Source organism: Tamandua tetradactyla, chromosome 16 (genome assembly GCF_023851605.1).
Source record: "Tamandua tetradactyla isolate mTamTet1 chromosome 16, mTamTet1.pri, whole genome shotgun sequence".
NCBI lineage: Eukaryota > Metazoa > Chordata > Mammalia > Pilosa > Myrmecophagidae > Tamandua > Tamandua tetradactyla.
The window spans coordinates 24114764-24172392 of record NC_135342.1 but is presented as its reverse complement, the minus strand read 5'-3'; the positions used below and the strand labels follow the sequence as shown (position 1 = coordinate 24172392).

At 48.8% G+C, this 57629-nt stretch overlaps 1 protein-coding gene across 1 annotated transcript; it reads right to left on the bottom strand.

The window, feature by feature from the left end:
- Positions 1 to 6190: 6190 nt before the first annotated feature.
- On the bottom strand, positions 6191 to 45879 carry FCGBP (Fc gamma binding protein). The gene is made up of 20 exons (XM_077131868.1): positions 45552 to 45879; positions 43145 to 44389; positions 40887 to 41158; positions 35768 to 36338; positions 33035 to 33639; positions 30486 to 31053; positions 25318 to 25910; positions 23570 to 24161; positions 23212 to 23411; positions 21831 to 21972; positions 19751 to 20088; positions 18065 to 18638; positions 16920 to 17536; positions 15274 to 15802; positions 13765 to 14336; positions 12908 to 13481; positions 11723 to 11922; positions 8741 to 9124; positions 6437 to 6702; positions 6191 to 6346 (listed from the first exon to the last, which is right to left on the bottom strand). Exons 1-20 carry the CDS (start codon positions 45604 to 45606, stop codon positions 6337 to 6339), a joined length of 8907 nt encoding a protein of 2968 aa, XP_076987983.1. The 5' UTR covers positions 45607 to 45879; the 3' UTR covers positions 6191 to 6336.
- Between the last annotated feature and the right edge of the window lie 11750 nt (positions 45880 to 57629).

The window sequence follows — 57629 nt, the reverse complement described above, 5'->3', positions numbered from 1 at the left end:
CTTCTCTCCAGGCCTCTGGGTTCCAACAACTTTCCCCGGGGTGTTTGCTTTCTGCATCTCCAAAGGCCTGGGCTGAGCTGCTTGGGCTGTGCTATGTTGAGCTCTCTGATTTAAGCACCAGCCGATTAAATCAAATATCATTCATTGCAGCAGGCACGCCTCCTAGCTGATTGCAGATGTAATCGGGAACAGATGAGGTTCACATGTGGCTCATGGCCACAGCAATAGAACTAGGCACCTTCACCTAGCCAAGCTGACACCTGAATCCAACTACCACAACTGCCTATTTCAGGATGTACATAATATCGCGTTCTTCCACTTCTCCTGATATAAGAGTGATCTGAGGGTTCAAATTGGGACAGAGTGATCCCTTCACTATAAAGTTCCTCATTAATAGTTTACCTAATGATTTTAGCATCCATTGATGATCACTATCTTGATCCAGTATTTAATTAAGCTTTGCAAGATAGTGATTTTCTAATTCTCTTGAGAGAACCTCACAATGCAAAGTATTGTCACACCCACATTGGACCGGCCCAGCAGAGTGAAAGAGAGAGAGTGTGTGTGTGTGTGTGTGTGTGTGTGTGTGTGTGTTGGGGCGGGGGAGGGGTTCAACATGGAGTTTTCAGGCACAGGTGGATGAAGCAGTCAATTCATTGCAGCAGTTACATTTTTGGAATGTAAAAGCCCCTTTTACATTCCAAAGGGGCTTCCAGGAGGCTCAGGATGCCAGCTGCACAGCTCAGAGTCCCCACCGAGAAGCACTTAAGACTGTGGGCTCTGGAGTCTCACACATTTATATTAGATTCCTGTTTCCGCTATTTATAAGCTGTATGATCTTGGGCAAGTGACTAACTCTCTGAGCCAGTTTCCTCTTTTGTAAAGTAGAGTGAAAATTAATGTTTCCTCCTTTATAAGTGTGATGGTCAGAATTCTAAGATAGACCCAAAGTTCTAATCCTCTCCCTCCCTTCCAGTTTACGTGCTCCCTATAATCTCCTCTTCTTGAGTATAGGTGAGGCCTGTGTGATGGCTATCACTCCTCTGATGGATGTACACTCCTTGTTCATGGCAAAGTACAGGGATTTTGCAGATGTAATGCAGGTGCCTATCCTGGGTGGGCCTAACCTGATCAAGTGAGCCTTTGAAAGATGAGTACTCTTTTGCTGACCAGAAGGAAATGAAAAGGTCATGTTATGAACTGCCTATGGTGAGGGGTTCATCTGGTTGCTTAGGGCCTTGCTCCTGCAACAGAAAATGTTCGATTCAGCCAAACACCAGAATTATTTTGGAAGAGGATCCTGAGCTCCAGGTGAGACTGCAGGCCTAGGCACTACCTTGCTTGCAGCCTTATGAGGCTCTAAGCAGTGGATCCAGATAATTTTACATTCATATGCAGTTGTAAGATATACTATAGAGAGCTCTCTAGTAGACTTTGCCCAGCTTCCCCCAAAAGTACCATTTTGTAAAACTAGAGTACAATAGCATAATCAGGACTTTGACACTGATTCCTGAGTGCAATTGCTGGGTCAGGTGATAATTGTGTATTTAATTTTATAAGAGACTGCCAACTGTCTTCCAGAATGGCTATTCCATTTTACATTCTCATCAGCAATGTATGAATGATCCAGTTTCTCTCCATCCTTGCCTGCATTTGGAGGTGTTACTAATTTTTTTTAAAATTTTAGTCACTTTGATAGGTACAAAGATATCTCACTGCAGATTTAATTTACATTTCCCTAATGTCTAATGATGTCTAACATCTTTTTATGTGCTTATTTGCCATCTGTTTATACTCTTTGATTAAATGTCTCTGTGTCTTTTAAATTGCATTGTTTGCTTTTTTACTGTTAAGTTTTGAGAGTTCTTTATATATTCTAATTACTAGTCCTTTATCAGATATAAGGTTTGCCAGCCTGTAGCTTATCTTTTCATTCTCTTCACATGTACTTTCAAAGAGAAAAGGTTCCATGTTATATGGCCAGTATTATTCTGATACTATAGAAAGGAAAATCAAAATTTCCTTTTTATGGTTTGTGTCTTCAGTGTCAAGTCCAAGAATGCTGTACTTAGCCCTCAATCCTGAAGATTTTCTTCTTTTTTTTCTAAAAGTTTTATACTTATATGATTTGCATTTAAGTCTAAGATCCATTTTGAGGTTTCGGCTGCAGTCCATATGCTTACCTGTGTTCAGTTGCTCAACACCATTTGTTGAACAGCCTGACTTTCCTCCATCGATTTGCTTTTGCACCTTGTCAAAAATCAGTTGAGCAGAGTTGCGTGGGTCTATTTCTGGAGACTTTATTCTCTTCCATTGATCTATGTCTCTCCATCATCAGTAGCACCATGTCTTAATTATTATAGTTGTATAATAAGCCTTATTTTCAGGTAGAGTGATTCTTCCCACTTTATTTTCTTTGTCAAAATTCTTTTAGCTAATTGGGGGGTCTGTGCCTTTTCCGATGAATTTTACAGTAAGCTCATTTCTGTCTACAAAGCTTGCAGGGATTTTGATCGGATAGTGGAGAATTAACAGCTTTTCTATATTAAGTCTTTCTTTCATGAACATGGTCTATCTATTTATTTAGGTCATCTTTGATTTCTTTCACCTGCATTTTGTAATTTTCACCAGACAGATGATGTACGTATTTTGTTAAATATTTCATTTTCTTTCAAGCAGTCGTAAATGATATTGTGTTCTTATTTCAGCTTCTGCATGTTCATTGTCAATAGATAGAAATGTGACTGGGTTTTTGGGTGTTTATTTTGTAGCCTGTGATGTTGATGAATTCAGTTAATAGTTCTAGGAGCTTTTAAAACAATTCCTTGGAATTTAAAAATAGGCAATCATATCATCTGCAAATAGGCACAGTTTTACTTTTTCCTTTCCAGTCCTTATGCCTTTTATTACTTTGTCCTGCCTTACTGCAGTGTCTAGACTTTTGGGCATGCTGTTGTATAAGAGTTATGAGTGGAAATCCTTTCCTTGCTCCCATCTTAAGGGAAAGGATTCAGTCTTTCACCACTGAGTATGATGTTGGCTGTAGGGTTTATTTAGATGCTCTTTATTAAATTGAATTAGGCTTCCTGTATTCCTAATTTGGTAAGAGTTTTTATCAGGAATGGATGTTAGACTTTTCCAAATGCTTTTTTTTTTCATTAATTATTATGATCATATGATTTTTCTTTAGCTTGCTGATAAGGTGATTACACTGATTGACTTTCAAATGTTGTACCAGCCTTGCACATCTAGAACAAATTCTATTTGGTTATGGTATATAATTCTTTTATGTGTTGTTTAATTGGGTTTGTGAATGTTTTGTTAAGGATTTTGGCATCTAAGTTCATGAGGGATAATGGTCTGTAGTTTTCTTTCTTTCCTTTTTTTTTTGTACCATCTTATCTGGTTTTAGTAGCAGAATAATATTGGCCATATAAAATAAATTGGCAAGTGTTCTTTCATTTCTGTTTTCTGGAAGAGATTGTGTAAAATTGGTGTTAATTCTTCTTTAAGTGTTTGATAGAATTCACCAGTGAAAGGAACCATCTGGACCCGAGCTTTCTTTTTTTTTGGAGTTTTTAAATTATGAATTCAGTTTCTTTAATGGTTATATGAATGCTATTTGTCTAATCTTGGTTGAGTTTGGTAGCTTGCTGTTTTTGAGGGATTGGCCTATTAAATTGTCAAATTTATGAGTATAAATTCTTTAGTAGGCCATTATGTGGGTTTTCAGGGTTCTCATTCATATTGGGTTGCCTTTGCTACTACTAGGCCTTTTAAGTGGTGCTAGCAAACATATATCAGAAAGAGAATTGTGTTCATAGTATTACCAATTCAAATGTAAGATTATGTGGTTTTCACTTAACATTGTTTAGTTTTTATTTATGTATGTTTTCTAATATGCTGAAAATCTTAATGCTTTAATGATATTAATATAACTACTTATTTGCTTTATCTTAAAATATACCTACTATGGTTTCAAAATTGCGATAGCACTTCTGTACTAAATAAAACTACTCAGTTCTGTTTAGGAGTTATTTTCTGCTCTGTCTGTCCTTAAAATACAGAGAGTGTAATCGAAATACTGTATTTTAAAATCATTTGAAGCTATCATATTCTCAGAGTAGACCTGCCAGCAACTTGATAAACAATACGATTAGTTTACTTTGCTGTTAATTTTTAATTTAATTTTATGTGAAACATGTGCATAATTTCCAAGCCAAAGCTAATTAACAAGGTATATTCACAGAAGTCTTGCTTCCCTCCCTTTGTAAGCAATCATTTAGTTTTTTTGTTTATCCAACCTTTTAATAGATGAGCAAATATAAGTATGCAAAGTAGAAAGGTTCTAAAGGGTTAAAATATATACTTATATTTGGGCTGTATCTTAAGCAATTGGATGTGTAAAAATCTGAGTTTATCACCAGTGGATTTGGGACTAATGGACCAAGCCTGCTTTGATAAAGTAAACAATATGGGAGCCACAGAAGGCCAATCCACAGGGACCATCTTTGACCCTTTTATATAGCACACTCCCACCAATAATGTATGACAGTGCTCCTTTCCTCACAAATTTTTCAACAAATTATGTTGTCAATTTTTTTGGTATTTTTGCCAACCTGGTAGGTGAGAAGTAGCATTTTGGGGTAGTTTAATTTGCATTTCTCCTAAGATGGGCAGGATTGAGCATTCCTTATGTTTAAGGGCCTTTGTATTTCTTTTCCTATGAGCTATTAAGATCTTTTACCTATTTTTCTATTGGATTGTTCATTTTCTTTTAACTTTTAAGGACCTCTTTAGTCTTTTTCTTGAGAAGAAATTGAATCTAGGTGAGATTCAAAAGCAAGATTCAGTGGAGAGAACAGGCTTTGATGCCAGACACACCTGGATTCAAATCTTGTCTCCATCATTTGCAAACTGTCTGCCCTTGAACATATGTATTTAATATATTTCTTTATGTCTATACTTGTTTCATTGGGTTATTATGAAGTTCAGAAATGCCATTAATGAAGAACCTGGCATATTATATACATTCAACATATTTAGATTTCTTTTGTCAATTGCCCATTTATATCATCACCCCATTTTTTTTCTAATTGAGCTGTTTTTCTTATTATTGATTTCATGGAGCTCTTTGTATATTATGGATATTAATCTTTTGTTAGGTATGTTAGATTGTATCAGGTATGTTGCAAATCTCTTGTCCAAGTTTGTTGTTGGTCATGTATTCATTAAACAAATATTTACTGTGCAAGATGCTGAGAATAAAGTACTGAATGAGACAGATTCAGTCTCTTCCCTTGAAGTTATTTCTAATTGGACAGAAATTAAAATAAAGTAATTATAAAGTGTAATAAGTGCTAGTAAAGAAGAAAGCAAGAGGCTGAGATGGAGGATAACAGGAGATTCACTTTAGGTGGGATGGTCATGGCAGGCCTTTCTAAGAAAGTAACATTTAAGTCTACATTTGAAGGATGGGTGAGAAGAAGCCAGCAATGTAATTGGGGGAAAAGCACACTGCAATGGACTGGAGCAGGAACATTTTTCATGTTCAATAAATGGAAAGATCAGGTTCCCATTTCATAACTGGCAAGGAGGACAGTGATAGGAAATGATTTGAGAGAGGCTAGCAGGGCCTTGTAGGACAAGGTGACAGAATTTCATTTTATTATAAGAGAAATTTATAACCAATGATCCAATTTACATTTTTAGAAGATTTTTCTAGTGGTTGTGAGAATAGATTACAGGAGGGAAGGAGAAGAGAATAGGTAGCCGAGTCACTGAAAGGAGAAGATGACAACTTGTACTAGATAGTGAAAGTGAACATAAGAAAAAAGGAGATTTCGGGTATATTCTGAAACAATTCAACATGATTTGAACTGAGTGGAGGGGAAGAGAGAGGGAGGAATCAAGAACATCTTCCCATCCATCCGTTCTAATCATTTATTTTCCCCTGATAACACCATCTTCTCCCTTCTCTACTTACTCTTCTCCCACTCTACCCATTCATCTATACATCCATCCATCCAATTACTCATCTTTCCATCCATCTCTCTATTCATCCATACATCCATCCTCTTACCCCAAATAAATAGGCATCATGTGCCAGATTCCCCAAGCACCTGATGCCTGCTATGCAGGGAGAAAGTCAGGGAGCTGGATGACAGGGGATGAGTCAGACACTTCTGGGTGAAGTTTAGCTTAAGATATTTATTCAATGCTCTCACATTCACCTTCAGTCACTCAGTAAAAGGAGTGGAGCAGGGGTACACCCTTCAGCCACTGCAACCTCCTGGGGATCAGGTCCTGATGTCTTCATTCCTGGTGGAATGCCACTCAGCCATGACTGCAAGAGACAGATGCTTAGTACCTCCTCTTGCAGACCGAGTGCCCACCCTGAATGATCCCTTTCCATGAGTACCCAGGTGTCCCTCACCATGGGGAGAAGTCCTGTGCTTTCCAGCTCTCCATCGCCACCTTTCCGTTAAGCCCATCGTTGGTCCGGTCCCCGTCAAAGTTTCCGCAGGCCCCACACAGGATTCCAGCATGGTCATCGCTGACTGCCACTGCCAGCTTCCCATTGGTCCCAAGCCACACCCGGACCCCGGCCTTCTGCTGGACTAGCACAGAGCCATCAGATGTCCGACTTACAGAAACAGATTCTAACACCTTAGCCGGGAGATCTGTTCGGAGACCATTCACCTGGTGCAGAGTGGGGAAGGCAGGGACAAACACAGAGGTGAGACCAGAGCCACAGAAAAGCTGAGGGTGTTAGTAAGATTGATACCCTAAGAAACATAGGTTCAAGGAGCAAAAGCAGAGAGGTAGGTGCTGAAAGAGATGAATGGAGGCACTATACAGAAAAATGGATACGTGAGAAGATAGTTGGAGATTTGGATGGATGGATAGAGGGATGGAGAGATGGACTGATGGATAGATAGGCATGCATTACAACATCTCAAGGTCAGGGGAAAAACACTTTGTACCAGATAGAAAGATAGACAAACAAACCCCAAGGTCATCCTGTCTGGTTCTAGTTCTCTAAATAAAAGAACCCTGAATATATCCTGTAAGTTCCTGATTCCCTAGCAAAATCAACTCTAGCCCTTATTTTCATGATGCTCATGTCTACAGTTAAGTAATGAAATGAGCAGATATAATATTCATATAAGAGAATTACTATTTCTTTATATAGGTTGTGGACTCAGTAACCTTGGTAACTTTTCAAGTTTTTTATTTTAAATAAATATTGCCTTTTTCAGTTGATAAATTAATCTTTCTAAAGTCTTCAGTGAACGTTCTCTGAAAAAAAAGTTTTGTCTTGTTTCATTTTTCCTAAATGATTGTGTCTCTGAGTCTTTTTTCTGACATGACTGGAGAGATATGTGAGTAGATATGAAGACAGCTGAAAAGATGGATGGATGAATGGATGCATGCATGGATGGATGGATGGATGGATGGATGGATGGATATATGGATGAGTAGAAGGTGGGTGAGTAGAAGGAAAAGAAGGGAGGAAGGAAGGAGAGAAGGAAAGAAAATGGAAGGATGGAAGGAGGAAGAGAAAGAGAGAGTATGGATAGAGGGAATGAAATATAATGGAGAGGTAGATGGAAAGCCCCACCAGACTGCAAGCATCTCAAGCATCTCAAGCATCAGAACTGGGTCTGAGTCATTTCTGTTACCCAGAATGTGGCCTGGCACAGATAAAAAGAGTGGAGTTCATTTACAAAACCAGATCTTCCCTAGGTACCCTCTAGATGCCAGGCCCTGATCTGAGTACTGGGGACAAAGGGGTAACCAAGAGGGCAGAATACCTTCCCACCTAAATCTTATATTCGAATGATGGAGAAGGGCAACAAATGTATACAAAGAAATAACTGACAACTTCAGACAGTGATAAGCACTTTGAAGGAAATAAAAGAGAGTGGCATGGTCAAGGCAGGGATAGAGAGGGAGAGCTTCTGTAAGTAGAGCAGCCTTTCTGTAGAAGCAATCCCAGAACTGAAACCTGAAGGAGCCAACTTTGGAAAATGTGGGAGAAAGATATTGGGAACAGCAAACGCAAAGGCCCTGAGGTGGGAACGAGCTTGCTATGCTGTACAAATAACAAAAAGGCCAGTGTAGCTGGAGCTAGTAGGGAATGAGGTTGGTGGGACCAGTAGGAATCAGATCACATAAGGCCTTATAGGCCATGAAGGGAGGTGGCTTGAGTTTGGAATGCTGTTTTGGAAATCCTCTGTAGAGTTTCTGTCTGTTGTATAGAGAACGGTTTCCTGGGAGAACTCATCTTTGTCTGTGTGAGGGAAGAGCCTGCCTAAAATGAAACTGATTTGGTAAACAGCAAGTAGAAGAGACAGAGAGATAAATTTCTGATAATACTGCCAGGGCGCATGATCCAGTCAATCCTAGGCTCTATCCTAGGACTTTCTAGTTATGAGAACCAATATCTCTTTTGCTTAAGGCAACTGGAGTTTGGTTTTCTATCATTTCCAACCAAAGGAGTCTTGATTCATACCATCATCAAATCTTAAGTTACTTGAATGTATTTTCACTCCTTAAGAACTCAGCCAGCAAAAATGGCCTAAGTTTGAAAGACTGAGACAAATCCAAAGTCCAGATCACAGAGACCTGGATAAAGAAAACATGGTAAGACAGACAGGCAGCCAAGGAGGCAGGAATAGAGGGACGCTGCAATAGAAAGAAAGAAAACCCAGGGGAGACATGTGCCCAGGCTTACCCACACACCCTTGCTTGGGTTCACAGTGACCAGCCCATTCTGGAAGAAGATATGAGCCTGGGCCACAGTTTCAGACTTGCCACTGCAGCGCCGGACGTCAGCAACCACACGGTACCAGGGGATGGTCTCCCATCGTCCCGGGCAGCGAGAAGAGAGCTCATAGACGCCCGGGGAACTGATGGGACTGTGGGCCCCGTCGAAGGTGGTAAGATTGGTGCCCCCATAGAGGGAACAGAGACCATGGGGGGCCAGGCATTCCCGGGCCCCAGCGTGGGTCCCACATATCTGGTCTGGTAGGCAGCTGGCTGCCTGGCATGTCAGGCCAGTGCGTGAGGAACAGCAGCAGCGCTGGCTGCAGTCAGGGGACATCAGGCAGGAGTTCACCTGTGCACAGAAAAGGACTAGGTTACGGTGGTTTGGTGAGTTGCAAAAATGGCCACAGTCCTTCACCCATGCTATATCCATGCAGAGTGATTTTTGCAGTGACTCCCATTAAGAAGTGGAGTTTATTTCCCCTCTCCATGGGTATGGGCTGACCTCATGATTATACTTTAAACAAAAGAAAGAACTGAAGCAATGCTGTATCAAGGCTAGACTTCAAGAAACCATGCACTTTATTCTCTCATTGGCTCAGTCACTATAATGAAAAGCTGGGGCTGACCTGCTGGAACAAAGACAGCTATCTCAGCTGAGGCCACCCTAGACCAGCCAGCCTTTAGCTGACCTACTAGGTAACTACAGATACATGAGTAAGTCCAGGAGAGAGCAGAAGGTCCACCCACCCGAGCTCAACCCAAGTTGCAGAGTCACAGAACTGTGATGGTGGTTTTTTCAGGCACTACATTTTGGGTGGTTCATAAACCAGCAGATGCTAACTGACACAAGGAGGAACAGGCAGTGGAGATGCTCCAGAGCCCTGGAACCCACAGAACCTAGATCCCAATTCCAGGGATCTACTTTCTCCTGTTTTCCTTCTACACGAACTGCTATTTCTTCTTAATCTCATTTTCAAATTCCTCCCCATCACTCAAATCCTTAAAACTCTCTTGCCCAGGGCTCATCTTCAGACCTTTCTTCTTCTCTATCCAATCTCATCTCATGAAAAATAAAAGCTGCATGTGAGTTAGGATTGGACCCTGGCCCAGGGGGAGAATGGTTAGAGAGGGCATTGTTGGGACTACCAGTGAAATTTGAACAAAACCTGTAGATGAGACAATAGTATTGAATCATTGTTAATTTCCTGATTTTGATAATGGTCCTGTGAGCATATAAGTTAATTTATCTTTAGAAAATTCACATAGAAGTATCTAGGGGTAATGGGGCATCATGCCTGTGATATACTCTCAAATTATTCAAAAAATAAATATATGTGTATGTATGGGGGGGAGAGGATGATAAAGCAAATATGGCATAATGCCAACAACTGCACAACCTGAGTGAAGAATGTTCAAGAGTTCTTTGTACTATTCTTGCAGTTTTTCTTAGTTTGAAAATCCTTCTAAATAACAACTTTAAAAGAAATGAATAAATGTAATAAAATAAATTCCATCTCCACACTGATAGCTCCCACACGTATGTCGCCAGCCCAGACCTCTCCCTTGAATGCCAGAATCACAAAATCAGAATTACAAGAAAACTTCCAGCACAGGCACAGGGTGGGGGAGGCACAAGGGGCTTTGGGGGTGCAGATGAGGTACCTAACCCGGCCTAAGGAATCAGGGACAGCTTCCTGCAGGCAGTGAAACCTGAATGCTAGAGTCCCCTTCGCCAGAAGTCCTAGACTTCCTGACCCTCTAGCCTACCTCTCAGGCATTTGTAAACCTGGGATGAATGAAGGGGTACGTGCAATCCACCTTTCCCTTATCCAGTATGTATGTTTTTGGAGAAGTAGGATGGCTTAGTGCTTAAGAAGGCTAACCCAGGCTGCTAGGGTGTGAAACCCAGTATCACCACTTGCTAATGGGTACCCTTGGGCCAACTTCTCTATGCCACAATTTCTTCATCTGTAAAATGCAGAACATAACAATATTTATTTTGTCTCATAGGACTGTTGCAATTGTTAAACGAATTAAAACTTGCAACAAACTTGGGACATGGTAAGAGTTCAAAATGTATTATTAACAAAAATAAATCAACTATGAACTTTTATTTAATTAAACTTTCAATAAACATTATTAGGTTACACAGTTACGAGCTCTGCTAACTACAGTGCTGTTTTAACGTTGGAGGGCAAGGGCCTGTGCTCAGTGGGTGCCTGCGGTACACAATCTCCTCCAATCCTCAGGCACCTGAGGCCTAAGGGGTAAAGATGTAACCCCATTTTCAGACGAGGGAACTGAAGCTCTGGGAGAGGACTGTGGTAGCCAGAATCATGTCCCTGCCTCCCCACCACCCCCCTCGAAAAAAAAGATGCAAGTCCTAATCCCTGAAACCTGAAATGTCATATCATATGGAAAAGGGGTCTTTGCAGATGTGATTAAGGATTCTGAGATGGAGAGATGGTCCTGGACTAACCAGGTGGTCCTTAAATGTAATTGCATGTATGCCTTTTAAGGGGGAGGCAGGAGGGATTTTCCGGCACACGCTGAAGAGGAGGAGGTCAGGTAAGCACAGAGGCAGATACTGGGGTGATGCGGCCACAAGTCAACAAGTGCTAGCAGCCACCAGAAGCTGGAAAGGGCGAGAAAGGGATTCTCCCCTACAGCGTGACCCTGCCAACACCTGGATCTCAGGCCAGGGACCCTAATTGGGACTTCTGGCCTCCAGACTTGTGATAGAATAAGTTTCTGCTGTTTTAAACCACCAAAATTTGTGGTAATCTGTTATGACAGCCCCAGGAAATGAATACAGGGAGGTGACCGGCATCGGTCCCTTAGTTGGCAAATGGTGGTAACTCCTCAATTCCTAGGCTCGAGGTCAGCATGGAAGCTCTGTATCTCCCAGGCCCCTCCCCATGCCAGGCCCACTTTGAGTCCCACTCACCGGCAAGTAGCGGCCATCATGAACGCAGCCGCAGCCGCGGGTAGGGATGCAAACACCCTGGGAGAGCAGGTAGCCGTTGTCACACTCGCAGCCTTCAAAGCAGCGTGTGGTGCAGCCCGTGAGGCCGGAGAGAGCTGCGCAAGAGGCCTGGCAGGAGTGGGTGCAGGCAGAGTAGTGGCTGTGGGAGGGGCACCGGGGTCCTACAGAGAGGAAGGGCAGGGCAGTGGGTCCTCAGTGGGGCACCCTGCTTAGTGGGGCACCGGCCCTGGGTGGGGCGCTGCTGGGGACACTGTGATGAAGACAGCCCCAAGCACTGCTCTCATGGAACTCCCATCCAGTGGGGCAGAGAATGACCACCCGCAGGGGTCAGGGCTGGCTTGGAGGAGGCACAGGCAGAAGGGTCAGGCCTGGGATGGGGGAAAAACAGGAGCCTGTGGGGGCCCTAGGGAGGCCTCCAGGCTGACCTGCTGCACTCTGGCTGGGCGCCTGGGGGATGGTGTGGCTGTCTCACGATGGGGACCAGGGAGGAGGACTAAGAGGGCCAGGTTTGGGATGAAATGCCAACATGAGTCACGAATACAGAAGTTGTGACAGACCATAAGGACACCCAGGGGAAGGTGCCCAGGAGGCCCCTGGAGCTCTGAGGCTGGCAGGAAAGAGGTCAAGGCACTAGGAAGAGATCTAAGGCCGTGGGGATGGACAATGGCCGGAGCATAAATGTCACCCTGGGGAGATGGGAGGAGACACAGCTCAGTCCTGGGGGACTCAGGGGAACACGGCCCTGCCCTGGAGGTGCCTGAGGGTTCACAGTTCTGCCTTGAAGGGTCTGAGGGGGACACATCTTGTCCTGGGAAAGTCTGAGGGGACATGGCCCTGACCTGGGGGTCTAAAGAAACCACAGACTTAGGCTTTATTGCATGAGCTCCTCACCTGCCCAACCCTCCCGCCCAAATCACACAGAGAGAGTCCAGGCTGGAGCCCCAAGGAAGAGCTGGATTTAAGGTTTTGGGACAGTAGACCTCTAAAAAGATTCTGAGACAGGCCAGCCAGAGGAGTAGGAAGGAAACCAGCAGAGTGTGATATGGGAGGATCCTTTCACCAGGAGGGACGCAGACAGAAGGAGCAGGGAAGGAAGATGCCCCCAAGTCGGGTCTGGAGTCCCCTGAGCAACCTGAGGACACTCACGGCAGAAGCTGTCTGTTCTCCAGGGCTTCACGGCTATACCGGCAGCCTGGCAGGCCGCAGTGTAGGCTGTCAGGCTGCGGCAGAGGAAGGTGCTGTCGCCCTTGTGGATGCACAAGTCGTACACGCACTGGCGGAAGTACTCAGAGGGGCTTAGCACCGCGTGGCAGTTCGCGAAGGGGCCCCGGGAGTCTCGGAGCCGCCCGCAGGCCTGGAGGCTCTCATACGGCGCTGTCTCCTCTGCCGAGCACACAGGGCAGCCCTGGGGCCCGCAGCCCTCACTGCAGCCCTGGGAGGAGCCAGGTACCCGCCACGCAGCTCCAAAGGCCTCCACACTGGGGGCTGGGGTGCCACGGGGCAGGACAAAGTCGTCACTCCAATTGCCGTTGAAGTTTCCACAGAGGCCACAAAGCCGGCCACGGAAGGGGCTAGGGATGGATATGAGGATGTGGGCATCGCCGTCAAAGAGAAGCCGCAACCCCTTGGCTGTCTGCAGAATCATGTTCCGGCCCTCGGCAGTCACCCGCACGTGCCCCACAGCCACTGGCAGGCTCACGGCCTCGCCGTCCACAGTGACCTGGGTAAAAGGATCGGTAAGATGGCCAGGGACTCGCAGAGCCACAAGTCTCGGATGGAGCTGTGTCCCCCTCAGACCTCACAGGGGTGGGTCCATATCCCCTCAGAACCCGAAGGCAGGGACATGTCCCTCTCAAACCCCCCAGGATGGGGCTGTTTCCCTTCAGACTCTCCAGGGAAGAATCATGTACCCCAAACCCCCAGGGCAGGGCTGTGTCCCCTCAGACCCCTCAGGGTAGGGCCGTGTCCCTCTCACCCTCTGGGGCAGAGCTGTGGCCACTCACTTGCTGCTTCTTAGCCAGGCTCACAACCTGGCCGGCCACCATGACCAGCAGGCGCTGGGGGTCTCCGTCTGCGTTCTTCTCGAGCACGATGGCAAAGTCCTCATCCCCAGGCTGCGGGCGGCAGACCCGGGCCAAGACATAGGAGCAGGAGCCATGTAGGTCATACACACGCCCATCAAGTGTGACGTAGTGGATGCCCCCGTTGACCAGGCAGCGGCCACAGCCCGTTGGGTGGCAGGCCTGGACGCCGTGCTCCACCCGGCACTTCTCATAGGGCCTGCAGGCTGTGCCCTCCTGGCAGGTGACGTGGCCGCCCGGCCCACACTCACAGCGTCGCTCGCACTCCGGGCCTGGGTAGAAGGCCTCACCTAGCGGGTAGTAGCGGCCATTGTGGAGGCAGCCACACTGGCCCACAGGCACGCAGGTGTCACCACTGAGCACGAAGCCGGAATCACAGGTGCAGCCCTCGCGGCAGGTCAGCTCGCAGCCCTCTGGCGCCGAGAGGCTTGGGCAGCTCACCGGGCAGGAGCTGCCGCAGAGCTCGTAGTGGCTGTGGGCAGGGCACTGGAGGGCTGCAGGGAGGAGATAGTTGTGAGCCAGGGAAGGGCAAAGGGAGGGGAGAACTGGAGCCAGAGAGACTCACTTGGTGAATTTGTCTTTGACCAACTCCATCTGACAGAGGACCTGTCCTGAGAGAATCTGCAGGACAAAGTACATCCGACTGCAGGATTCAGGGCAGGGACCTGGGGTAGGGTGGGGTGGGTGAATCTGACCAGGTCAAATCAAGGCACTCTGACGAGGTGAATTTGGCTGCAAATCTCTGCCTGGAATTCAGTGGGTATCTCAGGGTGTGACTCCCTGGGGCTGCTGAGCAGACAGATCTGCAGCTATGAAGCTGCCAAATATATGGGCTGTGGTTTCTGACCCCCAGCGGCGTCTCTCAGGCTTGTCTCAGGGTGTGACTCTTGGTCACAGGGGGATGTGACCAAGGACATCTGACTGAGGGGACTGACCTGCCCGGGACAGTCTGACCAGGAACCTGTATGGGGGGCTATATCAGGGCAGTGATTCCCACTGGGTGTGTCTGAGCAGATGAGTCCCAGTGTGAATCGGGGTATCTAACCAGAGGAGTCCCTGTCTGGAGTTATTGGACCCGTTTTCTCCAGCCCTGGGTATTTTCGGGTGTGGAACAGTCTAGGGCCAAGTGACCAGGTGCAACTTAGTCTCTCCGTCCAGGGGTACCTGTTTGATCAGGTGTACCTCGCTGTGTAACTCTGACAGCGTCATTTGTGAGACACTAATGTGAGTGTGTGAATCCAAGTCAGTATACAAGGTTTCCGATCAGGTATATTCCAGTCTCTCCTACTGGGGTACCCCACCCAGGGAATTTCAATGTGTGAATGTCAAGGAGGCTCAGTGGGGGCAGAGAGGTCCCTAACCCCATCTGGGAGGAAAAGGCCCTTGCCTTAGAGTCCCACATTCCTGGACCACGCATGGGTCGGTACTCACGGCAGAAGTTCGGCCGCCTCCATTCACCGACCTGAGCCCCAGCGGCCTGGCAGGCGGCCACATAGGTGGCCACGGCAGGGCACAAGGCTCCGGGATGGCCCTGCGCCTGGCAGGCGTCCAGTAAACAGGTCTGGAAGTACAGCGCGGGCGGCACCAGGCCGTGGCAGGGCGCCAGCGGTCCGTCGGTGGCCGAGATCACTCCACAGGCTTCGGGACCCCCGAAAGGTGCTTGTTCCTCCGGCGTGCACGGCGGCGGGCATGGCCCGGGTACGCACTCTCCGCAGCCCGGGGCACCGCCCACCTGCCAGTCGCCCGGCTTTCCGTCGTCCGCCGCGTTTTGGTTGTAGTTCCCGCACAGGCCACAGAGGGCGCCCGCGTAGGCCGCCGGCACGCGCAGGCGCACGAAGCTGTTCCCGTCGAAAGACAGCGAGAGCCCGCTGGCGGCAACCACCACCACGTCGGTTCCGCTCACGTAGGCGCGCAGGCGCGAGTCCAGCTGGAAGGGCAGCGCCACCAACTCGCCGTCCACCTGCGGGCGGGGGCGGGAGTGAGCGACATGGGTGCCGGTTCGAATCCCGGTTTGCCACTTACCAGCTGTGATAATAACAGTGATAGCATTTATCGTCCTTTACTAGATGTCAGGCACGGAACTGATCAACTCACAGTCACCTTATGAAATAAACAAAGTGAGGCACAGAAAGGCCAAATGGCTTGCCCAAGAGCACAGGATAAATACAATAACAGCAGGCACTCTTTTATGTGCTGTCTAAGAATTAGCTCATTCAATGCTCATCAGGCCCTAGAGATGGCCCCCTCTTGCGGACAAGGACAGGGAGGCACAGAGAGGCTAAGTGACCTTGCTCAGGGTCATGCAGTAGGCAGCAAGATGGGGACTCCAACCAGACTGTCTGGTCCCCACACCCCAAGTATGTATCCATTCTGGCGGCTTCTAATGCATTTTGTGGTTTCTTCCCAAGTAGTGAAAACGGTGATGGTGACAGTAATGATGAAAATAATTACTGCATGTCTTACTAATGATAAGTACTGATAATACTAATGATAAACAATGACAGCAAATGTGGACACTGCCTATGGCCAGGACCTGTGCTAAGTGATTTACGTGTTTTGTGCCATTTAATCGTAACAACCCCCAAAGAGGTAAATACTATCGTGACCCCCATTTTACAGACAAGGAAACTGAGGTACAGGCAAGTCAAGTAACCTGCCCAAGGTCATACAGCTAATAAGTGGCATTAGCAGGATTTGAGCCCACGTCTGTCTGACTATGGAGCCGGCACACCCAGCTGAGGTGACTTATACAGTGTCTGCTCTTGAAGTTAATAACAACGATGATGCATAGAGTATTAAAATTAGTGGCTTCATGACTGAACAGTTTCTCCATTACAGGCCCCGCACTGAGCACCTACAGGCATGACATTGCTGTCTCCTTACATCACCCATTTTACAAAGGACTAAACTAATGCTCAAAGAGGGGTAAGCTCGTGCTCCAAGCCACTGAACTCCACAGTCTGTGCTCCAAACCCCATCTGTCATGCCCCTGCTAAGCTGTGGGAGGAGCAGAACTGTTCCTGTCCCAGGCACCCCAGGGCCTGCACGTGTTCCTGGCTGGCTGGCAGCCCCCTCACCTGCAGCTGCCAGGGCCAGCGGGCACTGAGAGTCAGGCTGTGGTCGTAGATATGCAGGGTGACGCTGCGGGTGTAGCTGACGGCCTGGCTGCCCCGGTGCTCATTGGTTACAGTGACGGTGAAGTTCTCAGTCCCCGTGGGTAGCTCCTGGCAGGGTGCGCTCAACAGGTACTCGCAGGTGCCCTGGAAGTCGAACCGATGCCCGTCCAGGCTGATGTAATGGGGGTCACCCCAGGCCTTGCACTCAGCGCTGCTGACGGGTTGGCAGCCATGCTGGCCCGAGGGCAGCAAGGCACATTGTTCGCCCAACCCGCAGCTGGTAGAAGTGCAGACCAACGAGCCGCCCCTGGGCCCGCAGTGGCACCGCTGAGAGCAGGTGGCATCAGCCCAAAACTCGCTGCCCGCTTCGTGGTAGATGCCATTGGCCCAGCAGCCGCAGCCACTGTCCAGGGGAACACAGCGGTCGGCGCTCCACACGAAGCCCGCATCACACTGGCAGCCCTCGGCACAGGAGCCCGCACATACGTCTGGGGGCGTGGGGGACGCGGGAGATGGGCAGGTGGCTGGGCAGAGTGGGCCACAGAGCTCATAGTGGCTGTTGTCAGGGCAGGGGATCTCTGTGGGCAGAGGAAAGGGTAGGAGGGAGAGAAAGAGGGAGAATGATGTCAGGGGCGGGGTATGTAGGAAGACACAGAGAGATAGAAACAGAGACACAGAACAAGACAAAGGAATAGACACAGAGACTTAGAGGCAGAGAGGAATGATAGAGACAGACCCAAACAGAGACTGAGAAAGAGGGAAAAGAGACCAAGAGACACAGGATGAGAAACAGAGACAGACACAAAGGCACAGGGAGAAATGAGGAACAGAGACAGAGACCCAAAAGAGGGAGAAGAAAAAAGGAGAGAGACAAAGAGAGGTACAAAGAAACAAAGAACAGCAGAATGAGACAAAGAGAAAGAGAGTGTGATAGAGACAGACGGACAGAGAAAGACCCAGACCAAGAGAGACAGACAAGACAGAGACTGAGAGACACTGGGAGAGAGAAATAAACAAACAGACCCAGATGGACTGGGATGAACTAAGCCAGCCCCTTGGAGGCAGGATCCTGCCCCCCCGCCCCTGCCCTGCACCCCAGCACTCACTGCAGCCGGCCTGCTCCCTCCAGTCCTTGATGGCGACCCCAGCGGCCTGGCAGGCTGTGGCATAGGCGGCCAGAGCCTGGCAAAGAATGTCCTGGGCCCCACCGCCCAAGCAGACGTCCAGAACACAGCCCTTGAAGAAGCTATCGGGTGCCACGTGAGCATGGCAGGGGGCGAAGGGGCCTCCCATGCCAGGGGCCAGAGGTCCGCAGAAGCCGGGGCCCCCGTACTCCTCCAGCCGGTTCTCGGGGCACGTTGGGCAGGACCCCTGGCACTCGTCCCAGCACAGGGGGTCCCAGCCTGGGGCTCGCCAGCTGCCCCCCCAGGTGGGTATGGAGGGAGCCAGGGTGCCGTTAGGGAAGACCCGGTCATCGCTGGGGTTGCGGTCCATGTCCCCGCAGAGCCCGCACACCGCGCCGTGATAGCTGCTGGGCAGTGTCACCTCCACACGCCAGTCCCAGTCATAGCTGACGCGCAGCCCGAAGTCCGTCGCCAGCAGCGCCTTCGAGGCGCCCTGGGTCACGGTCAGCCGGCCGCTGGCCGCAGAGACGGGCAGTGCTGTCAGCACACCATTCACCTGGGGGAGGGGAATGGGACAAGCCGGCATCACTCCGGGTGGGGAAACCCCAGGTCTGGCCCCCTGCCTGCCTCAACGGCTGACGGTCGTATAGTCATTTGACAATCATTGTGAGTGTCTGCTCTGGCCTAGGCTCTGGTCTGGGTGAAACTTCGCTCCGCTTCTTTTCCGGGTCTCTTGACTTCCATCTCCCTCCCTCCTACTCCTTCTCTCTCTTTTCTCTCTCTCTCTGTCTCTTACTCCCTCTTCACCTAGGTCTCTCTCCCTTTCTGATCTATCCCTCTCTATTTTTCTCTCAGTTTCTCTCCCTTGCTCTCTCTAGTTCTCTCTCTGAGATGCATATTTTGCATGGGCAGGCACCGGGAATTGAACCCAGTTCTCTGGCATGGCAGGTGAGAACTCAGGCCACCGTGGCCTGTCCATCTCTGAGTGTCTCTTTTTCCGTGGGTCTTTTTTTTTCTCTCTCTCTCTCTCTGTGTCCATTTGTCTGTGTGTGTGTGTGTGTGTGTGTCTTTCTCTCTCTCTCTGCATTTGTCTTGGGACCTCTCTCCACTTGCTCACTGTCACCTATTGAGCCCCTACCTTATTCCATACCTCAGTCCCTCCCTGTGAGCTGCCAACATTCTCTATCTCCATTTCCCTGGGCAGAAAGGCGGCCCCTCTCTCACTCCCCATCTCCCCAAATCTTTCTCTGTGCCCAAGGCTGGGCTTTTCACTGGTTCCATCCAAGCCCTCAGACTGGGCCCACCTGGCCCAGACTCCGAGCTGAACTCTCTGCGTGCAGCACCTGGTGTGGACCAGGGCCTGCTGCAACCCCATTTTCACAGAGGAGGAAACTGAGGCCCACCAAGGAAAGCCGCTTGCCTGAGATCACACAGCTCAGAAGTAGGAGAGTCAGGACTGGAACCCAGACCTCTCTAAAAAGACGAGTGTTACATTAAAGCACAGGACTAGGCACAATTAAACCCCAAGAGAAAGGGGACGTTTTTCCTGTAACCGTGGTTGTTTCAGACCCAGGTGCAGGCGGAGAACCTTGAAAACTTCTAACTGTGGCCCGCGGGGCTCCCCACGCCCCCTCCGTGGGCGCTCAGGGGACCACCCTGCAGACTGACCCGGACTCTGCCGATCTCGTTCTTGTGGATGGAGATGTTGGTGCCGAGGACAGTCACGGTGACGAGCCTCACATAGGACACAGAGGGGTGGCCTCGGTTCTCGTTCTTGGTGATGACAGTGAAGGGTGTCAGGCCCTGGGCGCTGACCCCTGGGCAGCTGGTGGTGGCCAGCACATAGCTGCAGGTGCCCTGGAAGTCAAAATCCCAGCCGTCGAAGGAGTGGTAGTGCGGGTCGCCCCACAGCCAGCACGTCGCCTCGTAGTTGGGCATGCAAACACCCTGGCCGCTCTGGTCCCGGCACGTCTCCTGGGGCCGGCACGTCACACCGTGGCAGGGATCTGGGGGGCAGAGGAGAGAAGATCTTGAAGGGCCACCCAGCATAAGGCCAGTGGCACCCCAGCATTTGCCCCAGTCTGTGCCAGGGACTCTGGCTCTGAGGGTTACCCCAGGCAAGACCCAGTTCCAGGGTCCCTGTGTTCAAGACCCCAGCCCCAGGGTCACCTTGCTTGAGATCTTAGCCCCAGGCTCCATGTCCGAGACCAGGGTCTGGGGTCATCTGTGCCTGGGACCCTAGTCCCAGTGTTCTCTGTGTCCCAGACCAGGGTCTTGGGGGACCTTCTGGTGGATGCCTTTCCCCAGGGGTCCCCATGTTTGAGACCCTGACCTGGCGGACGCTGTATCTAAATCTCATGACCTGGGGATCCCTCTGACCCAGACTCTGCCTCTGAAGTCACTGCATCTAAGACCTTGGCCCCAGGGGTCTCCTTTCTGAGACCCTGCCCCAAACAGCCTTTATATCCAGGGCCCTGTTCCTAGGGCCATTGCATCTGTGACCCCAGCTCCTGGAATCCCATGTCAAAGACCTCAGCCTTAAAACTCCAGCTCCATACCCACCCATGGAGTTACGTTTTATCAGTAAAGCGTGCTGAAGAGACACTGCAGGAGAAAGGGGCTTCTGTTCCCACCAAACACAGGGTGGCAGGTGGGACACCCACTTGGCAAGTTCCACTGGCCCAGCTGGCTTCCCAGTGAGTCACTCACGTGGCCCAGCAGGTGGCTTCTCCGTGAGTTTCTGCAGCACCCAGGGGGAGGGCTGTGCCTACCAGCTCCAGCCTGAACCCTCTCCAATGAGAGCTGAATCCCAGCCTTGGGGTAGGGGGTTCCTTCTCTGCTTTAGTTCTAGAGGTGGGGGATGCCCCCCCCCATCCTCTATGCCTGCATTCATTAGCATTCTCTTTACCCCTTAGTAGTAATAGTTAATCCCCTATGCCAAGTGAATAATTCTTGATATTAAACTTTCCCAATTCAAATTACTGGGTGATTTCTGGATCCTGACCCACATACCTCCCCATCCCTGGGACTCCTATCATTGTACCCATCAGCCCTGAGGATCTCTATCTCTCAGTTCTGGAGTTTCCTTTTCCTTTGGCTTGGGAAACCAGCCCCAGGGAGAGGCTTGTGTCCCATGTGTGAAGCTCTTCCCTTAGAAATCCCAGATCCTCAGCTTAAGGGAGGCCCCAGCCTTGGTGGAGTCTCTGCCAGAGACCTCCGAACTCTGCTTTCTGCACCTGTCCCCAGGGGTCCCAGTCTACCCTGCCTCTTGGCTATGAAACTCCTCGCCTAATGTATCATACTAGTGATCAATAAACTATGGTCCCAGCTGGCTGACTGTTCTTTGTTAAATAAAGTCCTACTGGGGCCAGGCTCCTTCACTTACATATTGCCTGTGGCTACTTTTCTGCTTTCATGGCAGAGTTGAGTAGTGGTGACAGAGAACAAATGGCCCATGGGCCCCACATATTTACTATTGGCCCTTTAGAGAATAAGTTTGCCAACTCCTGACTTACACCATGAGTCTTTGACATCCGTCCTGCAGAATCTAGCCCTGAGGGTCCCCGCAGCAAAGATTCCACCTAAAGGACCCTATTCCCTGGTCCTGGGAACCTTGCCCAGGAATTCTCAGGTCTAGGACTTCAGGCTTAGCACTCTGTGCCTCCTGCCGTGAGGGTCTCAGTCTTGGCACCCCTCAGCTCCCAAGTCCCTGTCCTCGGCCCCAGCCACACTGGCCCCAGCCCAGTACCTTTGCTGACACAGCTCAAGACACTTCCCGAGTGCTTGCACACCTGCTCCGGCGTGCAGCTGTGGTCTTGGCACACTAGTCCCCGACCCGGGTGGCATATGCACTGTTGCCGGCAGCTGTCAATGAGTACTGTCTGCTGCGGCTGTGGGGACAGAGGGCACACCATCAGGGATGCACAGGCCAGAGCCAACTCTAGCATCTCTGGACTTCTGGGCACACAAGGGTCCAGTGGACATGAAAGGGGCACCTCTCAGTAAGGTGGCCTGTGTCTGTGAAACTGAGTCATAGCGTGACCTTGGGGTCTAAGTCATTTGTTCATTTACTTTCATTCATTTACCCAGCCATTTGTCTGCTCCAAAACATACACTAAACAGCTGCTGTAAAAGAGAAATGGTTTAAGGCAGTAATTAGGGACAAACTGCTTGGGACTGATGCCCATTTCTGTTATTTCCAGATTGCAACTCTGGGCAAGTTACTTAACTTCTTTGTGCCTCAGTTTCCTCACCTAAAATACAGATAAAACCAGCACCTCCCTGTGTCAGAATAACTGAGCTATAAACCATGTAAAGTGTGGATGAAAAGATGTTTGGGATTTGCTTTAAAATAATCCAGATTGAGGAGGAGAGGGGAGTAGAGATAAAACATGATGAGGGAAATGTTGATTATTTTTGAAGCTAAGTGATAGAAACCTGGGGATTCATTACATTGTTTTCTTGACCTTTACATGTGTTTGAAAATTTCTGTAATAAAAAGCTTTTTATATATCTTGTATGCTTAGTGTTTAAAATAGTAAGAGCACATAGTAAGGACCATCTAAGTATTTGCTGTTATTACTATTATTTGCTAGAGAGAAAAACAGACAGGGTTCCTGCTCTCACAGACTCAGTTGGTGAAGGAGACAGATGTCACACACACACACACACACACACACACACACACACACTCAGATGAGTGGAAAAGGACTGTGAGAGTGTGAAAGAGGCGCGCGCAGGGAGTTGGCAGCTGGTATAACTGAGAGGAGTAATCTGGTCTTTGTGGTCTTCAGTCCTCTCTGGGGAAGCGACACTTTCACCCAGACCTGGGCTCTGAAGGCAAAACTCGATCTGGGGTAGGGATGGGGGTGGTCAGGGGAGAGTTTAAAATTGTAGGGTCCATGGTCATATTTAGAAAGGTCTTTCCCACTTCCAGGTGGAGGGTGGCCCAGCGAGCAGAACTGGGGGCTGGGAGCACCTGGGTAGGAGAGGATGAGATGGACGAGGGGGGGCCCTAAAAGGCCAGAAAGACGTTTGGGGGTCCGAGAAGACAGGCTATGGGGCTGATGGACAGTGGGGAGAAGGGGTAGGTATGAGGTCTTGGGCTCCCAGGACCACTGGGTCCCTACCTCGTAGTAGGCCCCGTTGTAGTAGCAGCCACATTCCTGGATGGGCAGGCAGGCTTGGCCGTCGTACAGGAAGCCTGGGTCACACTGGCAGCCCTCGGCACATCTGTCCGGGCACGGAGGTGGGGCGCTGAGGGCCGAGCAGCTCAGAGAGCAGGTGTCGGCGCAGACCTTATAGTGGCTGTTGGGGGGGCACTGCATCGCTGCAGGGGTGGGGGGGTCGGTCAGAGCCCAGAGAGGGCAGGGCTGCAGGGCCTGGGGGCTGCTCCTCCTGGGCCTCCACCTGCCCCCTCTCTCTACCCCTTGGTGATCCCATCCACCGACCCTTCACCATCCCCTGTCCCCCATGCCCCTCACTCACGACAGAAAGATTCAGTCCTCCAGGGCCCCACGTGGCCTCCGGCCGCCTGGCAGGCGCTCACATAGGCGTGGATGCTGCTGCAGACAGTGCTCTGGTTCCCACTGCCCAGGCACAGGTCGAAGATGCAGTTCTTCAAGGGGCCCTGGGGATCGACGAGCTTGTGGCAGGCGGCCAGCGGCCCCGTGGGGCTGGTGAGCAGCCCGCAGAACTGCTCCTGCCGGTACTTCTCCTCCAGCTCGGGCTTGCACTCGACGGCCACATCGCAGTCGTCGCCGGGCTTGCAGGTGGGTGGCGGCAGGCAGGGAGAGCCCGGCACCGGCTCCTCCCAGGAGTGGCCAAACTCGTTGGGGCTGCCGGCCTGCGAGCCGTCGGGCTTCCGGAAGTCGTCCTTGGGGTCCCCGTTGTAGTGCCCGCAGAGGCCACACAGCTGCTGGTGGTAGTTGCCTGGAACGGTGACCCGGACGTAGTACACGAGGTCATAGGTCACACGCAGGCCGAAGTGGGTCTCGATCACAGCGTCCGAGCCGTGCTGGAAGGCCCGGACCTGGCCCCCAGCCAGCACGACCGGAAACTTCATGTCCACGCCGTTCACCTGTGAAGCGGGAGAGGCTGTGCTGCAAGGGCATACCCTGGGCCAGGCCCCGCCGGACACGGAGGATCCATGGGACCTCACCTCTCTGGGCCTCAGTTTCCCTCTTTGTAACCTGGGTAGAATAACAACTGGACCAGCAATGCGGAGGTTAATTATGCAGTGCTGGACTCTGGAGCCCCTTGCCTGGGTTCAAACATATCCCAAGGACTTGGGCAGAGGGAAGGGAAAACGGAGGGGCAAGGAGAGGGGGAAGCCCAGGGGTAGAAAACAGAGGAGTCCCTTGAGCAGAGAGGTGGAAACTGAGAGGCAGAAAGCAGGGAGGCCAAGTGTGCTGGTTTGAAAGAACACATGTACCCTAGAAAAGCCATGTTTTAATCCTAATCCCATTTTGTGAAGGCAGCCATTTCTTCTAATCCCTATTCAGTACTGTATGTTTGAATCTGTAATTAGATCATCTCCCTAGAGATATGACTGAATCAAGAGGGTTGTTAAACTGGATTAGGTGGAAAACGTATCTCCACCCATCTGGGTGGGTCTTGATTAGTTTACTGTAATCCTGTAAAAGAGGAAACATTTTGGAGAATGAGAGATTCAGAGAGAGCAGAGAATGACATCACCACAAGAAGCAGAGACTCTACCAGCCAGCGACCTTTGGAGATGAAGAAGGAAAGCACCTGGCGGGGAGCTTCTTGAAACAGGAAGCCAGGAGAGAAAGCTAGCAGATGACCCCACGTTCGCCATGTGCCCTTCCATTTGAGATAGAAACCCTGAACTTCATTGGCCTTCTTGAACCAAGGTATCTTTCCCTTGATGCCTTTGATCGGGCGTTTCTATAAACTTGCTTTAATTGGGACATTTTCTTGGCCTTAGAACTGTAAACTAGCAACTTATTAAATCCCCCCCTTTTAAAAACCATTCTGTTTCTCGTATATTGCATTCCGGCAGCTAGCAAACTGGAACACCGAGTGACAGGGGGTGCAGGCCCCACGCCCTCCTCCCTCTGTGGCTCCCCACTCTGAACTCTAATGGGTACCTTCTCTCCCCGGGGACCCCGTGTCTCCCGCATGCACTCTGAGCTCTGCGCCCCCAGCCTGGGGTTGCGTGCACCCCTCTCCTGCGGATGGCTCCCCGCCTTGCGCGCTGCCCCTGCTCTCACCGTGACCTTCCACTTGCTCTGCTCCAACCGCAGGGTGAAGTTGGCGACCAGGACAGTGACCACCTTGGTCACGCTGACCTTCCCGTTGCCCCAGGCCACGTTCTCCTGCAGGACAGCAAACGTATCCAGGCCAGGCCGGGCCCCGCAGGTCCGAGCCAGCACATAGATGCAGGTGCCCATGAAGTCGAAGCGGCGGCCGTCGAAGGTGGTGTAATGGGGGTCTCCCATAGCCTCGCAGGTGGCCGAGCCCAGGGCCACGCAGCCCAGGACGCCCCCGGAGGGCTGGCAGGCCTCGTGGGGGCCGCAGGTGGAGGGCTTACAGGACACCAGGCCGCCCTCCTGGCAGTGGCAGAGGGAATCACACCCAGGTCCGGGGTGGAAGGTCCGGCCCGACGGGTAGTAGACGCCCTGGTGCAGGCAGCCGCAGGAAGCCAGGGGCACGCAGGACTCGCCGCTGAGCACAAAGCCCTCGTCGCACACGCAGCCCTCGTGGCAGTCGGAGCCACAGCCCCCGGGCACTGGGAAGTCCCCACAGGACAGTGGGCAGCCGTGTGAACAGGCCTCGTAGTGGCTGTGGGGCGGGCAGCGCAGCGCTGCAGGGAGAGGGGCTGTCAGGGCGGAGAATCCCAGTTCCCCTCCCCAAATCCCCTCTAGGGTATGAGATAGACGTTTTCTCAAAGCAAAAACCGAAACGCTAAACCTGAACGCCATAATGCCTCTAACTTTGTTGTCCAATACAGTGGGATGTTTATATATTGAAGTCAAATTAGATAGAATTAAATTGTAGCTTCAGTGCTGCAGTTGCACTAGCCATACTTCATGGGCTCAGCAGCCACGTGGGGCTGGAGGCTATCCCTTATTGGGCAATGCAAATGCAGGCTATTTCCAACAGCGCCAGAGTTCTACTAGCCTGGTCTGTTCACAGGAGAATCAGGCAGACAGGGAACAAATTCAATGATACCGCAAGGAAGCACCTAGCCAAATCCAGAAAGTGGGACATTGCAGGACCACTGAACTGGGTTTTTTTCCCAATAAATAAATAAATGGCATGAACAAAAGGCAAGGGCAGATAGAGGGATAGATATGTGATAAAACAAGTAGTAAAATATAAATTGTTGAATCTACATGGTGGATATATGGGTATTCACAGGAAAATTTCCAACTTTTCTGTAAATGTGAACAATTTCACAATAATATGTTGGAGGAAAAAGGTAGAGGAGCTACTTAGAATAGAAGAGCTTTGAGGGATCTACCCAAGCAATGCAGTATAGGGATTTGGTTTGGATCCAGATTCAAACAAAGAGTTTTTTTTTTAGACATTGGGAGAAATTTGAGTCTAGGTTGGATTTTAGACGATGTTAAGCATTTAGTGTTAATTTTGTTACATATAATATTTTGTTGCATATAATAACAGTGTTGTGGTCATTCTCCTTAAAAGTCTTTATCTGTTAGAGAGATTATTGGGGTGTTTATGAAAGAACTTTTTTGTCTGGAATTTGCTTTAAAATATTCTAACAAAATAAATAAAAGAAAGGCGGATAGGAGGAGGCGGAGGTAGAGGAAACAAGAATGGCAAAATATTAGTAACTGAAAGCTTATGCTGGGTACAAGGAGTCAGGCTCCACCCCAGGTCTCCTTCTGCTTGTCTAAGCTCTCCCAACCCAGTCACCTAGAACTTCCAAGAGGTACAAGGACAAGGGTAGTTTTAAAGAAATAAAAGATCCTCAATTTCTACAAGGTCACTGAGCATAGTGGTTAATGGTACAAATTCAGGAGCCAGCTGACCTGGGCTCCAATCATACCACCTGCTGTGTGACCTCAGGCAAGTTACTTAACATCTCTGTGGCTCAGTTTCCTCATCTGCTAAATGGGCATAGTAACGATCTTGCCTTTCAGGGTGGTTGTGAGGATTAAAAGAGAACCAGGGAGCCCTTAGAAGAGGGCCCTTTCTGAAACGATTGGCCTGAGAATGTGTCGGTGATGGAACTGCTTCTCCTCGCCCACTGCCCCTTTTACAAGCCTGCTTCTTGTAGAAGAGAAGGCTGCAGCCTCAGACATGCCCCAAATCTCAACATGCTGTGCTGCCCTGGGGTGTGAAAACCTCTGGGGAAATAAAATAACTATTTCAAATGTTGGTGCAGATGGGGAGATAATGAATGACTAATCATCACGACTAACAACTTGGTTCCAATTCTTTGCTCCCAACAAAATCGAGGGAAAGGCTCATAGAATCTGATGAGCACAGATCAGAAAAATAGGGTTTTATGGTGTCTCACTGTTGACTGTCTTCCCTACGACTCAGAAGGAGTTCAAAGTTTAATGTGAATATGCTCTACCAATACTCCTTCGACTCCCATCCATTTATCAATGTCATATTGATAAGCATGAAAAATAGGATCAGAAGTGATGCTGACCCATGTTTCATTCTATCAATATACATGAACTGCTGGGGGAAAACCATCTCACTAAGAGATGCTTTTCCAATACATTTTCCTTTCTTTGTTTAATATTTTTAACAATCGGGTACTGTTTTTGTTTCTATTTTTTTTAACACTTAGAGTGTTATGATCACAGGGATTTCTCAAAAAATTTTAACTTTTATTCACAAATGGATGCTTTGTGTGGTAGAAGAGTGTCACAGGGGACACTGACAGACTGCCATGACCACCCTTGACTCTGGGGCTTGGCCATGGTATTTGCTTTGGCCAATGGGACATTAACAAGCATGATGCTGGGACTTGTATACTGGGACGTGTACTCTGGGGCTTGCCCACTCTTGCCACTCTTGGGAATCTTAAGACCACGATGTGAAGAAGCCTGGGCTAGCCAACTGGAAGATAAGACCACGAGGAACAGAGACAGGGAGTCCCAGCTGAAACACCCCCCCACACACACAAACCAACCAGGCCAACAACCATCAGATGCGTGAATGAGGCCATCACAGATCACCCGTCCAGCTGAGCTGCTGGTAGACTGTAGAAATTTAAAAAAGCTGGCCCAGAATAGAGGACCAACCCACAGATCGTAAGAAATAATGACTGTTTTAACGCACTAAGTTTGGGGGTTGTTTGTTACACAGCAAAAAGTAGCTGATGCAGAGATCAAAAAACAGACTCACAAGTATGTTACATTAGGTTAGATTTTGTTGGAATTAGAAACCACCGCAGTATCAGTTCCAGGAGGGCTGGGATTTTTTTTTCCTGTTTCTTCCCCTATTTATTCCCAATGCTTAGGACAGTGCCTGGCATACAGCAGGTGCTCAAGAAATATTTGTCAAATGAATGAATGAATATACATTGAAGAAGAAAAAGGAATGATGTGATATTCATGTATGTATTACGTATTTTTTTTTCAATTGACAGCAGTGTTTACCAAATTGCTACCTGTTGGATACATTTAAAAGTGACTAAGGGAAATAATTTTACTTTAAAATGTCAATATTATGCTAATAATTCTGGAAACTAGAGGATAGGGATATGAGGCTTTATTACCCTATTCTTTCTATTCTTGGGTCTGTTCAAAATCTCCCATAATAAAAAGATTTTTAGAAGTTAAAAGTTACCATTTGTTGGAAATTACATCTTTTGTAAGTATTTATAGTTAGAATGGAAGACTAGACTTTCCATTTAAAAATGGGAAAGGGAAAACATATTGTATGGTTCCATTTATATAAAGTTCAAAAATGTTAAAATCTGGACTATTAGTCACTCCGTGGGGCACAGTGCTGGGAACAGGGTGTGAAGAGGCTTCTGTGTGTGTGTGTATGGGGTGGGGAGGGGCTGACCATGTGATTTTTCTTTTTCTTTTTCTTTTGTTTTCATAGTCTTTTTCTTGAAGTTTTCATAGTCTTTTTCTTGATCCAGGGACTGGTTACACAGGTTTGGTCTCTTGCTGAAAATTCATCAAGCTGCTCACTTAACAGTGTGTGCGTGTGTGCCAGTCTGAAAGGATTTATGTATCCTAGAAAAGCCATGTTTTAATCCTAATCAATTTTATGGGAGCAACTGTTTCTTCTAATCCCTATTCAGTACTATAGGTTGGAAACTTGATAGGTTCTCTCCACGGAGATGTAACTCACCCACTTGTGGGCATTAACTCAAAAGTTAATTTCTCAAGTTACTCAAATTGTGGGTATTAGCTCAAAAGTCAATAGAGGGAGATGTGACTCCACCCATTGCAAGTGGGTCTTGATTACTGGAATCCTTTAAAAGAGGAAGTATTTTGGAAAAGCCTTGAGATTCTGAGCTAGCAGAGAAGGACGACAGAACGACGAGAGAACCGCCGAGTCCACCAGCCAGCAACCTTTGGAGATGAGGAAGGAGAACACCCCTGGGGAGCTTCACGAAGCAAGAGGCCTGGAGAGGAAGCTAGCAGACGTCGCCATGTTCGCCATGGGCCTTTCCAGTTGAGAGAGAAACCTTGAACTTCACCGGCCTTTCTTGAGTAAGGATAACAACCTCTTGCTGGTGCCTTAATTTGGGCATTTTTATAGACTTGCTTTAATTGGGCCATTTTCTTGGCCTTGGAATTGTAAACTAGCAACTTATTAAATTCCCCTTTTTAAAAGCCATTCTAGTTTTGGTATATTGCATTCTGGTAGCTAGCAAACTAGAACAGCATGTTTCTGAACATGTGTATTATATTTCAATAATTAAAATTGAAACTTAAAAATGCGGTGAGGGGATGCATAGCTTTCCCAATTTCTTCAATAGGCAAGCAAACATGTCTGCAGACCATTCCTGGGCCCACATCTGAAGCAAGAGTCTCAAACTGACTGCCCAAGGGGCTGAGCAGATGCTATAAATGAGTGAAGGAGGCAGGTGGGGACCAAAGGAGAACTGGAAAGGGTTCCTTCTAAGGGCAGCACCCCTGCACACTTCTGAATCAGCTGCCATGTGGAAATTGGACCTGGGGCCACCAGCTATATTCAGTCATTAAAAAAATATTTACTACATGCCCCCATCTATGATTTTCTAGCTGTTGTGATCCTATACATGGAACTTAACCTTACTGAGTTTCCATTTCCTTATCTGTTAAATGGTATAACCACAGTCCCTACCTCACAGGGCTACAGTTAGGAATCAATGAATCACTGATATTTATACATTAATGAATATACATAAGGCTGAGCCCCCCCCCACCCCACCAGCTGCCATCCCGGTACTCACGGCAGAGGTCCTTGCTCCTCCAGGGGTGCACGGTGGCCCCAGCGGCCTGGCACAAAGCAGCATATGTGGACAACGCGTCACACAGCGGCTCAGACTGGCCTGGCAGCAGGCAGAGGTCGTAGACGCAGTCGCGCACAGCACCCTGGGGGTCTACTTTGGCGTGGCACTCCCGGAAGGGCCCCTTGGGGTCCGCAAGGACCCCACACTTCTTCTTGCTCTGCAGCTGCTCAGCCACCAGGGAGTCCAGCTTGGGGCAGTTGCCTGCCTCGGTCGCCCCGCAGCCCGGCCTCGTCTCCTCTTGCCAGCTCTGCCCGAAGGCCAGCTCATTGGCAGCCTGGCCCCCGCCCCGCAGCGCCAGGTCATCTTCTGGGTTCCCGTTGTAGTTCCCGCAGAGCCCACACACGGCCCCAGCATAGCTGCCAGGCACTTTCACAGACACATAGGCATTCCAGTCATAGATGACAGTCAAGCCAAAGTCAGTGCGCACGTAGGCCTTATCACCCTTGCGGAACATCTGTACCTGCCCATCTGCTGCACGGAAGGGCAGGTACTGAAGGACTCCATCCACCTGGGTCAGGAGGGGGAGACAAGCCGTCAGGGTGTTCGTGGCTCTTTGGCCCACCCCTTGCTCCCTCGACTCCAGCTACCTGGCTTGCTTGTTATTCCCCTGAGCACCTTATGCTCCATCCCACCTCAGGACCTTTGCACTTGCTGTGCCCTCTTCCTGGAGGAAGAAGTCCATTAGTCTTCACTTGGACACTTCCACTTCATTTATTAGGTCTCAGCTTTGATGCAAATCCTTTACTATGGCCTACAGGCCCCAGTTGACCTGAGCCCCAGGTTTTATCTCCCAGTGCCACCCCACCCATCACCTCTGCCCTCAATCAGCTCCAGCCCAGCAGACATCTTGATATTCCCCTGAACTGAATTCACCAAGCTCAGTCCAGCCTCAGGGCTTCTGCATTTGCTATATGTCCTGCCTGCAACCCTCCCACCCTCTCCCACGTCCCTATTCTTTATTTGGCTTTCTCTCCTGCATCCTTCCAGTCTCAGCTTAAATTAGAACCCGTGCTTGTCCTCACTTCTCTGACTTCTTCTCCTAGCAACCACTCTGCCCCGTCCCCCCAACCCTACTGTCTCAGGTGCAGCCTTGCTGGTATCCATGCTCTTCTCCTGCAGTCCAGTGTCAGAGCCTTTACACCTGCTATTCCCTCTGTCTAAGGAACCACCACTCGTCACCTGGTCCTTCAGATGTCAGCTTAAATCACAAGTCCCAATCATAGGCCACAAAGCCTTGCCTGTTCTTCCATCTCACTCTCTCCTCACTCCTACTACTCTAGCTTCAGTGGTCTCCTTGCTGGTCCTCAACCCCTCCCATTTGTTCCTGCCTCAGGGCCTTTGCATCTGCTGTTCCTTCTGCCTGGAACATCCCCTTCTCTCCCTGCCTGTTTCATCTGTTTCTTCAGGAGAGGCAATAAAGAGTATAATAAGAGTATGGACTCTGGAGCCAGACAATCTGGCTTCAAATCCTGGCCTTGCCGCTCACTAGCTATGTGACCTTGAATAGGTGACTTGCCTCTCTGTACCTCAATCTCCTCACCTTATAAGATTAGCTACTTCACAGGGTTGCAGTGAAAATTAAATGAATGAAGCACACAGAAGTAACAATATATGTTGGCTATTATTAGTCAAGCCTCTGTTTAAATGTCATCCCAAAGAGATGGGAACATAAATATTCGTAACTATGCCCTTTGCTTTTTAGAGGCTATTCTGTGCCAAATGCTGGGCTTTATGGGCAGGATTTCACTTTTCTCTGGGGTTATTGCAAGGACTAAGAGTTCAGGCTAAACAAATGGTTTGTGGCGATCCCTGGCTCACGGAGAGTTCTCTATCTTCCACTTTCAATTTACCCCCTCCACAGGGAATGGGCCAAAGCCCCAAACTGCTCAATAATCCTTACTAGCTATTGTTGTGAACCTCCCAACCCCACTTCTCTTCTCGATTTTTATCTTTTTTTTTTTTTTAAGAGAAAATCAGTGTTCTTGACCTCCACCAGGTATGGATCCTTTAAGAATCCAGAGAAAGTCACAGACCCTTGGCCCAGAAATGTCTGACCACAAAGGCCTCTGGGTCTGAGAAGTTAATCAGGACCTCTGTTCCTCCATGTACCTTGTATTCTCAACCTTTTATGTCACTTTACTTTTTGAAAATCCATCTGCCTCCAGGAGAGTAAACAAGTCTACAATAGCCAACATTTACTGAACACTTGCTGGGTGTTCTCTTTTAAAAACACCCTACTAATATCGACTCACCAAATCCCTACAACCACTCTGCTCAGTGGGCCTGTTATTAACTGGGTTTTACAAAGGATAAAACTGAGGCCGGCAGAGACAGAGTCACAGTCAGGGAGAGGCAGGGCTAGGCTGGCTTGGGTGCCCCAGCCTTAAATACTGGCCACAAAGTCTCCTCAGGTCCTCCTAGCCCGGGGTCCGGAGCCCCAACTCTTTCAGGGAGCATTGCCTGCCCCTCCACCCAGCCCGCACGCTCACCAGCACTTGCCCAGGGTACTCCCGGCGCACGGCCACCTCCACACCGCGGGCCTGGACGCGGGCGGCTCGCGTGTAGCTCACGGTCTGGCTGCCGCGATGCTCATTCTCCACTAGCACCCGGAAGGTGGGAAGCCCCTCGGCCTGACCGCACGCACCGACCAGCAGGTACGTGCAGGTGCCCATGAAATCGAAGCGCCGCCCGTCGAAGCTCACGTAGTGTGGGTCCCCGGACGCCTGGCAGCTCCCGTAGCGGTGGGGGTAGCAACCCAGGAGGCCGTTCTGGACTTGGCAGCGCTCGCCCGCCGGGCAGCCCTGCGTGTCGCTGCAGCGAACCTGCCGCGTGGCTCCGTCGCACGTGCAGCGCCGGCGGCACTGGTTGTCAGCCCACACCTTCTGGCCCGGCGAGAGCTGACGGCCCTGGTAGGTGCATCCGCACGACGAGGTGGGCACGCAGGCGTCGCCGCTGGCCGCGAAGCCCGGGAGACACACGCAGCCCTCGACACACGGGAGCCCTAAGCAGTTGGAGGGCGAGGCCGCTGGGTTGCAGGAGGCTGGGCAGGCGGGGCCGCAGAGCTCGTAGCGGCTGTTGGCCGGGCAGGACAGGGCTGCGGGGAGACGAGGGAGTCCGCGTCAGGCCAGCGTGGGGCCCCGTCGTGCGGCGGCCAGTTGGAGAGGGCCGCGCCAGGACTTCCCTCCCCAGCCCTGCTCCTCCTTCAGAGCTCCCCATCTGTGCTGGTTTGAAAGAACGTATGTACCCTAGAAAAGCCATGTTTTAATCTTAATCCCATTTTGGAAAGGAGGCCGTTTCTTCTAATCCCTATTCAGTACTGTATGTTTGAAACTGTAATTAGATCATCTCCCTGGAGATGTAATTCCATCAAGAGTGGTTGTTAAATTGGATTAGGTGGAGACATCTCCACCTGTTTGGGTGGGTCTTGATTAGTTTACTGGAATCTTATAAAAGAGGAAACATGTAGGAGAATGAGAGAGATTCAGAGAGCGCAGAGAATGACATAGCCACAAGAAGCAGAGAGTCCACCAGCCAGCAACCTGTGGAGATGAAGGAAAACACCTCCTGGGGAACTTCATGAAACAGGAAGCCAGGAGAGAAAGTTAGCAGATGACACCGTGTTCGCCATGTGCCCTACCAGAGAGAGAGAAACCCTGAACTTCACCGGCCTTCCTGAACCAATGTATCTTTCCCTGGATGGATGCCTTTGATTGGACAGTTCTATAGATTTATTTTAATTGGGACATTTTCTCAGCCTTAGAACTGTAAACTAGCAATTTATTAAATTCCCTTTTAAAAAGCCATTCTGTTCCTGGTATATTGCATTCTGGCAGCTAGCAAACTAGAACACCATCTCAATTAATGTGCCATTAATTTCCCTCCAGGTGCTCAGGCCCCAAGCCTCAGAGACATCCTTAACACCCCCCAACCCTCCTGCCCGTCCCCATTCACTGGATGACGAATCTGCCAGCACAATCTGTGAGCTCCATATTCAACATTTAGGCAGATTCTGCCTCTTCTCCTCTCACATTGTCTGGGCCCTGGTCCCATCCTCACAGCCACCTCTTCCCAGGTCTCCCACCCCCACAGCCTGCCCCCCATCGGCAGCCAGGGGGAGCCCGTGAACACGTGAGTTAGATGAAGGTTCTCCTCTGCTCAGAGCCCTCCCCTGACTCCTTCTCCTTCAGGGTAATAGCCCACGTCCTCAGAGCCTCACAGGATCACCCTTCTGCCCTCCACCCTGCTTACTCGCCCCGCGTCTCACTCTGCCCCAGCACAGTGGCATCCTCACTGTACCTCCTGCTCTCACCTCAGGGCCTTTGCACTGGCCGTCTCTGTCTGCACTGTCCTTCCCTCAGAAATGGAGCGCAGCCCGTGGTTAAGGGCAAGGCCCCTGGAGCCCGGATGGCCTGGGTTCAAATCCCAGCTCTTTCCTTCTTAGCTGTGTGATCTTGGGTAAGTGACTCAATCTCCCTGTGCCTCAGTTTTCCCTCCAGTAAAGTGGGATAAGCATAGTACCAACCTCCCAGGGTTACTGTGAGATTAAATGGATTAATCCATGTAATAGAGAAAGTGCCCCAGAAGCATCATTTTTTTCTCTTTACTGTCTGCATTGCATTATCCAGGTGTCAGGTCCAGTGCTCAGAAGGGTCTTCCTTCCCTGACCACCCTCCTCATGCACCTCCTGGTCATTTCTATTACATGACATTTATCTCATTTGCTCTCTGAAGATATTTACAGCTTAGGTGCTTATCATCTGTCTCCCCACGTGCTCCCCCAAGACAAGTTCTGTGAGAGTGGAAACTTGGTCTGTTTTAGTCACTGCTGAGTCCCCAGCATGCTGTTCCTACAGCCTGGAACCCTCTTTCCCCTTCCTTTTTTCTGGCCAGTACCTTTAGGTTGGACATCCCTTTCTCTAGGAAACCCCCCAGGCTGGATCAAACCTGCTCTGGGTGACCATGAATTTCTCCTATCCCCTGAACCCTCTGCCTGTGCCTCCCCCATCCCAGCCCTGGCCCCCTCTGGGCTGTCCCTCCCTAGTGATATGCCTGCCCCAACCTGAGGCTCAGTGGGGGTCGAGCATGGCTGGCTTGGCCATGGCTGTGTCCCGGCCTTGCCCAGCACCAGGCTGAACCACAAGTGCCCTGGGTTGAGCAGACAGATACAAGAGGCCCTTTGTCCCCCACCAGGGGCTCCCATTGCCCACCCGTGGCCTCACTCACGGCAGTTGGCTGATGTCCTCCAGTCCTGGATAGAGATGCCAAGTTTCTGACAGGCCTGGGCATAGGCAGTGAGGGCACGACAGAGGCTGGGCCGTTCCCCGTTGGTCAAGCACACGTCATATACACACTCTTCCAGGAAGGGCTGGGGGTCCAGGGTGCCATGGCAGGCGGCAAAGGGGCCAGTGGATAGGGTCAGCATGCCACAGAGCCGGTCTCCCTTGTAGTGCTGGGCCTGGCCTGCGGTGCAGGAGGGACAGTCATTCTGGCAGCCGTCCTGGCACAGGTAGTCCCCATCGTCCAGCTTCCAGCTCCTGCCCAGCTCTACGGGGTCAGAGGCCTGCTCCATGTAGGGCGTTAGGAAGTCGTCCGTGGGGTTGCCGTTATAGTTGCCGCACAGCCCGCACACCTGGTCCTGGAAGCGCGCGGGCAGGCTCACTGCCAGCTGATGGTCCCAGTCATAGGTGACCACCAGCCCGAAGTCCAGCTCCACCACGGCCTGCATCCCAGTCTGGTACACATGCAGGCGCTCCTCGCTCAGGGAGATCGGCAGGAGCGAGCGCTGGTTGTCGATCTGCAGGAGGAGCAGGGCGGGGGCGGTCAGACCCCGTGGGCTCTGGTCTTCCACGCTCATCTCCTCCCACGTGCTCCCTGCCCTCCAGCTGCCCTAGGACGCCTACGTCACTCCACAGTCCAAGCCACTTCCCACCTTAGCTCTTGCCATTCCCACAGCCAGGAATGCTCTTCCCCAGATGTCCACGTGGCGCAGCCCCTGATCTGCCCCCAAATCTTTGCTCAAAAGTCACTTTCTTGCTGAGGCCTTCCCTGACCACCCTATTTTAAATGACCGCCCCTCCTTTCTCCCTATCTACCCTCCTGCTCCCACCCCCACCCCCCAGAGCTACTCACCTTCTAACATCCTATATAATTTGCCAATTGTATGTTCATTGTCTGTCTGACTGCACTAGAATGTCTGCTCCACAAAAGCAGGTTTTTTCCTGCCTTGCTCACTGCTTTCTCCCCAGTGACTCGAACAGTGCCTGGCAAAAGATTTTGAATCTGAAGCTTCCAGAATGTGCTGCAGATTGGTCCTCCAGTGAATGAGAGAACTGGTGGGGCTGGGGAGCATCAAACCTCTTAACCCAGGTGGGAGATGAATAAAGTCACTGCTGCATTCAGTAGACGTTCCCTGGGCACACTCTGTGCCTGGCACTGTGCTGGGAGATCCTGATGAGCAACACAGACCCAGGCCCTGCCCTCATGGGGCCCCAGCCACGGAAAAAGACCTGTCACCAGACAGTGAAAGCTCAGAGACAGCAGGACTGGGACATGGGAGGCACAGGCAGAGGGTTGGGGCCAAGATGGGGGAGACACGGGAGGCTAGAGAAAGGGCCAGACACAACCTTGGATGTCAAGGAAGGCTTCTGAGAGTAAGGGACAGTTGAGCTGAGCCTTAAAGGATCTGTAAGAGCTAGCTAGGAAAACAGGGAGAGTGGAAGGTATTTCTGGGCAAATGCCCTAAGTGGCGAGAGAGCCTGCCCAAGAGAAAGGGCGCCTGTCTTTCTGCCCTCCAGCTCATGTCCCTCTTCCTGAGCATCTCTTTCTTACTCTTTGTGCCACACACATCTGCTGAGCCATGGCAGAATGGAGACCTGAAGACTGGGAGTCGTAGCCAGGAGGATGGAGTATGGGGAACCGGCAGAGGGGACAATGTAGGTAATGGCCCGAAAGTCAGATGGAGCAGCCATTCATGCAGGCACTCGGCAGAGCCTCCGTGAGCCATCTCTGCTGGGCTGTGTAGGGGACACAGCAGTGACTGAGCCAGACCAGGGCCCCATCCCCTGTCCCTGGATGGGGACAGACATCCCCATCCAGGATGTCTGTCCAAGTCTGTCTTTCCACTAAGACCTGTGATTTCCATTTGTAAATGACACAAGTGATCTTTGTGCATGGCAGTAAACTTAGAAAACACACATGAGCAAGAAGGAGAAATCACCCATATTGCCGTAGACTTGCACATTCACACACTCACACACACATTAATAGATCCTGCCAGATTTTTTTCTTTTAAATACATGTATCCTTTTCAAAAAATAATGAGACCATGCTGAAGTCACTATTTCATGAACTCTTCTTTTTTCTAAGAACATCCTGTATATATTCTACCAAGAGCCCTAAACCTTTCTCAAGTCACCGACCTCTATGTGGGGATCTGATAAAAGCTCCAGCCCCCTCTCCTGGAAAAATGCACAGTGTGTAAAAAACTCTGCACGTAATTTCAAGGTATCGGACGTCCCCCCGAGTGTGTCCTCAATCTCTCTAGATCTCAAGAATACTTACTTTAATTCAATTACCAATGTAATCCCAGATCCCAGCGTACTCACAAAATGAAGGAGGTACAAGAATATGCATTGTAACATTGTTTGTAACAGGAAACAATATGTCCATCCAGAAGTTACTAGTAAAAGGAACAACCTTCCAACCAATAGATAACTGTGCAGCTGTAACAAAGAACAGGGAGCTGTCTATCCACTGATAGGAAACAACCAGAATACAGTGTAGAAACATCTCCAGAATGTACTGTAGCAACAGCTCTAGAATCTACTGCAAAATGCAAAACAGTAAGGTACAGACAGTGCATGTAGCATACTATCTTTTGTTAAGAAAGGGAAGAAAGAAGAATATATATGTTCATATTTGCCTGTGTTGGCATAAAGAAACCTTAAAAGAAATCTCAAGAAAACTGGTTACCTATGGAAACTGAGGGAGTGGGGGTGGGGATGGGGGGGAGGAGACAATGACAGGAGTAGGAGTGAGATTTTTCAGGGTCTGCCTTTAAATTTTGAGCCATGTGAGTGCTTTACCTATTAAAAAAAGATAACTGCACCAGCATAGAAGAATTTCAAAAGCATTATGCTGAGCAAAAGAAACCTTTCACAAAAGAGTACTTTGGATTCCGTTTATATGAGGTTCTTGAACAGGCAAATATACTTGATAGTGGGAAAAAAATCAGAACTGTGGTCGTCTCTGGGGTTGGTCGGGGATTGCCCAGGAAGGGGCATGGGGAATTTTTCAGGGTAAAGAAAATAGTCAGCATCTTGATAAGGGTTTGGGTTGCATATTTGTCAAAGCTCTGTGAACCAACACTTAAGATGTATGAATTTTATTATATATAAATTTTATCTCAAAGGCAAAAAAAACTATAATAATAAGATATTCTAGTTAATGATATGCTAGAGTCATTCATTTATTTGACCCAGTTATGAATTCCTGTCCTCAAAAAAAATTTTTCCATGATTCTCTCCTTTTAAAAAAATATATGTGGTCAAAGATCTCTTTCTGACACTTTTATAATAGAGAAAAACTAAGAACAGTATAAGTATTCATAGCAAGTGAACAGTTTCATAAGTGCAGGTACATCCATATAATAAATACATCCTTTAAAATTATGATCATTTGGAAGGTTAAATGGCAGCAAAATTCTTTGGGCATAATGCTGATCAATACCTAATTAGATTTAAATTTGTATATGTAGCTAAAAACCATCTCCAGTGGTTGTATATAGGTATTTTTCAAAACATCCTTATACAACCTCCCCTCCCAACTACGTATTCTAGTTAATGATATGCATGCTGAAGTGTTCAGATGTGAAATGTACTGACATCTGGAACTTAATTTTATTTGCATCAAAAAATAAGGGGGGGAGAAATGTGAGAAAATAAGGTATTAGTGGCTAAGAGAGTTCAAATAGAGTTGAGAGGCTACTCTGTAGGCTACTCTTATGCAAGCTTCAGCTAGATATTGCTAATTACCATGGTTTGCTAAACTCCAACCAAAACCATTCCTGTCATCCCTAAAGAACACTTACGGCTTATTCTGAGATTCTACAAAAGTTTCATGCATTAAGATTACTTTCCAGAAACCTACAACCTCCAGATAGGTTTCTAGGCCAGTTAAGTCCTAAAACCCAGAGGGACCAGCCTCTCCAAGAATATCAACTCATTCCATCCTTCGATCCTATATTAACAACACACCTTACCAACATAAAAAAGTTAAAATGGGCATAACCCAAATACCCCTAAAGATTGGGAGAGGGATCAAAGGAGAAGGAGGAGTTAGAACAGAGAAGATAAGATTTAACAAATGAGTATAACTACTAAATTGATATTTCTTTTAGTCTCCAGTGTCTTGGAGCAGCTAGAAGGAAAGACCAAAAATTGTGGAACTGTAACCCATAACAAATTCTGAAATCTGTTCTATAATTACTCGTTACAATGTACTTTGAAAGCTATTTTTTTGTATATATGTTCTTTTCACAATAAAAAATGTTAAAAAAAAATAAGAGGGGCTATCAAATGAACAGAGGGATGGATGTGTGATAAACAGGTAAGATATCACCTGTAGAATCTAGGTAATGGGCATATAAGTGTTCACTGTACAATTATTTCAAGTTTTCTGGATGTTTGAACATATTCATAAAACATGTCGCAAAAAAGAAAAAAAAAAGGTCGAGATTGCTTTAGCCTGCTATTTGTATTGGCTGAGTAGTGATCCATTTAGCAGAGGTAGTACAATCTAGGAGACTCAGGAACCAGCTTGCCAGAGTACACAGCTCAGGTTCTTCCTGGCTGGAAGCCCTTACCTCTCTGACCCTCAGTCTCCTCCTCTGAAAGTGTTACTACCGGTGCTTGCCTCTACAGAGTTGTGAGCATTCAATGCATTTAGGCATGGAAAGTGCTAAGAGATCCATCTGGCTCATAATAAGGTGCTCAATAAACTTAGGGGTTTGTTCACTTAAAGAAATCCCCTAGTTTTGTATATTTAGATAGTCTTTTTTTTCTTTTGCTATTATAAACCATGTTGGCATATGTTGTTTTTTTATAACCATATCCCCATGCAGCCTTAAAATTTCTAGAAGTGGAACTACAGGATAAAAAAGGGGGTGTTAAGGTTCTGTTACTGATTTTCAACCCTCTTCCTCCTTCTTTCCCTTATTTATGTGCACCTTCCAACCCACGGGCAAAGGGCTCATTCAGGTTTGGGGTCTGACACCCGGACCCTACGTCCGCCTTCAGACTGACGGCTCAAGGGCACTAAAGCCCTGAAGCCTCGGGACACTCACCCGGGCATAGCCAACCTCCCCGCGGGCCAGCGACACGGTATGGCTGTAGGCGCGCACGGTGACCAAGCCCACGAAGGAGACGAGGCGGCTGCCCCGGTGCTCGTTCTTGGCCTCCACAGTGAAGGCCGGCAGGCTCTGGTCCTGGCCGCACAGCTCCACCAGCGTGTAGGAGCACGTGCCCATCAGGTCGTAGCGGCGGCCATCGAACGTGGTGTAATGGGGGTCACCCTGCGCGCGGCAGGTGGCCGAGGACTCCTGCCGGGAAAGCTCAGCTGGGGAAGGGCGGAAAGGAAGAAAAAGTCAGGAGTATCCGTGGAGGGGGTGAGCGTGGGAGGAAAGGAAGGCTGGATCCTCGCCCTTGGGGCGTTCCCTCACAATTGCCCATTTTAGAAGTGGGGAAACTGAGGTCTCGGATTCCCTAGCTAAAAATTTCACTTCCCTGGGTGGGCCACGGGTGGCACAGTGGCAAGAGTTCTCCCCGGCCATGCTGGAGACCCGGGTTCAATTCCCAGTGCCTGCCGATGCGGTCGGGGAGGAATTTTCATTTGCTGTGGCAAAGCTCAGCCCAAAATGCAGGAAGGCAGGAGCAATCATTGAAATGCTAATTTGTTTGTTCTCTCTTCCTGTCCCCACCCTCCCCAAAACACTTCCCTATCTCCCCATCCAGGGAAAAGGCTAAGGGACCTTCTTTTTAAGACAGAGACTGTTTTTGTTTGTTTGTTTGTTTGTTTGTTTGCGGGGGCAGGTACAGGAATAGGACCAGGTCTCCAGCACAGAAGGCGAGACCTCTGCCTGCTGAGCCACCATGACCCACCTGCAGAGACCATCTGAAGAATGGAAATGACAGTGGCATCAGGCTGAAAGGTTCCAATCCTGGCTCAATGAGTTATGTGATGGCAAGTTCTTCAAACTCTCTGTGCCTCCGTTTCCTTCTTTGTAACAAAAGGATGATAATACCTTCCTCGTGGGGATATTTCGGGGTGGGATCGGGAAATCAATGGTGTAGGTTTAAATAAATTGAAACAGGCAGGGTTTGGAATGGAATCTGGATGTTTATAGAATGTCACCTATCATAATTAATCACCACCCCGCCTTCATTCTACCTGACTGTCCTCATTATTCAAATCCAAAGTGGTCCCTTGGAGTCAGGTGGCTTCCCTGCCCCAGGGTGGGGTGAAGATTTTTGCCAGTGCTGGGAATCTCAGTGTTTGGGGTCCTACCTTGATGGAGGGGTTTTGGGGAGAGTACAAAAGAAGAAAGAGCCCTTCCTTCCCCGCTTTCCAGTCTGTAAAAGTTCTTGCCTTCTGATCCCTCATAAAAACAGTTCACCCCTTTCATAGCCCTATTCACTTGCCAGGTGCCCCTTTAAGTGCTTCACGAATGTTCACTTTTTCATCCCTCAGTACAGCCCTGCAAGGTTGGTTCAGTTACTAGCCACAATTTACAGTTGTGGAAACTGAGGCCCAGAGAGGTGAAGTCACTTGCCCATGGTTATACAGGCAGAGCTGGAATTTGAACCCGTGGCATCTCTGTACCCTCAGATGCCATGCGGCACTGCCTGGTAACAACTCCCAGACAGGCTTGAGCCTGAGGTCTCACAAAGTGGCCTGGAGCTAGATCTGGGAATTAAGTGTGTTAAAATGTGAGGCCCCTAGAACAGTACCTGGGATATTGGGAGACCCCTCCCTCCCCCCCCCCAGCATGGTAGCCATCATCATTATTATTATACTTTTAGATCAACTGAGTTTGGGCATAAACTTTCCTGTATGAGGTGGGGGAAGCAGCAGTTAGCAACTGGTATAGCTGTATCAGCTGCTAAAATAATAAAAATATTTCCAAAATGACTCCTAAGAAGTGACTGGCCCAAGCCACCCAGGGATCTCCCTGCCCCTCGGCATCCTAGCTCTTCCCTAGGACCCCTCCCCCTCAACCTCACAATGGCAAGGGTGATGCTGGGCACCACAGAGGCTTCTAGGACCCTCTGCAGTGCTCTGGATGGCATCTCTTCTGCCTGATCGGTGTTCCGAGTCACACTGGTTGCAAACTATTTAGAGTATCATTCCTGGGCAAATACAGGGGTGGGAGGGGGTGGGAAACCTTAAGCAAGCATGTCAGGGAGGATGGAAATGGGCGGCTGGGAATAGCCCAGATAAGCCAGGAAGAGGAGCAGGTGAGTGGGAAGGAAGGAAAAGTGAGAGGGGGTATAGAGGGGTTACGAGGTGGCCAGGACCAACCAGGGGTCATTTGCCATTACTCACTCCGGCAGGCAGCTGCTGTCCCGTAGCCCACACTCTCGGCCAGCCCAAAGAGGAGCAGGCCAAAGTCGGTAGTGGCTTCGGCCATGTGGGTCCTGTCGGCAGCGCCAAGGTCCACCTGAGCATATGAAAACTCACTGCCTGGCACAGCCGACCAGGTGAGCTTGGTCCCCAGAGCCTGCCTGTCTATGGTCAGCCCTTTGGTCTCCTTCGTCTTGGCCACCAACAGGGCCACACCCACAGAGTCAGGCATGGTCTGGAACAGGTAGGCAGGGCAGTAGGTCTCCACAGAGGGGATCAGGATCAGGTAGGGGTCGTAGGTCATGTCGCCCTGTGTGGCACCCGTGCCAAACAGCAGGACCTGGATGCCCTTGTCCGCAGACACGTAGAGTGGGCGGGATACCTTGATCTCAAATACTGCCATTTCACCCTCCTGCAGCCCACGGGAGCCGGCAGTGCCCCCGTTGTTGTAGGTCAGCTTCGTGGCCTGGCTGGCCATGACATAAACCAGATCATAGAGGGTCTGGGAGGCCAGAGGGGGCACCACATACTGGGTGCCCCAGCCGGACGTGGGCAGCAGCTGCTCCATCATGTGGTCGCAGTTCGTGTGTTTCTGGGCACAGCTATGGCCAGAGAAGACAGCCACGGGGCTGCTGGCTGTGACCTTGGATCCTGTGAGATCAGCCGTGCTCTGTAGCTGGGCCACAGTGTACGGCTTCAGAGTCACGGTCAAGGTACTGCCCAATGGGTGGAACTTGCCCTGGAATGTCACTGACCCCTTTAGCCGGACACTGACCGAGGCACCTGCTGCCCCGGCCACCACCGCGAACTCCTTGATATTGCTGGTTGAGGAGCTGGGGGGTGTGAACACAAAGTACTCAGTGCCCAGGGTGTGGACAGGTTGCAGCAGCGACACCTGCGCTGTGTTGGGCTTAGAGTTTATGGCCTGCACGGAGATGGGGCGGTTGGAGTGGACCACCACCACCTTCTGGGAGGTTTGGCTGCCGCTCAACTCAGCCTTGGAGCTGATGTTGACCACAGCCGACTGCCCAGGCTTCACCGTGACCTTCTGTGAGGTGCTGTCTGCTCGGTTAAGGATGGAGACAGAGGCGGGGCTGTTCGTCAGGCTGGAGATCACGAGGCGGAGGTGAACCGGATTGTAGCCCGCCTGGTAGTTCTGCAGAAAGGCCGCGAGGAATTCTTCCCCCTCAGTGTTCTTGGTTTCCACTGAGGCCTCCTGGGTCAACCCTGGGGTGAGAAGACACGGCCGTGGGTGCATTTACCTAATCCTCCCTCTTGCCTAGTACCTGAATGTCACATTGAAATATTAACTTGGGCTTCTCCCTCTCCTCTCTTTCCTTTCCCCTCACTCAAGCAAGCCTTTCTGGCTTTTGTTTTCCAAAAGCTTGACTATTTCAGACAGAAGTCTCAAAAGCTCAAACCCTGATGGGACCAAGCAAGTCATACGAATGTGTGAGACAGTCCGGGCGGGGGCTCTGGGGGCTGGTCACTCGCACATGCCATCTAGAGTGGGTTGTTTTTTACTAGCTTCAGCCTATTGTTTTTATGAAGGACTAGTGGCCTTGGTTTTCTGGTCTTGGGTGTTGTTTTTTTTTAGTACCCGATCTTCCCATTTTTTTTTTTCAAAAGAAGCTGGCAATCTAAATTCTCATGCGAAATCTCCAAACCAAAATTGTTTGGAGCACTTTGGGTGGACTCATCTGCCAGTTTGTGACTTCTGTCTTAATATGACTTGAGAGTTTGTGTGAAGGGGGCAAAGGGGAAAAGGGGATTCTGGGTGTGTGGATAAAAGATCTCCCAGAAACCAAGGGGAAGGGGGCTTCTCAACACCCCTGACCAAGAAGAGATTCCCCAAGGCTGATAGGAGAGAGCAGGGGGAGCTAAACAGGCTTGGAGAGAGGGTAGGGTTATGAAAACCTGCTGCCTGGTGACTCAGAGCCTTGAAAGAGATTCCAGGGTCCCAGGGGATCCAGGGCAAAGGGCATGTCCAGTAACCTTGATGGAGGGGAGCTAGAGAGCCCAGTGTCCCTGCTTCCCCAGGGTGGTAGGACAAAGCCCTCCAAAGAATGACTTTGGTGAACATTTTCCATCACCCCAGCCGAATGAAGGCTCAAAGTCAAAATTTGAGTTGAGTCGTAGAAAAACCAAGAAAGTGATAGTTCTAGCACACTTGAATTTGGGACCTGAGGTTTTCATCTGCTCCCTTCAAGAGCAGAGAGAGAGAGTAGGTGAATTCTGCCCCATTTCTCTGCAGAATCTGGGAGGAGGGAGGGGTTTCTCTCCCATCTCCTCTAGTGTGGGAGTGACACTAGGGAGATGGGTGCATGGAGGAAGCTGACCCACACAGGCCTAGGTCCCCAGACTGGGGCAAGGACAGAGACGGACTTACCCCACAGGAGGGTTACTCCAGCCCAGAGTGTCCACCAGCTCCACAGGGAAGCCATGTCTGCAGGGGGGGAAGAAAGGGGTCAGGGCAGGCTGCTCTGCTCCTCTTGCTGGAGCCAATTTCCTGGGGAGGACAGCAGGGTCCAGTGTCCAAGGGCCAGTGGGGGGGGGGGAGCTGGGTGTCCAGGGAATCTGGAGATGGGGTAGGGAGGGCAGGCTCCAGGGACAAGGGTAGAAAATCAGATGCCCCATGGGTGCAGAGTGGGAAAGGGAGTGCTGGAACAGAGGGCAAGAGAAGGGGGCCTGATGTCCTTCTCCCAAAGAGGACCCCAGCCTTTCTCACCTGCAGGCTCCTGGAGCTGCGGGATCATCTGTGGGTTGGGCTTTATAGCAGAGTTTCTTGGCTCATAGGCCACACCCCTGGTCAGCTGTCAGGCAGATGGTGCCAATTTCCCAGAGTCTGCTGATTTTAGAGCTTGAAAAAGTTGGGAGCCCTGAGGACCTGGGAGGGGTGGGGAGCAAGCCTGGACCTCTGAGTCCTGGGAGGGATGTGAGAACAGCTGGTGGCTGTGCCCTGGAAGACTTCTGGAAAATTCAGTGCTGAAGGGTGGTGTCCCAAAGGGAGACAGCTGGGGAGCAGGGTGCTGGAGTCCCTGGAGTAAGGGGGAGAGGTAGGGCTAGGAGGCCCTGGGTCTTATTTGCTGGCACCTGCCAGGAACACCAGAAAGGACCCACATCCGGGTTCGGGCTGCTCCCCACCCCCAAAGGGCCTTCCCCTGCTTCCCGGCTACCCATGTCCTGTTTCTAGGCAGTGCAGAGGGGCAGGTGGCTGGGAAATGGCACAGGAATCTGAGGTGTGGAACATAATAGCCCCACTTCCATCCTCAGTCTGTCAGGGCCCCCTAGGTGCCTCATCTGTTAAATGGGCCCATCAAACTAATCTCACCAGGCTTACTCACCTCCCAGAGGCCCCCAGGAAACTGTCAAGGACTGTGTACATGGGATGCAGGCTCTTGGTGGGGTCTCAGGCAGGGGTGCAGAGTGGGGACTCGGGGCTGGGGCTGTGAATAAAGGATGGAGGTCTCTGTTTCTAGGTTCCACGTGGACAGCCGGGTGGACAGATGGGGGTCCAGTTCACACAGAGGGAGCAGAAGAGGTGGCAGGGGATTTCTGAGACAATGTCAGAGCCTTCCAAGCCCTGACCCGTGCTCTGTTCTCCTCCTCCCAGCCCTGGGACTCACTGTTTGCTGGGGAGTCTCCCATGGAACCAGCAGCTGCTAAGCCTGGAGTTTCCTCTTGGACAACGCCCCAGCAGATGTGGACCCCTAGAACACTGCCCTCTTATCTCTGAGGCCTAGGTCCCTGAGAGGTCAGAGTGGGTGCGGGCTTTTCCCTCCCTGGGGCTCTAATACCCCTTACCCAGGGCACAGGGAAAGGGAAAGGCTCAGAATGCTCTGGGACCCAAAGTCAACCAGGAAAATGAAGTGAGAAAACAGGGGAGTGGATAAGTGCCAGAACTAACAAAAAGCAGGCAGGAGTGGGAGACCCAAAGAGAGGGGGTGTTTAGTCAGGCATGGATGTCTGGTTCCCTGAGGGCTGGTGGAGGGGGCTACTGGGTCCCTGGGGGAAAGAGAGCCCAGGATTCCTGAGAAGGAAAAGGTGATTGCAAACTGATGTGGCAAATTCCTCTGTGTCACATACCGCCGCTGCAGTCTGCAAAGCTCAGAGAAATGAGGGGTGGGGAGGCAGAAGATTAGGAGAAGCTTCCGGGATGATTCTGACCCTCTGCCTCCTCTCAGCCTTGGGCTCTTCCTGGATTGACTCCGGAGAGACTTTCCCTCACCCTGACAGCCTTCAATACAAACGCCACTGTTGCTCTCTGCAGCCAGGGCACCCAGAAGTAGAGCGGTGGTAGGAAATCTCACAAATTAATATCTTTCCTTTTTGCTCTCTGTGCCCCTAACACCGGGGACCTCACACTTTTTGGAGCCCAGTGCTGTGTGTATGTGAGGGATGATGCAACCCTGTGCCTCACTCTTGCATATCTTTTCTCTGGAAACCCCACTGGTGACCCTGGAAACATGTGTTTATAGTCAGGGGAAACCACACCCATCCTGCCACGGGCAGCCTTCCTCTGAGCCATCAAGGGGTGTTTGGGTGTCTCAGCCTTTCCACCTCTCCCTGCAGTATCAGAGGCAGGATCTGCACTGGTCTTGCCATCCCGGATGTCTGGGACCCCCTGGCCTGCCTGAACTTTACAGACCCAGGGCAAAGACGGGAGCAGGGGGAAGGGTTCTGTTCAGCTAAATTCGGTTTGCTGCCAGTTTCTATCTTAATTCCTCCTACTTTGGATCCCACAAGGGGACTCTCTACCCCTTTAGGGAATTCCTTCACTTGCATAAACTGCCAGACTAACATCCCAGAGGTTCAACCCTCATCTTGCTCCTCTCCTGCCCAAGAACATTCCATGGTTCCCTGTCCCTTTGAACTCAAGTCCAAACTCTTGGCAGGATTATCTGCCTCATTTCTTGCACCTTCCACCCTGCATGCTCTGTGCCATCACCCATGCAGCCCCTTCCTCTTGCAATCCCCTTCCCCATATTCTATGCACTCACTACATGCTTCAGGAATCCAGACATCACTTTCTGCCTGAGTCATTTTCTGGGACCCCAAGCTGAAGCTAATCTCATTTATGCCTCTTATATGATACTGTTATCTGCTTCCTCATTTAATGGAAATCTCTCCGCTAGAAACAGGGTCCTGGGGCCTCTGTTCCTGGCTGTACTTCACCAACCTCCTTTCCACCCACCACAATCTGATTTCCACGTGCAATGGCACTTGCTTCTTACAACCTCCTCTTTGATACCAGTGGGCTTCAGAGTTTCTTTCTCTGCTTCTTTTAACTTCCTCTCCTCACTGGGAGATTTCATCCACGTCCCCCTATACCGAACAGCAACTGTCTAAAAGAACTTTCTGGGTTTCTTGTCACACTTTGTATCTCACCTTTTGGGGCCTTTGGGGGCTTTAGTCTAGTCGTACGTCTTGAAGAAAAGAGGGGTGGTGTGGGTGGGTTATGAAAAGAATTAGAAGTGTCTTACAAGCCAATCGCCTCAGGCATTCCATTGCACTTACATCTGCTATAGCAGGATCAATTGCTTCAGACAAAAGTGGGGGCTGTTTCCCCAGACGAGGAGGTTACAGGCTTAATAGGCACCAAAGGGTTAATCTCTTTAGGTGGAGATTGGAGGCTGGAGTTCAGGAAGCTCTTTCCTCAGAGCACCCCATTACAAATCTTTCTAAAAAAGACTCAGCAGAATCTAGGGTTTCCATGCCCCCGCTGCCATCATTATCAAGCTATATGTCCCATGCCAAGTTTCAGAATCCTATTCTTCTCCAATCAAAGCCCTTGCTTTAACAGAAGATACACTGCAACAGTGAGATTTTAGTTTACGTTGTAAGTCTGCTACTCACACAATGAAGCTCTGGGCCTGGTTTTCAGAGATCTCAAATCTACGACCACAGGAAATAAGGTTTTCTTTCAGAGCACACATGGAAACCTTTACCTCTTTCATATGGCGTGTAAGTTGCAAATTTGAAGCTATCAGCTCATCTCTTTCCTTTATGACTGTACCCAGTACATCTAAGAAGAACCGGCCAACATTGTTATATCTCTTAACTCCAAAAAACTCCATCAAGGTGTCAAAAGCACCCTCACTCAGAGCCTTGCCATGTATAAGTGTGCAATTAGCAGAATCAACTGGTGATATTTTGTGTATCTCTATTGCTTACTTACACCACCAACCGTCAGTGCCATTTTTATGACTGGAAACAGCATCATTAATGCCTTTGAGTCTAATCAAAGTAGAAAGCCAATTGTAAAATCCAATTTTTATGATTCCATTTCTCAAGAACTATCCCCGGTCCCAAGCTCAGGGTTCTCTAGAGAAACAGAACCGACAGGAGAGACCTATAAATATAATATTTATAAAAGTGTCTCACAAGAGCACAAGAATGCAGGAGTCCAAGATCCATAGGTCACACTGTGAAGCTGCTAACTCCAGTGAAGGGTATTGATGCACTTGTGCCAGTTTTCCCCTAGAAAAGCCATGTTTTAATCCTAACCCCATTTTGTAAAGGCAGCTGTTTCTTCTAATCCCTATTCAGTAGTGTATGTTTGAAACTTTAATTAGATTATCTCCCTGGAGATGTGACTCAATCAAGAGTGGTTGTTAAACTGGATTAGGTGGAGATGTATCTCTACACATTCCAGGTGGGTCTTGGTTAATTTACTGTAATCCTATAAAACAGGAAACATTTTGAAGAAAGCAAGAGATCAGAGAGAGCAGAAACACTGCAGTACCTTGAAGTAGAGAGTCCACCAGCCAGCAACTTTTGGAGATGAAGAAGGAAAGTGCCTCCCAGGGAGCTGGAGAGGAAGCTAAGCAGATGATACCATGTTCACCATGTGCCTTTCCAGCCAAGAGAGCAACCTTGATTGTGTTCACCATGTGCCTTTCCACTTGAGAGAGAAACCCTGAACTTCATCAGCCTTCTTGAACCAAGGTATCTTTCCCTGGATACGCTAGATTTGACATGTCTATAGACTTCTTTTGGTTGGGACATTTTCTCAGCCTTAGAACTGTAAACCTTGCAACTTATTAAATTCCCCTTTTAAAAAGCCATTCAGTTTCTTGTATATTGCCTTCTGGCAGCTGACAAACTAAAACAACCCTCTACGGGAGAGGCTCACTGGCAGCAAAAGCAGTGAAAATTCTCTTTCTCCCTGAAAAGTCTTCATCCAATTGGGTCAAACCCAACTCCTTGGGTTATCTTGTTTGCAGAGGACATGCTCTTAGTTAGTAGTAGATGTAATCAGCCACAGCTGCAATCAAGTGACTGATGATTTAATAATCTGATTTATCATCCACCATGAAATATCCTTCAGTAATGATTAGGCCAGTACTTGCCTGACCATACTCTGGGCACATCACCGGGCCAAGCTGACACCAGAACATAACTATCACACATACAAATACCCCTTGATAGGCTCTGAGCAAAGCTGCCTGTGGGGGAAATGGCTGTGATTTCTCTAAACATAAACAAATATTCCCAGGGTCATAAGTGGGGTTTCCTGAGAAATGACATGGAAGGGTGAGGCACAGGGTTGCATCATCCCTCACGCACATATACCTCTGGCTCTGAAAAGAGTATGAGAGAAGAAGGTCCCAATGGTAGGTACACAGAGAGTCTCAAGTACAGATATTAATTTGTGAGATTTCCCACACCACTCCATTTCTGGGAGCCTTGGCTCCAGAGAGCAATGATGGAGTTTATATTGAAGGCTGTCTGGGCAAGGGAATGTCTCTCTGAAGTCAACCAAGGGAGAGCCCAAGGCTTTCTAGAAGACTGAGGATCAGAATCACCCCCGAAACTTATCTTAATTCTATGCCTCTGCAATCCTCATTTCTCTGAGTTTTCCAGACTATAAGAAGTATATCTGACATAGAGGATTTGTCATATGAGTTTGCAATTGCCTTTGCAGTTTGCAAACCTGTAAGTGGCTGACTGCACAACCAGAAATAAATCAAATCCCTTTCTGTTCTCCAGAGGCTCTTTGGTAATTGATTCTGTGGCCTCAATGGCTTTTGCAAAGCTGGAAGTTGTTGACAGCACAACAGGAAAGGAATCATTGACCCTGTAAGCCTCAATGGCTTTGTCCTCCAAGCTGGAGGTGGTTGATACCATATCAGGAAAGAAATTTGGGGCTGGGGTTGGGGAAGCCACAGCCAGGGCAAAAAGGGATGAGAAAAGCAGAGCCTTCCAGAGCCTGGTGCAGGTGGGAGTGAACAAAGCTGAGAGGAGGGAAGCCCAGAAAGCAGGCTCCGGGTGTGTCAGAAATGAACTCCTGATGTGCACAGCAATTTGGATGACTCTCAAGAAAATTGTGCTGAGTAGCAACAAAAAAAAACTCAACCTAATCTCAAGAGGTTACACATGGTTCTGCTGATCCTTGGCATGTATGGTCACTTGGCTTAAAATAAATGTGGCCCTGCAGAAAAAACAGGGAAGGATATCTTTTCAAAAAATGGTGTTGGGTCAATTGGCTATCTATTGGAAAACTGAAACCGAACTGCAAACTCACATCTTACACAAAAATAATACCAGATCAAGTGTAAATCTGAATATAAAAGGCGACACTGAAAACCTTCTAGAACAGAGAGGATATTTTCATGATTTTGGGGTAGGCAAAGATTTCTAACAAAAGGCCCTGCTCATAAAGGAAAAGATTGATAAATGGATTATATGAAAATTAAGATATTTAGTTCATAATTAAGAAAATGAAAAGACAAGCCTGAATGGGAGAAAATATTGTCAAAACGTATAACCAACAGAGAGGCCTTGTATCCAGAATATATAAAGAATTCATTTGGATGAATAAGAAAAAGACAGCCAACTCAATAGAAAAATAGGAAAGACACTGGAATAAGTGCATTACCCAAAACACAAGCCACAAAAAAGGAGATCCAAATGGCCAATAAATACATAAAAAGGGGCATGGCCTCATTAATAATCACAGAAATGCAAATTACAATCACAACCCAATACCATTTTATCTCCATATTGGCTAAAATTGCATGACAAACAAGACCCAGTAATGGTGAAGCTGTGGTGCAATGACAAGGTCCATACAGCACTTATGAGCTTGTCAGTGCATCTAGAACCCCATTTGGTAGCATCTGCTAATGCTGAGCCCAATGACCTGGCAGTTCCACGACTACGAACTCCACACCACATCCCAACAGAAGGTGTGCACGTGTGGACCCAAAGACAGGATGCATTAGCCCAAACTGGAAACAGTGCGAATATTTGTCAACAACACAATGAGTGAATGTGTAGTTTTTAAATACAAATAAGTAACCTACAGTGATGAAAAATGAATTATAGTTAAATGTACAAGGTAAAGATTGAGTGAAAGAAGCCAGTCACAAAGCAACACAGACTTCAGATTCTACTTACATAGAATTCAAAAACAGGCAGGATAAAATCTACACATTCCCTGGTACTATTATATTGACGATTTCATGTTGATTAGATCTAGTGAGCAGGAAGTAGAACCTATTCTAGATTTTTTGGGTAAGGCATTTGTGTGGCAGGGGATGGGAGATAAATTCAACAAAAATACAGGTGCCTACCACCTCTGTGAAATCTCTAGGTGTTCAGTGGTGTGGGGCATGTTGAGATATCCCTTCTAAAGTGAAGGATAAGCTTTTACATATGGCCCCTCCTATGAAAAAAAAAAAGGTACAATGCCTAATTGGCCTCTTTAGATTTTGAGGACAACATATTCCTCATTGAGGTAAGCCACTCTGGCCCAGAAAAGTTGCTAGTTTTGAGTGGGGACCAGAACAAGAGGAAGCTCTGAGACAGGTCCAGGCTGCTGTGAAAGCTGCTTCCACTTAGGCCATATGATCCAGCAGATCCAAAGGTGCTAGAAGTGTCAGTGACAAATAGAGATGCTGTCTGGAGCCTCTGGCCGGCCCCTATAGGAAAATCACAATGCAGACCCTTGGGATTTTGGAGTAAAGCCTTACCATCCTCTGCAAATAACTACTCTCCTTTTGAGAAACAGCTTTTTCCCTGTTACTAGACCTAAGTAGAGACTAAATGCTTAACCATGAGTCACCAAGTTACCATGAGACCTGAGTTGCCTATCATGGGGTGGGTGTGGCCTGACTCACCAAGACATAAAGTTGGGCATGCACAGCAGCACTCCATCTTAAAATGGAAATGGTATATTAGAGATAGGGCTAGAGCAGGTCCTAAAGGCACAAGTAAGTTACACGAAGAAGTGGCCCAAATGCCCATGGCCCCAACTCCTGCCACATTATCTTCTCTTTCCCAGACCAGAGCTATGGCCTCTTGGGGAGTTACTCACAGTCAGTGGACTGAGGAAGAGAAAACTCAGGCCTGGTTTACAGATGGTTCTGTATGATGTGCAAGTACCGCCTGAACATGGACAGCTGCAGCACTACAGTCCCTTTCTGGGATGTTCTTAAAGGACAGTTCTGAGAGGAAATCCTCCCAATGGGTAGAACTTTGAGCAGTGTACCTGGTTGCTCATTTTGCTTGGAAGCAGAACTGGCCAGAGGTGCATTTGTATACTGACTCATGGGCTGTTGCTAATTGTTTCACTGCATAGTCAAGGACTTGGAAGGAACATGATTGAATAATTAGTGACAAAGAGGTCTGGGAAAGAGGAATGTGTATAGACCTTTCTGAGTGGGCAGAAATCATGAAGATATTTGTGCCTCATGTGAATGCTCACCAGAGAGTAACTTCAGCAGAGGAAGGTTTTAATAATCATGTAGATAAGATGACCCATTCTGTGGATACAAGTCATCCTCTTTCCCTTGCCATTCCTACCATTTGGGCTCATGAACAGAGTGGTCATGGTAGTGGGAATTCAGCTTATGCATGGGCTCAGCAACATTTTAACTATGGCCACTGACCCATAATCAGTCCTGAATATGGCATCATTCCCTGAGGTGCTCAGCCTGCTACCTGGTGGCAGCTTGAACAACTTCCATCATGGAAGGGGCAATGATTTGTTCTAACTGGAATAGAAACATATTCTGGATATGGATTTGCCTTCCTTGCATGTAATGCTTCCACCAAAACCACCATCCATGGACTTAGGGAATGCCTTATCCACTGTCCTGGTATTCTACAGAGCATTGCTTCTGCTCAAGGAACCACTTCAGAGCAAATGAAGTGTGGGAAGGGGCATATGCTGATGGAATTCTCAGGTCTTCCCCATAATCCAGAGACAACTGGGGTGATAGAGCAGTGAAAGGCCGTTTGAAGACATGATTGCAGTGACAACGACTTGGCAATATCCTGCAGGGCTGGGGCAACGTTCTCCAGGAGGCTGTGTATGCTTTATGAATCAGTGTCCACTGCATGGTGCTGTTCCTCCCATAGCCAGGATTCATGGGTCCAGGAATCAAGGGGTGGAAATGGGAGTGGCACCACTCACTATCACCCCTAGTGATCCACTAGAAAAAGTTTTGCTTCTTGTCCCTGAAACCTGAAGTTCATCTGGTCTGCAGGTCCTAGTTCCAAAAGGAATAGTGCTCCTACTGTCACCAGACAAAGGCCGTGATGAGCCTGGCCTGGACATCATGGATGAACTGACCAAAAGGGGGGAAACAAATAGAGTTCCAATGACTAAGAGATTTCAAATCGAGTCAAGAGGTCATTCTGGAGGTTACACTTATGCAGGTTTCAGCCAGATATTGCAACTGTCACAATACAGCAAACCCCAGCCAACAGTGTTCCTGGAAACCCTGGAAGATATCCTGTACTCTATAAAATCTTACTTATTATGTTTGTTTTTCAGAGACTTGAAACCTCCAGATTGTTCCAATGCCAGAGAAGCTCTGAAACCCAGAGATACTTACTGGACTCTCCAAGAATAATAACTGGGTTTCATCAACTCATCCTTTTGCTCCTTAAATGAAATGCCCCTTTTCAGCCTTGAAGCCGTTGGAAGGGTGGTTGCCCAGATATCCCTCAAGATTGAGAGATAATTATCAAATGAGAGAAGGAGTTGTAACCGAGAAATCAGGATTTAAGGGATAATTTTGATTACTGAATCATTATATAGATATTCCTTTTTAGTTTCTGGAAAATGGAGTAGATAGGGGAATACCCAAAAGCCCTAAACGATAATAAAGCTGCCCTGATATCTGAAATTACTGTAAAAGCCCTTATCTTGTGCCTTTGTTTCTATAAGAGCTGTTATGCCGTTTATTTGGCCACTTTCTTGTAGGGCAAAGGCCCTAATGCTAATGAAGTCAGCCATTAACTAGCTTCACCCCTGGATATTTGTATATCATATCAGCTAGACTCTGCTATTGAAAGATAACTTGTCTCCCTTCTTTTTGGTTCATACCTTTAGTATTAAAGTGACAGCTCTCTCCCCTTCTTTCAACTTCTGTTCTTCTGTTGAAATGATAATAACACTGTCTCCTTTTCTGCTTTGCAATTGGTATTCAAAATGGCCTCATCTCCCCTTGCTAAAATCCTTAAAAACCTTGAACCCCCTAAACTTGAGGAGACAGATTTTGGGCTGCAAGGCCATCTGCTCTCCTACTACACACATAGTAATAAACTCTTTTCTCTCTTTGAAACCCCGGAGTCTCAGGAATTGGTAATTGAGCATGTCAGGCAGAAGAATCCACACCCTTTGTCCAGTAATACTACCAGGAAACACAACAATGATTCCATTGAACTGGAAATTAAGACTGCCACCTGGCCATTTTGGGCTTCTCATGCTGCTAATCAACAGGCAAAGAAGGAGATTATTGTACTGGTTGGGGTGACTGATCCTGAATATTAAGGAGAAATAAAGACTGCAACTACCCAATGGAGGTAAAGAAGAGTTTTCTTAGAATACCAGAGATCCCCTAGGGCATATCTTAGTACTACCATGCTCTGTGATTAAAGTCAATGGAAAACTGCAACAATCCAATTCAGGCAGGACAACCAATGGCCCAGAAACTTCAGGAATGAAGGTTTGGGTCACCACACCAGGCAAAACAAACAAACAAACAAACAAAACATCGCCTGCTGAAATGTTGCTGAAGAAAAAGGGAACAAGGAATGTAGTGTAAGAAGATAATGATAAATATGAACAACGACCATGTGACCAGTTACAGAAATGTGGATGTGATGATATGAATATTTCTTCCATGTTTTTTTATGAGTATGTTTGCATTTGTCCATAAAGCAAATATCTTGCTTTCTTCTTGTTATATAACATAAGTAGTATTGTTCATGTTATAGCATATAAATTATAGGATATCAAGTTTAAGAGTGAATGTTGGTGAGAGGCAAGATGGCAGCTTAGTGAGGTGTGGAATCTAGTTCACCCTCCAGAGTAGCTAGTAAATAGCCAGGAATAGTACAGAACAACTTCTGGTGCCACATCAGTGACTGGACACATAGTGTACACTAGTGGATAAGCTGGACTGACTGAAACCCAAGCCATGAAGGCCAGCGCCTCTCCCCCACAGGCACAGTAGTCTGGTTCCCCAAGGGGAAAGGAAACAGACTTTACTAGCATCAGGGGCTTAGCTCAACCAAGCTCCACTTGCGGAATTAATTAACAAATTCTCACTACTGAAAATAGGCCCCCAGCTCAGATAAACCTGGAATAAGAGCTAATGATACTAGGAGTTTCTGCCCCGGCAGAGAGGGGGCAGGGCTGATGGAAAAAAAAAAAAAGAAAGAAAGAAACAGGCTTTTTCAGCCGGACAGCACAAAATGCTTGGAAATGGCTGGACCCCACGAAAAGGGGGCATACAGAGCCTGGAGATACGCACAGCAATGTACAACTTAACCTCTTGATTAACAAACCCGAGGAACAGGGGTCCTGTTCTGAAAAGGATTTTTTTTGCTTTGTTTCTACTACTTCAAGAGCTTATTAGATAGAACTCTAAGGCTGCTCAGGGCCCAACTGCCCCAGGCAAGGGAGCAATTAAGCTTGTCTGAGAAATAAAGTGGCTGGTCAGGTGAAAGGAATTAATTCCCTGGCGGCTGTGCCTTCCCCAGGAGAGGGGTGGGGTCCACCTCTGGTGAAATCCCTCCATCAAGGAATTCAGGCCCAGGAACTGGAAAATTGACATAATTAATGCCAACCTACAAAACTCATCTCTGTCTCAACCACGCCCCCAGCAGGGAGAGGCTTTTGAAGTTAAGGCACCTCATCACTCTACACTGGTGGGAAGCTGCAGACAGACAAACACCACAAACTGGGCAGGATAGGAAAAACACAGAGTCTAGTGGCTTCATAGGAAAGTCTGACGACCTGCTCAGTCTCACTCTCAGGGAAAGCTTATGTACATGACTCTTTCCTCCTGAGAAAAGGCTAGTCAAATCTGGAAAACTATGACTGGGGTCTATAATATCTGAGTAGACCCTCCACCCCCCCCCCCCCCCAAAAAAAGGCTCCATATGGGCAGGGCAAGAAACAGAAAAACAAGAACTGAAAATTTCTGATCAGTTAAACAAAATCTAT

Bases quoted from the DNA above. Each gene is read 5' to 3' on its own strand.
- FCGBP (XM_077131868.1), bottom strand. From the start codon at position 45,606: ATGGCTTCCCTGTGGAGCTGGTGGACACTCTGGGCTGGAGTAACCCTC. The intron at 31,054-33,034 runs GTGAGCGTGCGG...CTCCTGACCCAG, and splicing joins AGTACCCTGGGCAAGTGCTG to GTGGATGGAGTCCTTCAGTA. The intron at 9,125-11,722 runs GTGAGTGGGACT...TTCTGTGCACAG, and splicing joins ATGATGGCCGCTACTTGCCG to GTGAACTCCTGCCTGATGTC.